Source organism: Mauremys reevesii, linkage group 3 (assembly GCF_016161935.1).
Source record: "Mauremys reevesii isolate NIE-2019 linkage group 3, ASM1616193v1, whole genome shotgun sequence".
NCBI classification, from domain to species: Eukaryota; Metazoa; Chordata; order Testudines; family Geoemydidae; genus Mauremys; species Mauremys reevesii.
In genome coordinates this window covers 47,047,150-47,119,238 of record NC_052625.1, presented here as the reverse complement: position 1 = coordinate 47,119,238, position 72,089 = coordinate 47,047,150, and the positions used below count along the sequence as shown (strand labels likewise).

Sequence of the window (72,089 nt, the reverse complement as noted above, 5' to 3'; positions counted from 1 at the left end):
CTAAACAGGGAAAAGTGCAACATAGGCCATTGTGGTTAGTAAGGAATGAGATGCAAAGAGTTTTACAAGCAGTAAGCTGAAAGCTTTCTAAAAATATATAAACAAATCTGGTGTGAAGGATTTGGAAGAACTTTGTGTAAAAATAAGCAGAAGTAAGTTAAAGGATCAAATTAAAGGAGCAAATGGAATTACTGAATGCTAAATTGCATAAATACTTCAACTGACAACAATGGACTCTTTAGCTATATTCACATTACAGAACAAGGAAAAAATAATAGCGGTATCCTAAAAACACAAAAAAATGAGAAGCAGGGGCAATGGAAATGGTACTGTACTAATAATAGTACAGAGATGGAAGGAGAAAACAAGTGTTATATTACAATACCTGATCTGGAGCCTGATCCTACATGCATTGAAGTATATCACAAAACTGTCAATGGGACAGATCCTCAGCTGCCCAAATGGCAGAGGAGAGACAGAAGTGGCTATATGCCACCTTTCCAATCTTTCTCAACTCCAGTCTCTCAAGTCTGGTGCAACTTAGAGCAGCCTCAAAGTTGATGTAAATTGTAATTGGTTTCAATGACCCTGAAGGGACTGGCAGCCAGGAATCACTGAGGTGCAGCTGTCAGAGGGGTAGCCGTGTTAGTCTGGATCTGTAAAAAGCAACAAAGAGTCCTGTGGCACCTTATAGACTAACAGATGTATTGGAGCATAAGCTTTCGTGGGTGAATACCCACTTCGTCGGATGCATGTGCAGCTGTTCTCCGGCCACATGCCCCATGTGGCCCCATGATGCGGGCTGAGAGTGGGGGTGGTATTAAGCCATTTTGACAGCTCTATACCACTTGGGGATTCCCATTACAGTAGTGGAATCCCAAGGTAGCCCACTGATGGTGACATCAGCTTCCTAGCAGGTTCGCTTACCTTATGCATTATGCCAATAAATGGAAAAGAGAATTACAAAAGAAATATAGAATATGTTATATCACTACGTTGAAGTATTGTCATCTACTGACCAAGAAATGGATTTGTTAATTGTAATATTATTAACAACACTTTATTTGGTTTGTGATAGTGTGCACAATACACTAGACTCTTTCTGAACATATTATAAGATCCAGGCGCTTGTGGATTGCCACGTACACGCAGGGGCGAAAGAATATGCAGGCCTATTATTTACCAGGCTGCACGTGGCAATAGACTATATTGGTAAGGGATGCAAGGAGAATATGGGTCACGATGCAAACTGCAGACACACACACACAACTAAAGTTAATCAATTTAAAGTTTTATTGGGGATAATTACAAGGGGTAAGGGAGCAGCGTATGATTAGCTAATAGAGTTAATGAAACTTAAAACACACAATGACTAAAATATCTACTTACAATATTTATAAACAAAGATGCAGCATTTAGTAATAACCGATACTTACAAATACAAACCAACGCATAACGACCGGCAAACGTAGAAACTCTGTTTGATACACGTGAGCTGAGACAGAGGCTTCGAGGTGATCAGGCTCGGTTACGGGTGTACACAGGATACACAGGATTCGTTTTTCTTTCTCCTCTCTCTGCCTGCACATGGCAGGCAGGCCTAAAGTACCAACTATGACATCATAGAAGTGTCATAGGGGACGGGGCCCAAAACCTCTTTGTGTTCGTTTCTGATTGGCACAAGCAAAGTTTACACCAAGTAGGGGAGCAGGTGCCTTAAAGTCTGGCTTCGCCCCCAAAAGGTGAGGAAATGCATATTGTTTTAGAATGCGTTCAACACTGAATGACAAAAGAAGAGGCCAGGGCAATACCGGTATGGGCAAGTTTTACAGGATGCAGACAGGAACTCATCTCAACAGCGCTGTCTTAAAGAGCTCAGACACCAAGAAGACAAGCAACATACAAATGGATGCAGTAGTGTAGAGAAAACACAATGGGGGAGCACGAAGTATATGCACATATGGAAGACCTATATTCTTTGGGGGATCCATTGTGCTCACCTTTGAAAATCTGGGCCTAAAAATCCATGTTTTCAGAATATATATTAATCTTATTTTCAATGGAGATGAGAAAATTTTAAGATGACTGAATAGACAGCTTCAAAATAACAAAGAAGCTGATAATAAAGCACAAGATAAACCTTCCTCTAAGCTATGAGGCTCAACAACCATGAAACATAGGCCAACAATTATAAACGTAAGAATAAACAGAGAATCCAGTAACAACTTTTTTCTCTACAAGCAGTCAACACATAGGATAAGTTGCCAAATTAGGCCATAAAAGCACATTTGCATGAATAATTTAAGCAGTTTTATGGAGAAGGTCAAGAAACATAAAAAAACTAGAAGATGGAAGTGAGATAAATGTAATGGGGGCAAAAGGAGGCTACTTGAACATGCAGGCTGAACATGGACTACAAAGATTACTATAAACAGACAATGAAATTAACTATTATTATTTGTTTTATTACTTAATATTTATTTGTTTGAATAGAGCCAAATGAGTGCTAGATGCTTACAATGGAATTATCTGTAAGGGTTTGTTTACAAGGACTACAAGAATGAGCCCAATTTCCTTTTTTAACCATTACGATAAAGGCCTTATTATTAGAAATATTAGACTTGACCAATGGAAGCGAAGAGTGCTTATCACCTTCCAGGAGTAGGTCCATTATTATTAACGTTAGCTTTTAATTAGCAGAACCTTCTTCTGTCTATAGAACCATTTAGTTCTATTTAAAGTTAAGTCTTCCTCTTATTCACTCCCAATGGAGCATAAGGCGTCAACCATTTTCCTCCATTCATTTCGTTCTTGAGCGAGGCAGCAAATTTCATCCCACTTCATTCCCATGCCTTTCATTTCCTCTTCAATGGTCCTTCGCCACGTCCCCAATGGTCTACCTCTCCTCCTTCTTCCTTGTGGTGTCCATCGTAGGGCAATATGAGGGTGTCTATCAGCACCCATTCTCAACACATGCCCCAACCATCTCCATCTTCGTTGTTTGGCTTCATCCACTATGTTGTTAATGCCCGTTAATCGTCTCACTTCAACATTGGTGATACGCTGCGGCCAGTGTATGTTAAGAATTCGCCTAAGACACCTTCCTTCAAAACCCCGAAGCCGACTTTCTATCTTCTTGTTGGTCCTCCATGTTTCCGCCGCATAAAGCAACACAGAGCGGACATTCGACCTGTAGTTAAGCCTGAACCCAAATCTAAACCCCAAATTTTGGAGCAGTTCGGATCTGTCCCTGAACTTAGTTGCTCAGCTCTGCTTCCTGGACCTGTCCCCAGTTGGTGTAAGTCAGTGTAATTTCATTGACTTCGGTGGCACTATACCAGTTTACACCAGCTGAGGATCTAGTTCTATATTTTTAATTCCAAAAATTTAAGGTGGAGAAGGCATGTGGAGAAAAAAGCCTTTTCTGGTTGGAGTAATCTTTTGATCCAACTGTGTCTCTACACCAGTCCTTTAAAACAGTGTTAGACAATTATCTAAAAGCCATGCTCAAAAAGTAAATGGCAGTGGAATATGATTACTGCTATTACTTAACACGACATTTGTCATTCCGTTTCCCCACAACAGCACCACTAGCCTCCTCCTTCTCAATCAGATTTGCCCTAAGGCATGATGTTCATACTTCAGCATTTTTGTTTCCAGTAAATTTAATGTGCATGAACATTGCTGAATTGACAGCACTGGAGAATCTAATCCAGGGGTCGGCAACCTTTCAGAAGTGGTGTGCCGAGTCTTCATTTATTCACTCTAATTTAAGGTTTTGCGTGCCAATAATACATTTGAACATTTTTAGAAGGTCTTGTTCTATAAGTCTATAATATATAACTAAACTATTGTTGTATGGAAGGTTTTTTAAATGTTTAAGACGCTTAAAATACAGAGCCCCCCCGGACCGGTGGCCAGGACCCAGGCAGTGTGAGTGCCACTGAAAATCAGCTCACGTGCCGCCTTCAGCACACGTGCCATAGGTTGCCTACCCCTGCTCTAGTCCCACTCTGTTGATACATACAACAGGTATCAATGCAAACTTCTTTGCTACCCTGATAACAAGGCTCGGTGTTGTTCTTGAGAGCCTGCCTCTAGGCATGAGAAGGACCCATCTCTGCTCTCTAGCCAGTCTTTTGCCTCTTTGCTGAGGGTACTAATTATTGACATTGTGACTGTGCGTTTTTTGCAACATAATCGTTTGTCCATTGAAATTGGACTGAAGCCACCAATTTCTTATAGTTAAACAGCCACAAGATGGTGAAGAGTATTAATCACTACTACCATCGGCTGGTTTGAAGGCAGTCACCTACAAGCTGTATCCCATTACCAATTGCTCTCTAGTGTTGAATCATGTTAGCACAGAAAATGACTAGTTCAGTGGATTTGAGATGGGAGGAAAGAAATGTAGCAAAATTGCATTATTCCAGTGAAAACACCTGGATGCCCTTAGGAAATAAATATAACAACTCTATTATTGTACTGAGAAAAATCATCACTTAAGAATTTTTAAAGGAGAAATAATTTGAAGTCATCTTATTGCTTTTATGTGTCAGAAACAGCTTGGTAAAACAGCTCCTTCTTTACTATTATCGAATGTTCTGACACATGGGTGGCATGAGCAGGGGCGGCTCTACCTTTTTGGCCGCCCCAAGCAGTCATGCGCGGGAGGCGCCCCGGAGCCGCGGACCTCCCGCGGGCATGACTGCAGAGGGACCGCTGGTCCCGCGTGGCTCGGCTGGACCTCCCGCGGCTGCGGACGGTTCGCGGGTCCGGCGGCTCCGCTTGAGCTGCCGCAGTTATGCCTGCGGGAGGTCCAGCCGAGCCGCGGGACGAGCGCCCCCTCCGCAGTCATGCCTGCGGGAGGTCCGGTAGTCCCGGGGCTCCGGTGGACCTCCCGCAGGCATGACTGCGGCAGGTCCGCCGGCCCAGCCTGCCGCCCCCCCCGGCAGCAGGGGACGGGCCGCTCCTCGGCTCGCAGCGGCAGGATGAGCTGGGGCCCCAGCCTTTTGCCGCCCCCTAGATTTTGCCGCCCTAGGCACCAGCTTGTTTTGCTGGTGCCTAGAGCCGCCCCTGGGCATGAGCAAAGTGCAGGTTTCCTGTCCAGCTAAAATATCAGGATACAACATTGTTCATTGTGCTGACTGGTTCTGCTTTAAAATTAAAAGCCTTGATAAATGTTTCTTCCTATGCTGTGACAAAAAAAAAATCTCACTTACAGAAGTTATGGATGTTCCTTTATGCTTCCTAAAAATGCTACTGAATTAGGACCTGAATCTGCAACTCTTCCACAAAATAAAGTAGCACATACTGGCATGAATAACAACTGCTGCTTGATATAAATAAGAGTCGAAGAATTTGGCCCTAAAATCGGAGGAACTTTCACTCAGCTTTCTTGCTTCTCTCTTAATGAAGTGTGACAATTTTGAATGGTTTAGTATGGTATATAAGTGCCAGTCCTGTGAATTGGTAGGAGAAGAAGACAATTAGCACTCACAGGACCAGGCCTATAGACCTTTTAGACTCTAATTCTAGAACTCTCCAGCATACAAAAAAGCCTCCCATCTGATCTTATAGGGCACGTTGCCTGGACTGTCATTCTTGGAGGCCTTCTTAAACTGCAGTTCAGAATTAAAAGTGAATTTCATCACTGTGCACAAGGCTCATGAATCACTTAAGTCACTTTAAGACTTCAAAATACGGTTTAAGTGGGATTTAGGCTTTGTCCTAGACCTCTGCCCAGGGATGAATTTCACCCCCTCAAAGCTCTATACAAATGGATGAAATGTGTCATTTTTATTAAATAGAAATCTACTCTGCATTTCTAAGTCTTGGACTCTGAGACAAAGGATCTTCCTGTTAATGGGGTGCCTTTAAGACTCCAACTACATATCACTCAGGCCAGGTCTACACTTAAAAGGCTGCAGCGGCATAGCTGTGCCTCTGTAGTGCTTCAGTGTAGACATGACCAACACGGATGGGCAGGCTTCTTCCATCACTGTATGTACTGTACCTCCCCGAGAGGTGGTAGCTGTGTTGATGGGAGAAGTCCTCCTGTTGACAGCGCTGTCCACACTGGGGTTTAGGTCAGTATTATAACTGCATCACTCAGGGGTGTGGATTTTTTACACCCGTGAGCGACATAGTTATAGCGACCTAATTTCCTTGTGTGGACGTTGCCTCAGGTACATCTGGGGAGGATACAATGTAAATGCACTGACCAGAATTAATTGAAACCCTACATTTATTTTTAAATATGTATTAGAGAAACTCCATGATCCATTCTGTTCATAAAAATGTGAGTTCCTTTTCAATGCTGAAGTTTCTGTGGGCAGTTAATGGAGCTAAGGTCATATCCCATACCCTGGAACAAGAGAGAGGCAATGTCATCTCCATGCAAAGTTATCTTAAACTTATTCTACTTTTTCACTTCTATGAAACTCCATATTTTCCTTTTTTCCTTTCCAATAACTGTGATTTACACAAACGAATAGCACATCCTCCATATTGCCACGGGTAGCAAAATCCCTCCCCCATGAGCCATTCTTTATTTGGCTTCCTGCACTATAAGAAATTATTGTTCAATTCAGGGACAAGACAATAGGGAGTATCTAACAACTCAGAGAGTCATTCTACTGCAACCCTTAAGAGAATAGTCCCATTGATTTCAACTGGGGCTACTCATGTGGGTAAGGGCTACAGAAGGATCTGTCTTTTTCCCTTCAATATAGCACCTATTTTTTGGCATCTTAAATTTCTTCTCTCTCCAATTACCATGATTTCTGTTTTAATTTATGTATTTCCAAACTCCTTTTACTGCACTTCGTCTCAAAGATTCTAAGGCTCTTTTTAAACAAAGAGAGGGAAATGGACATTAACCACACAGAAGTACATAATATGTCAGTGAAGGGCAAATTCTCAAAACCTGAGACCTCACTTCTCTTCACAAAAATGTGGGAGCAACTGTGCATCTACACTGCTAAATACAATTACCATGACTGAGTATGCAAATTCAATATTTGTATACACAAATTGCTAGTTAAGATTCTGACTAACCATTTATACCAAATTAGCCTAGACCAATCATGGCAACTATACACAAACATGTAATATGCCAATGCATGCACAACATTATGCTTGGACCTCAGGTCTCTTTTTGAAAAAGAACCCTTATTTCTTTTTCTATATCTCAAAAGCATATAATCCAATTCTGATGCCAAGATATGCTTAATCTGAGGAGTCCAGTCCTTGATACTGAAATTGGCATCTGCATATCTAAATGATGTGGTTTCCTAAGTTCTGATTTCACAGACCAAACTGGAGCCTTTAATATAAAACAGGTTTCAGAGTGGCAGCCATGTTAGTCTGTATCAGCAAAAACAACGAGGAGTCCTTGTGGCACCTTAGAGACTAACAAATTTACTTGGGCATAAGTTTTTGGGGGCTAAAACCCACATCATCAGAGGAAGTGGGTTCTAGCCCATGAAAGCTTATGCCCAAATAAATTTGTTAGTCTCTAAGGTGCCACAAGGACTCCTCATTGTTTTTGCTAATATAAAACAGTTGACCATTGGGGAACGCCTGATAAAAGGAAAACTGGAACTGAACCAACCCTGGTTTTTCAAGACTAAATCCTAGTTTTGCCCATTTTAGAGATGGTCCACAATAGAAATTTATTATCAGAACCACTTGAACTTTGGTTCAAATTAAACAGCTTGCAGCTCATCTCTACTTAATAAATAAGCTGATGTGAAAAAACTCCACCCAGAAAGAACCTCTCTTTCTTCTCTTAACAAAACAAACACATTTTTCATCTCTTCCTCTGTGCTAGTAAAGACAGATTGTGTAGCTTGTCTGAATAGATTTATCAAGCTAATTGAGGGATAATTTTCTCAGAAATTCCTATAATCATTTTTAAAGACAGGGATGATTATGTTCCTCTGTCACCCATCTGGAAAAATAGTGTGTTCATGTAATTTGAACATTTCAGCAAAAATGTGAGCCCATTGGTTTGGACTCTGGCTAATCACTCTGCCATTAGGCCATCCTCTTAATAATTGTTAACAGTATCTTTCTTTCAGAAATGACCAGCCACACCTTCAGTTTCTCTCCTCTCTCATTACCACATCTCCAATCACTTTCAAATCCAAATTTCCTTGCAGCTTATGATTATAAATGATTAAAAATTAATTGATGCCTCATGAAAAACATTGGAGACAATTCTACATCTCTTATATTACTAGGAATATTTGCATGAAAACAGGATCTTATTTCCTTAAACTACACCAAAATTAAGCTCCATGTCCCCACCTACAAGGCTCCATATAACTTTGTCTTTGAGTGCAGGTGGATTCTCTTCTCATTTACACCAGTTTTCTATCCATGTAACTTCATTGTTTTAAATGGAATTACTTTTGATTTGTACCTAGTGTGAGCAGAGAATCAGACCCGGTTACTCTACTTTGTCCACTTTTTGCACCTCCCCAGATCCCATTTTCTCTACCGAATTTTGATAACTCTGGCATCTATTACCATAATAAGCCTCCTTATTTTGAAATAGCATTACAGCTGAGTGATTCTATGTGTCTTCAAGACCCATCATGTTGACCACCTATGTTGATGAGGTCATTTGTATTTTGATCTACTTTAACTGTGGGGAATGGGTTTATATCCATATATTTGAATCTATTACTGTTGGTCCCTGACAGTTGAAAGGATTTATATTTGAGGTCTCAGTTTTTGACTATCTTTAGTATTAATGTAAAACAAGAAAAATTCGACATGCTAATAATGTAGTAATTTGTCCCATTAGTAGTTTGAATCCTGATTTCTATATCTCTCCTGGGTTCACAAGGATAAAACATGTCCATTAAACATAAAATTAGCAGTTTCCAAACATGGATTTGCAACAGAAGCTTATGCAAGGGTTTCAGGAACAAAGAAGTCCTCACTAGACCTTCTTTGCAATGTGTATACAATATTGTTCATGTACCTTATATGCTACATCCAGACATTTTATAAATGGAACCCAGTATAGCTGCTTGCGCTCCCTTTGCTCATATCCTGTGCTGTTTTAAACTTCAACAAACTTCATCTCTCCTGGCCCCTACTAACAAAATAAACCTTCCCAGGTAAGCCGATTAAAAAAAAAAAACAGATCTGTGAGTAAAATTAAAATCTAAGTCAACAATCAGAAACTTTGAAAAGCAGGACCATAATGTTGACTTCTAGTTAGCTAAGCAAGAATTTTGTAGGAGGTTAAGAAGATCTTTTGAAATGAAATGTAAATTATTCACTATCTGGAACGTTCAAAGTACTTCAACATTCTACCCATGAGTTTGTCTGACCTGATTGGCAGCAAAATAAATATGATGGGTGGTCTGTTTAAGGCACCTGTCCAAGTCCAATCACATTACATTTTCATAGTATCAACATTTGAAAACACTATAACTGTTGCATCAACAAAAGTGCATGGGAATATCTCCAAAGCAGATGGCAACTAGCACATCACAAAAACATGCAGATCCCTGAGCCAATTCTATAGTTAAACAGCATCTACCACAGAGCAAAGGAAAGAGTAATTAGCATATTCAGACTTTCAGAACTTCCCAACATCAAATGCACACTGGGGACAGTAAAAGCATAATTGCTCTCATGTACTATTTGCTTTCATTAGCACCACGCGCAGTTTGTGCTAAGTGATGCCCTTTGAATCTGAGACACTATGCAAGTCATTTTGAAAATATAGGCTAACTGTAGTGTAATAAAAAGCATAAAAATCCAAGCAAAGATCTTCATATCACAAACATTTGAGTGCTTGGAGCAATCAGTTCTTCACAGGGATATTGATCTTCACATATCCATTTTTATTATCATATCCATACGTATCTAATAAAGGCCTCATTTCCAGACATTGGTGCACCTAAAAATACTCACATATTTCATGCAGTATTTGTTCACACAACACGTGACATGTGCACACACCATTTGTAAATATTTCTTAGACATCAAAGGGCCTAATTATGCTCTCAATTGCACTGGCGCAAACCTAGACTTCAGTGGACTCAGTATGAATTTGCATTGATTTAACTGAGATTTTGCACATTGTCTGAAAACCTAGCTCTGTATGTCCAGTAGTGGTGGGTGAGTTATCCTGGTTCATTGTTGCCCAAATATTTTATTTTTAGAATACCTTTAAGTGAACTAGGTTCTAGTGGAAAGTGCCAGACTGACACAGAATGATGTGCATCCCTTACTCACATGACTGAGTGCTTACATGAGTACAGGAATAATGGTGGCACATTTAGGTTCAGAAAAGTTACAACATTAACAGTGACCAATCTAGCTTCCCTACACTGACCTGCTAATGTTCCTCAGTTTTCTTTAGCTTCTCTGCTGAGGGTGACAAGAAGAGTTTTTGTTATTGCTAACTGTGGTAGTAGTTTGTATGATGTGGATAAATGTCCAGCAGTAACAGAGCTGAGGACACTAGTTCATTTCACATTCCCATCAGAAAGCAATGAGACAATAACTATAATAACTAGCAATCTGAAGCGGGTTTAAATCAGTCCTCTGAGACATGCAGCCCTCAGATTTCTCAAGAAACTAATAGGTCAAATGCTAATGCTATGGCCATGACTTGAAGTCCAACAACAGAAGGTTAAAAGTAGAAACATAAAGTCCAAGTAAATAAAATCATTAAAGAACAACCATCATACTAAGCTTTATTACATTTGGCATTTATTACTGCTTGTACCTTGCACAGTACATCCAGACCTTATCTTATTATAAGATATCAAACCTGCAGTTTTGGGTTACAGTATAAGCTATTGAGAAAAATAATAAAATATGGCTTGATGAGTTTATATATTATGCTAACTCTCAACATTAAATGGAAATATTTTTATTAATTTTATTTATTAATATTAATTAATATTTAATTTTATTTATTTATTTTTTATTATTTTTTATTATTTATTAAGAAATGCATTGGGCACTCCTTTTGTGTATTACGTTGTACATGAAAAAGATAAGCCACAGTGTCGTTTCCTTACCTTGAATATGTTTAGACTGCAATCAGCCAACAGTGCAATGTTTCACAACCAGAAACATATACAAACACTTTCTCTGATGAAGCAATGTGCTACACTTTGTGTTACAAGAAACACACAATATTTAAGTGGATAGTTCATATTCTTTTCTAATAACTATGTGTTTCCTTTTGCCTACTGCACTCTATCAATTTTCTTATAATGCCCTGTATTTTTTCAGTATTAAAAAGGTTATGAGTCGATCTTGTCAAATAATCACAAAATTGCACTGGAAATGTGAACAAGATACTCATTTTCCCAAATGAAATGCTATAAATTTAGGCCAATATAAACTTGTCAGAATTATGCCTCTAAGTTTCACACCAGGGTGTGGTGCTGCACAGCTGGGGAGCTGAGCTAATAAGTGTTGAAAAATGAAAAATGCTGTTTTATGGCATCACATAAATTGGCAAAAATGTACTTACACCTACGCCCCACTTTCAAAAAATAAATGTCAAAATGTGGAAGCCATAAGGATCAGGTCCCAGTAGTATAAAAGTGGGAGGAGGGCAATAAGAAGGGTCTATCAGGGAGTTCTTTATTTAACATATGTTTCTTAAACTGATACAAATTTGCAGAATATTTTACCTGTTGGATCCTAGAATGGGCAAATTTAACAAAATACTGTTCAAAATAGGGTTGCCAACTTTCTAATCACACAAAACCAAACACTCCTGCCCTGCCCCTTCTCCAAGGCCCTGTCCCCGCTCATTCCATCCCCTTCCCTCCATTGCTTGCTCTTCCCCACCCTCATTCACTTTCACCAGGCTGGGATGTGGGGGACGGGGGTGAAGGCTCCGGCTGGGGGTGCAGGCTCTGGGGTGGGGCTGGGGATGAGGGGTTTGGGGTGTGGGAGAGGGGGTTGGGGTGTGGGGGGTATGGGCTGTGGGCTGAGGTGTGGGCTCTGTGTGAGGCCAGAAATTAGGGGTTCAGGAGAGGGCTCCAGGCTGGGGCAGGAGGTTGGAGTGTGCGGGAGGGAAGGCGGAGGACTCCAGCTGGGGGTGCAGGCTCTGGGGTGGGGCCGGGGATGAGGGGTTTGGGGTGCAGGAGGGGGCTGGGCTCCAGGAGGGACTTTAGGTGCAGGAGTGGACTCTGGGTTGGGGCAGGGGGTTGGGGTGTGGAGAGGATTTGGAGTGCAGGGTCCTGGCGGCACTTACCCTGGGAAGTGGGAAGCTCCCGGGAAGCAGCTGCCAGGTCCCTGCAGCCCCTAGAAGCATGGTTGGCCAGGGAGGCTTTCTCTGGCGCCAGTGGATGCCTGTGCCTCCCTGCCCCTGGCCCCGCCCCCACACCATCCCTGCCCCTGGCCCGTCCCCCATTCCTACCCCGTCCCCAAAGTCCCCACACTAACTCTGGCCCCCCGCCCCTATTGGATCCCTTCCCCAAATCCCAGCCCCAGCCCCACCTCTTACCCAGTGCACCGCGTTCCCCCTCCTCCCCGTCCCTCCCTGCCCTGCGAATCAGCTATTTTGCAGTGCAAGCGCTGGGAGGGAGGGGGGAGAAGTAGGACGCGGCGACGTGCTTGTGGAGGAGGCAGAGGTGAGCTGGAGCAGGGGGGTGGGGCAGTGCCACTGGAAGCTGCCGGTGGTTGCTGAGCACCCACCAATTTTTTTCCGTGTGTGCTCCAGCCCTGGAGCACCCATAGAGTCAGCGCCTATGGCTCCCATTGGTCGCGGTTCCCGGCCAATGGGAGCTGTGGAGCCAGTCCTTGGGGCAGGGGCAATGCGCGGAGCCTCTCTGGCCGCCCTTCCTTCTAGGGGCTGTGCAGGGACCTGGAGGCTGCTTCCAGGAGCTGCACGGAGCTAGGGCAGGCAGGGAGCCTGCCTTAGCCCTAGGTCCCCACTGAGCTGCCAACCGGACTTTTAACCACCCGGTTGGTGGTGCCGACTGGAGCCGCCACAGTTTCTTTTTGACTGGATGTTCCGGTTGAAAACTGGACGCCTGGCAATCCCAGTTAAAAAACAATTTTAAACTTGGGCATTACTATAACAATTTCACCCTGTGTAATAAAAATGTGCTTTCTGTAGGTATTGATATTAGAGAGCAGTGAGTCAAGAAGACATGCACCAGATTACCATCTCTGTTATAATCTGATATCTCTGTTGTCAGCCTGAGTTATTCCAGATTGACAGTGGGGTAAGTGAGATCAGAATCTAGTACTAACATAGAAAAGAGAGTTTAGTAATAATTTAAGAACTGCTGCATCACATAGTACTATGCTCTCTTTGGATCTAGGATTGACCAGACAGCAAGTGTGAAAAATATGGACAGAGGGTGGGGGATAATAGGCACCTATATAAGATAAAACCCCAAATATTGGGACTGTCCCTATAAAATCAGGACATCTGGTCACTCTAATCAGTACTGTCAACCCTCAGCATTCAAATATGAGTCAGGCCTCAAAAAATTATGAGATTGACACAGAAACAATGAGCTTTAAAAAAGAAAAAAAATCTTAATTATTTTTATTTGCTTTCTGGGTTTAGAGCCTTTATGGTTCATATTTTCAAACTGTTCTCTGCAACCAAGAGTGCTAGAAATTTACTTTCTTTTAAAAGCAAAGACAAAAGTCCTCATCTAATAATGTGATTCTGGACCAGGGTCTTTAAGAAAACATATTGTGAGAGTCACAATAAAATCACAAGAGTTGGCAACACTGAGTCCAAGATCAAGAATCCTTGGACCCAAAAGCATGACTTATGACTAAATATTTAAATAATTTAAAGATTTAAATAATCAATATTGTGGGCCCTATGCTGAAATGCTTGCTCAGGCAAACCTCTCATTGAAGTAAAACTCTCAAATGGAGTTTTACAGAGTAAGGACTTTAATTTTAGACCCACTGAGTTTGCTTTGTAGTGCACTTAAAATTGGCCTGAGATGGTGAGTTAAATAAGATATCCTGACCCTAGACTATCCCCCTCAGAGATCCTGGTATAGGGGACGTCAGAGGGAAGGGGGCATGAGCAGTGTGCTGCTGCATTCCAGTGATCTCCAGATGCTGCAATATAATTCCCTCTTATGCATGGCTGCAGCACTAGGATTGGGAACGCACAAATCACCTCAGGCCCAATTGTACTATGTTACTAGATTAAGTCGCACCAGTGACCTGCTTTGAATTGGAGAAGAGTCCCCGCATTAGGCATTTGCACCACTATACAACTACCTTTATCTAGTGACACCAGTTTGAATTTCTTTAATGTAGACAAGAATAGCGAAAAAGAGAGTGAGAGAACTTGCCTGTGTTCAATAACGTTAGAGACAAGGTGAGTGGGTATTATCTTTTATTGCACCAGCTTCTGTTGGTGAGAGAGACAAGCTTTTGAGCTTACACAGAGCTCTTCTTCAGGTCTGGGAAAGGAACTCCCAGCACCGCAGCAAAGTGCAAGGTGGAACAGATTATTTAGCACAACTAGTTAGCACATATAAGGGACCATTCAAGGTACATTGTGGCAGTGGACCATTAACTCGAAAAGCTTGTCTCTCTCACCAACAGAAGCTGGTCCAATAAAAGATATCACCTCATCCACCTTCTCTGTCATTTATCCTGGGATGGACATGACTGCAACTATACTTCAATAATGACAGGTTTCAGAATAGCAACCATGTTAGTCTGTATCCGCAAAAAGAACCACAAGTACTCCTGTTCTTTATACTTCAATAATGTTAGCATTTAAATGGTACCAATTAGGTATTGATGTTCACACCTCATTGAGGGGAAAGGGACAAAGGAGAGGTGAGTTCCCTCATTTGCTGCTATTTCTTTAGCTGGAGTTAGTTTTCTGCTAGACTGAGCTAACAAGGAGAAGAACATTGATTTACACCATGACAGCTGTTAATCTGCAATGGGAAAAAAATAGAAGCTTAATTTTTTCATAATAAAAGATCAGAATTTGCAGAGTATTTCAAAGTGCAGCCAAAAATGGGGAAAGAAATTAAAATCACCAATCTCTGATTTTTGTGCATCAGTGACTTTTTCCTATCCCTGATATTAAGGCAGTTTTAAGGGATTTTGCTATGTGTGCTTCAGTGAGAAATTTACAATCTCACTCATTCAAATTATCCCCCCAAGTGTCTGACAGCAGTAGCCTCTTGGCCAGTCAGTTTGGGAAGAGAAAACGTACAATAATGTCACAAGGGAAAGGAGGAGCTTTCACTGAGCTCTGCTAAAATTTCAGGTCACATCTATCGAGCATTCTCAGAAGTGATTTTTCAATTATTTATACTTTTTGCCTTCCTGACACAAATCTTAGGGAAGCACATGCGTCCTTGAGAACATTTACAAGGTTCATGCTTCAGCCATTTTTGTTTAACCCTGTACAAAATAAGCAAGGTTCGAATTATTTTACTGTGGGTAAAGTATTTTTTCCCACTTTCCCATAACTCAACAATTGCTGAAGGAATTCTATCCAAACATTAACAAATAAATCACCTTCAGGAAGAAAGAAATCATAGAACATTTCTACCCTAAATGAGAATGTTTTAGCAAACCCAGGGGGCTTTAATAATAAATTCTTACTAGTATATTAATTTGTACCGCAGTAGTGCCTGAGAGCTCTAGTCAGGACCAGAATCCCATTGTTCCAGGAACTGTACAAACAGAACAAAAAGAGAGTCCCTGCCCCAAAGAGTTTATAGAAACTGCTTGTGTTGGCAAGTGATGTAGTAATAGAGGGCTGGAGAGAAAGAAGGTTGACTGATGATTAGAAAGGGCTTGGGTAATGGGATTTTTTCTGCATTTACAGAGACAACCTTTTGATAAGCCTGTGGGTGATACCAACTACTCTGTTTGAACTACAACTCCAATGAGGTACTGTGGTGCATTTCAGAATTGAAATATTTTGTTTTTTTACTGAAAAGTCAAACTTTTCCACGGAAAACTTTGAGGAAAACTATTTTTTATTTTTATTTTAGCTGGAACAATGAGTGGTCAGAAGTGCAGACTGTATTAGAGTGCTACTGAAGCCCGTGTAGAAATATGATATACCAGAGAAGGTATTCTTGACCATACACTATCAGGGCAAGTTCTACACTGAAGAATTTTAATAGACAATTGCTACCAGAAGTGCAGCAGCTCTGGTGGGAAATGTTTGCTAAAACTCCCTCTTGAAGGTAAGGCCATGATACTTACTGAAAAGAGAAGACTAATAAAGAAGACATTCCATGTGAATTGTGGTTCAAAGCAATGCCACAGCTTTCCTTTTCTTTGAATCTGTTTTGGGAATGCAAAGTTCAGGAGGCAGTTTATTTGTGTCTAATCATTGTAACCGGCATGGTGGCCTTCACAAGAAGAATGAACAGGCAAAAGGAAGGAAGGATAGGAAAGAATCAGAGAGATTTGGCGTTCATTTCTGATGCCTTCTGTTCTGGAAAAAAGCAATAAAATTATATCTACTATTACTCAACTTACCTGGATGAACACCAAATGCTAAACATGGGACCTATAAGTGGTGGGAGTGTCAGGGACAATGTCCCAACATATACTTTGTGCTTAATTTCCATACCAGAATCCCTGCTTATATCAACTCCATCTGCATGCAAACATAAACCCGTTAGAAATAAAAATCTATATAGCACCTGTGGGCCAACTGACTCATAAAAAAGAAAATGTTGAATGAATACAAGCTGACCACAAACTGTATTTTTCAATAAATAGAGCCTTTAGATTTTCATTTAGATGTCTATAGGTGGGAGCAAAGAGGAGAGAGACTCAGATCCCTGTATGTAATTATAGCGGGCTAGATGTTACATACCCTGGACATAAAAACTACTCTGCAGCATATTGTTTTCAGCTAAAATTAACTTTGAAGTGTAAAACCACTTTAAATGAGAAAAAAAACATCAAAAAAGCTACAGATGGGTCAAACTCTTGTGCATTCCTCTGACTAGGTTGAAGATTAGTACATATATATCAGAGAGCACGATGGGTGGCATTTGATACTAAGAAGCAGAATAATGAAAGTGAATATTAATTTTGAGCTATGACCAAAGCCAAATATGCCCCTATGTGTTCATTTAAACGTTTATTTAGAGTTTGTTTTAAGACAAAAATGTAATACCTGTACTGTGTATATTCAGTGAAAGGAAAAAATAGTAGTGCTCTCAACAGAAAATGTGTTGGTTTTTAGTGGTGTAGGGAGGAATTATTTTTATTAATATTGTGGTATACAATAAACCCTTTGAAGACATATTACACGTCTGTATGAGTGAATTTTTTTTTTACATCAGAACATACAGTATAAATTGCTCAGTCCTACACAATTTGCAAACTACTACTACAGTGGCTATACCTATCGAGGATTATTATTATATATTGTTATATTGTTAAAATAATCTGTTCAAATTTAACTTTCTCCTGATTAGTAAAGCTGTATGCTTGCAATGGCCATAATTGCCATGATAAAACCACGGGCTAGAATTCTTCCATCGACCTAGTGCTGTCAATGCTAGGTCACCTTAGGTCTGCTTAAATGCAGTTGAGTGCTGGGGGTGGAGGAGAGAGGGAAAGAGTGTCCTAGGGAATCAGTTGGGCTAGCATCCACCTCCATTGTTTGTGTTGGGTTATCTCTAAAGTTTGAAAGATATTACGGCCTTCCCACAGAGGTCATAGAGATCCTTCCATTGACTTCAAGGAAAGTTAATGACAGCCTTTAATTGGTTTTTAATAAAAATAAACAATTAAATCATGTGCCAAGACTGTGCCTCCCCCTCTCTAACTTTAAAAAAAAAAATTAAAACATGCCAAATCAATACATTGCCAAACAAACCCAAGATTATTTTTTTCCAGTTTGGCTCTGGCATCCAGTCTTCCTCACTGACACAGAGTAACTCTCTACCTCTAAAGATAACTGGACTTGCCTCTATTATTTGAAATTCAGACAAAAGCAAAACAAGAGACAGAGACAGAGACAATTTTTTTTCTACATAGCTAAGTCAGATAGCAATATCCTACCTTTGCCCAGGGTAACCCTTCACTTTTATGAGCACTAGAATTTACCCACAAACAGAATCATGAAATGTGAAGTAATGTTATTAATAAATAAGGATAATTAAAAATATGAATATGTCTTATGATAATGATTGAAGTTTCCTGGTTAACCCATTTTAAAAGTCAACATTAATCAACAATATCAATATTGGAGATATCACAGTTATTTCTCTGTTCTTTGAATAGAAAATAATTAATATCTCAGATAATAACTGTTGGCAAATGTTCACTTTTTATGCTGATCACTACATTTGCCTCTTTTCTTTGTGACCACTACTTTACTGGAATTTTGCATTCTTGTGTTGTGCAACTGTAATCTTATAAAGCTTGACAAAACACTGAATTCGGTCCGCTGCCCATTAAAGTAAATTCATTGAATTTCCATTAAATTCAGAAAGGTTTGGTTTTTTTTCTATTTACTTATTGAACTAGGGAGAACATGTGACCAGAGCTAAGCCTGGTTTTCTTAAAATATAAAATTAAGAGGAACAATACCTCTTAGAACAGCATAATGCTTCTGGATACACAGTGAAGATATTTGCATATATCTTAGATATGCAGCATGCCATATACATGTGCCACTGCAAGTCACAGTGATGCCCACAGATTTGATGGCCTCGGTATGCTAGGAAATGGTACTCCATGGTGGTAAAAGAAAGAGTAATTCAAACAGAAATATGAGCACATGTTCTTCATATTACACATACACTGATATTTCACCTACATAACCCACAGCCATTGTTAAGGTAATAACACACTACCTCAAGGGGTTAAGGTTTCATTACATTTTTAAGGACTAACAGGTGTGCCTCTATGGCTTGCCAAATACTTCATGATGAACTGCAAAACTAAACTGTAAACTCATTATTCACCCCCTGGATCACACTGCACCTGGTCAGTGAAATGGCAGTATTGGGATTTGTTTGGTTGTCCTTATTGGAATGCTATGGACCTCAAATCACCATGGTAGTGGTTAATCTATACAGCACCAAAATATTCTTATGGCCTCAATGAAAGCATACATGCTACATAAAAGTGGGCAAGGGACACAGTGTAATACACGAGAACTCCTGTGCCTTCTCACAAGGTATTCAGACCCGCAGAACAGTAAAAGCTATCAAAAGCAACAAAGTAGTTATGTGCAGGGATGGCTTTAAGGATGGACAAAATTTTCAATGTCTATTGGGCCTTTCACAATGTTGGGTCTGTCTAGGTCCCTCACTTTGTGATATGCCTTGAAGAATCACTAAGCAAAGTCTCTACCACCTGGTCTCCCTCAGTTCATTTGCCAACTGGGCCTTTATCTGTAAAACTACACCTGGTCACACTGAAACTTAATTACATTTCCAGACTTGTACAGTGACATGAAAGAAACAAACCTCCTTTACTGTTTGCTCCATAGTTTGCCTACCATATGGCATTTCTAAATATAGAAACCACAAACCTAAAATGTATTCTATAAATAGATTAAAACAGAGGAAAGGGAACAACAATGAAAGCTTCTGAGCCAGTCTCAAATAGAAGAAAGTGACAAGGGTTTGATTTGTTCTGGTAGCAAGGGTGGGTTCATATCAACTGTCATGGTTTGGCGCTAGCTGCATCTTTGACCCCCTCTGGTCTCTCTAAGTGCACCCTTAGGTGCACAGGTGACAGCCCTCTCACCTTCACCTTTCTCAGGAGCAGAATTCTGGCATTCTCCCACTCACAGACCAGGTCTTGGGCTTAGCCCCCTGTGTACCAACCACAATTGCTCACCTAGCCAGACTGGGTTTGGCACCTCCAATTCTTCCCATTGGAACTGTGACCAGTAGTGAATACAGTAACTCAAAACAGGCTTCTTAAAACCAAGTATTGTTTAATTGTAGCAACAGGAACGCAGCATAATGGGAGAAGAGAATTTTAAAACAATAACATTTTATTTTACTTAAAATCTGACCATCCTGAAATGAAGATCTAGGCAGGTGAAGCTTCCTCAAGGCATCCCAGGGCCATCTACCCCCATCAATAGAGTGTAGTATTTTTAAATCCCTCTCTGTCTTTTGATCTTCCCTCCTTCATGGAGGCATATGCATGTGACTGAGTTCTAGGAAAGCTAGTCTGGGAAGCCCTCCAGCGGGCGGAAATAGAATATTACAGTTAATAATCCTGGGTGTTGCTGCAGAGCTCCTCTGTGGGGTATTGTTCATCTTCTTGGGTCCATTTCCTGACCACCCAGACACTGAATTAACCCAATATATGCATGCAATAAACATTTTTACAATACTCAGACCAACATATCGAGCACATAGTTGTGAAGGAAGTAGGCGATGCCTGAATTATTTTATATAGTGTATGTCCATCTGTTAGATTGTTATTGTGTGGTTTCCTATACAACTACAAGGGATTAATCCCAACAGGAGTGGACAGCATGTAAGATAGAAAGCAGATAATATTTGCATGTAGACCCATTTGCTGACATCAAAGCAATTGATGCTCTGCATTAATCTTCTAGAAGTATACACCTGTTCCTCCCCCTGGTCCCCTGTGGACCACATAAAACGGTGTAACCAGGTTCAAGAGACACAGGGCATTGACAAAGACTTTAGGAGTAGATAAAAGGGCAACCCCTGAAGAAAAGGGAGAGAGAGAGAGCTTGCATGGATGCTGACTGTCCTCTCCAGATCAAAGAAGTGGGGCATCTGGGATAAACCAGCCTTACCTAAAGCATTAGGTAAGACAGATATGGGTTTAAACTGTTCATGTTGTGTTAAAAATCTTTTTCTTGTTATGCTTTGTTCCTGTTTAGATTAAGCAATACGGAGGCTGTTGTTTGGGTCACTGTATACACCAGCACCTGAAGGGAAGAATTGCAGGGACTGAACCTAGTCCTGGTTGGTCCATCGGAGGCTGTAGTCCAAGAACTAGTATGAGGCCAGGTCTACATTAAAAGTTAGAGCAGCAGAGAGTCCTGTGGCACCTTATAGACTAACAGACGTATTGGAGCATGAGCTTTCGTGGGTGAATACCCACTTCGTCGGATGCAAGGTGATGCATCCGACGAAGTGGGTATTCACCCACGAAAGCTCATGCTCCAATACGTCTGTTAGTCTATAAGGTACAGGACTCTTTGCTGCTTTTACAGATACAGACTAACACGGCTACCCCTCTGATTAAAAGTTAGGTGGTCCCAGCTATGTTGTGCATGGGTGTGAAAAATCCACCCCTCTGAGCAACACTGTTAAGCTGACCCAGCACAGGCAGCGCTAGGTCAATGGAAGAATTCTTCCATCAACCTACCTACCACCTCTGAGGAGATGGATTAACTACAGCAATTGGAGAAACTCTCCCATCACTGTAATGAGTGTCTGCACTGAAGTGCTACAGCAGCACTGCTGCAGCGTTCCTAGTGAAGACATAGCCTATGAGTGGGAGAATCATGGGATTCCACCCCAGAGGGAAGTGAAGACACAAGGCCTGTCACTTGAACGGGGGCACTTAGAACAGAGAGCGGGGTCAAATATGCCCTGAACTGCAACAATAGTACTGATAGATTATTAAAGGCAACCCTGAATCCATCATATAAAATTCTGAATGTAACACACAATGCGGCTTCGGGGGTTAATAATAACAACAGTTAGCACCTTAAGCATCCCAGTTTGGAGCATTTTCCTGCTCATCCCTGTTCTAACTATATAGTGGTGTCTGTGCTGATCTTTGGGACCTGTTTTGCAACATGAAACTTTATTTTGTAGGGGGCCTGGGAAATATCCAAAATGACAGTAACAAAGTTCAGTGTGGTTCTGATTTCCTGGTTTGTTTTTGGTTTGTTTTTCAAAGTAGAGAGAAAAAAAAATTCAATGGTCAGCCAGGGACGCAGGATCAGTGCTCTCTTTCTGTGCCTGTTAGTGAGAAAATGAGAATCTTTAGCGTTTAATCTTCTAGGACTTGTGGTGATAGCACTGCTACTTCTCACAGTTCCTTTGCCATTTCTTCACCTCCTGCCACTTGTACTTTTTTCCACAACCCCATTTTTTAAAACCACACAGTGGCAGCTACAGATGATTAAAAAAATGACATTTCTGTGAAAAATCTGTCCCTTTTCTTGCAATTCCCCCCACCACCAATTTGGAATTTTCCAACCAACTCCCCTTCCAATGGCTCACTGCAGCGGATGCCTTCCCTGATCTCTGCTCCCTTGGGAAACTGGGTTCATAACAAAACCCATTATTGCAAGTGAGTCACAATGGCGCGTGGGGATCCAAAGGATCGGATTATATGCCCACCCTAGGCTAGGATTGCCACTTTATTGGAAGTAGGTAGCCTGGCTGGGATAGCAGTAAGGATGCTCAGTACCCACTGTCAGGTCTCCAGTTTTATGGGTCAGGCTCATCCCAGATGTGTTTTTTTCTGTACCATGGAGTGACGGAGATGGCACCCCTACGTGACTAGGCAAGCTATGGAGGGGCCCACGGGCACTGGTGGTGCCTATGCAGCTGCAGCTCAGATCAAACCAGAACTGCTGGCGAGAAGCAAAGCTGGCCCCGCCCTGCCTGGGCCACACTCGCCTTGGGGCGCGGGGGGGGCTCTTTAGGGGAGCTCCTGGGAGCGCTATGAAGGGGAGAGCGGCCTCAGGCCTCCCACAGCCCGGCGCGCGCCTCACGTACAACCCGCAGCCTGGCGCGCGGCCGCCTCACCTCCACGCGAAGCCTCAGGCGAGCGACCTAAGCAGCGGGGCGGAGACAGACAGCGAGCGAGCGAGCCGCGCCGGCGCGGGACGGGGAGCGGTGCCCGCCCTGCGCTTGGCGGAGGGGAGCCGCGGCCATGGCGGGCCGCGCCGCGCTGCAGCGGAGCGTTGTGTCCCCGGCGGGCAGGCACCGCGCCTCGGTGATCCTGCTGCACGGCTCAGGTGCAGGCCTCAAGGCGCCGTGTCCCCTGGCACTTGCAGGGGGCGCTAGGCTGGGGCCAGCCCGGGGACCCTGCCCCACTCTGCAGGGGTGGGGGCCGCTGGGCTGGGGCGAGCCACGGGGACCCTGCCCCACTCTGCAGGGAGGTGGCTGAGCTCGGGCATTAGGGGTGTGTTGTCCAGCAGTGGTTAGTGCAGAAGTACGGACCATCTTGAATTTAGGCTGGAGGCTCAGGGCTTTGCTGATGTGAGTGGCCTCCCTACCTTTAATGAGATGGCGCCTGTGAGTAAGGGCTCAAAATCAGACCCTTGACCTCACCATGCCTCATGCTCCACCTGTAAAATGGCAATAGGGGCAGTAGAGGGACTCGGTCAGTTTGAAATCTAGACAATTTAAAAAACTGAGTTAAAATGAGTTTGAGGTTCTGTATCTGCTCCCAAATTCCCATGCTAGTTTTTGTGGTTTTACACTCACAATTTCCTTCCCTTTCAAAAATGTTTTTCTCTCTCCCCTGCTGCAGTCTGCACACAAATAACAGGGAAACTAAGGCTACAAATCCTGCAAACACTTAGGCCATGTCTAGACTAGGATAAAAAGTGTGGTAGCTAACATCCTAACTGATGCATTTTAAAAGTCTAGTGTAGAGAAGGTGGGATGTATTTTAATATATATACATAAAGCTGAGGCTCCTCCTCAGCTTTAACTTGACCAGTTCAACATGTGTTAGCGAATATAATATTTATCCTAGGCTAGACAAAGCTTAGGTATATGGGTAACTGAATTCATGCAGGGGATTACCTTCATAAGTAAAAAATTATGTGCACAAAAAATTTACAGGAATGGGGTGACATTTTCAAAAGTGCCTACATCAGTGGGACTGGTGCTCCTGTATCATGTCAATGCTTCTGAAATCCCCAACCCAGTTCCTACCTGACCAGACAGGTGAAACGGTTAAACTGACTATACAAAAATGCTTTTTAATTGCACAGAGTGAACAAACCAAAAAAATAATTTCCTCCATTATAAATTATAGTAATCTTAGGTGTTGTTTGTAACAACATTAGGTTAAAAAAAATAACATCCAGTGGAAGTGTAATCTTGAAATTTACTGTCTCTAATTAATTAAGGGTATGCATAAGTATTTGCTGGATTAAGGCTTTAGGAATTCATTCTGTTGTGTCTACAGGCATCTGTCAGTGCTTGAATTAGATCTCTTAAAGTTTTTTTACTGATTTATATGTATAAGCATGATGTTTATATTTGATTTGACAAAGTATTCATATGTGTTTTTATTTTTATAATCCAGTTTGAATTTAGTTTATTAAACCAGGACTGTCAAAACTGTTTTGATTTCACAAAGCATACAAATGAAGGGGAGTTAATACAATATGCTCAGCTTCTCCTGTTAACTCTAATACTTTAATGCTGAAGGAAATAATTTCCTCTTGTTTTGTAGAAGGGGGGAAGATTATGGTTAGAAGTTGATTCCACAAGTGGTTTAAGAACTGTACAATTTTTCATTTTTGTTATAACTCTACTCATAATATTTACAATGGAGCTGTAAGGAAAAGTAAAAGTGCTCTTTTATCTGGTTTTATTTAACGGTTCTGCAGGGTGGGTTCCAAAGCAAGGGTAGCCCATTATTTTAGTGTGGGCTGGCATGTTACACTGCATTGATGCCCTCTGGACAGAGCAACAGCTGAGTGGCAATCCCATGAATCCATTTTTTTTCTTAATGGTTGCCATCAGTTAATTGTAATAAGACGACGAGTTGACCCCAGATTGAATGGGAAGATAGCGGAGAACTCCCCATGCAGTAAATCCAGTGTTAGCATCAAGCAATATAGTAGTTCAGCAAGAAAAGCAGTGGTCTGGAGTCAGGCCTTAAATCTGTAATCATTTTGTAGACAGATACTCAACTCTGTGTATGTGTCTGAGAGAGACATGGAGGGTCGGAGAAGTTTGGCCACTCATGGTGGAAAGGGAAATTAAAACTTGTGTTTTTATTTTAAAAGGAAAAGGTAGCAATCGGTACCACAGCTAGCTGATTTTAGCTACAGGCTTTGAAATAGGTTCCTGAAACTGAATTGGTTGTGCATTATTCATTCTTCTTAGTACTGTTCAGAAGACAAGATAGTGTTAAAATAGTATGTAAAAATGTCTGAAGTCCAACACTTTTTGATGTGTGCTTTTTACATAACAGAAATTAGTTGCATCCAAATGGGAGCCCTGGTAATTATGACATTGTTAGGGTGATGATGACAGTTGGTATGTGAGGGTCACAGTCTCTTAACTAACAAGTCTTCTGCAAGCTCTTTGAACAGACTAGAAGCACTATAGCCGCTAGTCTACACTAGAAGACGCTCTATGCTGATGGGAGAGAGCTCTCCCGTCAGCATAAGAAAACCATGTTTGCGAGAAGCAGTAGCTGTGTTCTCCTGCCAACATAGTGCTGTCCATACTGGAGCTTAGGTCGGTGTCACTTAAGCCGCTCGGGGAACTGAAGCTTATTCACACCCCTGACCAAAATAAGTTATACTGACATAAGTGGTAGTGTGTACAAGCCCTGATTCCCAGCTTTATGCATGCTCCTGCTGACACTCAAAGCTGAAATGTCATAGAGAAAGGGGAGATTATGATATCTCCTGTATCACAAAGAAAACATATAAAGATCTATGGCCCCAATCCTGCAAATGCTTATAAGCATGCACGCTTAATTTTGATTTGCAGAATCAAGACTTATGTTCGCTAATGAAGGACAGATATTTGTAGGGAAAGGAATTTTATTTTCAAACCTTTAAAAGTATTTTTTTAATAGTGCATCTTAGAAAACCCATCTGTTCCAAATTTGACTATTGAAAACTAGATTTGCTTCGATTCCAGCCTAAACTAATCACATGATTAAAGTTACTCATGAGCATGTTTGCAGGAATAAATCCACAATGGGTTCCTAGTTATGTCTTTAATTTGTATATAGATTTTTTTTTAAATGGCAAAGTCAAAATAAACAGTGTACAATTTTGGGCCCAATCCTGGAAAGACTTACTATTGAGGCTAGCACTTACTACTGTGAGTTATTTGTGATTTGACATAAATAGGGCTATTCATAGTACATTTTGTGCTTGGCAGCAAGCAGTGGCAGGACAGGGTGCTTTTGCCTTCCATTCATTAACTGAAGCATAATCCCAGTAGTATTTATTTACATTTTATTTTGTAAATAGTGTCTCGGGGGCTTTCTTTGTTGAAACCTAAAGCAATAAAAAGCCTTTTCCACGCAAGGACTTGTCTTCACTGCAACAGTTACCTTGAGTGAATACACTGGAGTTATCTCACTCAGGTTAGCCTGACTCCATTGAGAATGACTATCCTGTAAAACAATACTTCAGGTACACAGTGATTTGGATTAGTAGCACAGAGTGACTAGATTAGCCACTGATCAGTTTCTGTAACTCAAGATGCTGCTTCCCCATTGCTTTATTTGCTGGAGTGTCAGTACCCCTAGAGCTTCAACCCGCTTCCCTGACTGGTCAGCTAGCTCCAATTTAAAGAAACACTTAACTCAAGTTAGACATTTTTGTGTGTTTGGATGAGAGTTGGATAGGTTGGGGCAAAACTCGAGTTATACATTGAGAACACTGCAGATGTTCACTGAAGATAAGAGCTTTAAAGGAGGAGAAAATAAATGTTTGTTTGATGTTTGTAAGGCACTTTGAAAACATTGAATCTGCAAGGATCCACACACGTGGACCTGTTTGTAGGATCACGGACTAAACTGTTGTTGAGTGTTGGCCGGAGCTACAAAATTCAGACCCTGATCTCAGCCAACTCTAAGAAACGGACTGGTTTGGATTTAGGATTTTGATCAGCCTGTCATAATTCTAGGAGCCAGATGTTTGGATCTAGGTTCATATTTTGAACTCCTTTTTACCAAGAGTTCAGGGGAATTTGGATCTGAGATTTTAGTTGAAGTCTATTTCTAATAAAAACATCACATTTAATTATACTGTTATTATTTTCAACTACATTTTGAGGACTGTTCATTTAAACCTTTGTAATTTAAAAAAAATGAAAATAATAAGATGCATTTTTTTAAATGAGGACACCAACTGTCAAGCTTTTTGGTTTGTTTTTTTTTACTTTGCATTTTCTTGCATTCCCCTGTGGGTTTTTTATCACTTTACTATTAGTGGATAATTATCTAGGTTATAAGGAAGACAAGATTTTTGTGGCCAATTGGGAAATCCATGGCAGTAGCGCTGTAGCAAAATGTTTATAAAAGCTATGGTGTGTAGCTCCTTTAAGAGTGTGATCAGAGAGGTGTTGAGTACGTTTTGTTTTCAAAGAGGGTTGAGGGTTCTTAGTACTTTTAGAAGTTGCTGAGCAGCTTGCAGGATTGAGTTTATAAATGAAGTGAATTTCAGGTATAAACATTTTTGGCACTGTATGGTGCTACCTATAAATACGTGGAATATCATTTCCTGTGTGTTTGTATTATGCAGGTGACACTGGCCCAGGAGTAAGAGCATGGATCAAACAAGTTCTGAATCAGGATTTGGTTTTCCAGCATATAAAAATAATTTATCCAACAGCTCCTGCCAGGTATTGTGCAATGCCTTTTACTACTAAGACTAAATTCCTCTAATCTTGTGACAAAATCATTGTTGTGAAAATATTCTTATACCTTTGGGTACAGGTACTGCTTTGTTTTTGCAATTCTTTCTGTACTTTTTTTTGGTGATACTTGGAGCTCAATAATGCTTTGCAACCAGAGGACCCTATTTTTAAATGCATGAGATTATATGTAGGACACACTCTTCTAATTTACATTAAAGCCCTGTCCGCATTACAATTGAATTATTCACAAGAATAATATAGATAGGGATTTTTCTCTGACATGTTGTAACCATGTTTTATTAAATCATACTCTAGACTACCTCCATACCTATAATTGTTCCCATAAATCTATTACCAGAACTATCCAAACACTTTGCTATACGTAATATCACACTTTGGTTCTGACGAACAATAGTCCTGTGTGACTGGTAGGAGAATTTGCCTTGTAGTAAATATATAGTTAGGAGCAATGAAAGCATCATCTTCAGCTATTGGTGACAGCACTGGAAATTAAAACATTTCAATCACAAGGTTGCTTTGGTTTTTAATTTAGAATAATTGGGCACAGAATCAATAAAAATTGAGTCCAGCTTCCTCATCACAGGTGCCTGCATTTGCAAGCCCCATTATTATTTGTTTCGTCACAGTAAAGTGCCACAATGTGCTTAGGGGTGTATATATACAGGAAATAGATGGAGCTAATGGTATTTGCCCTGAGGAGCTTACAAGCCAGGGCCAGCATGTTCAGACTTGACTGCCTAAAGCTAGGCATTTAAATCCATATTTAACTATCCAAATAAATGGCTTGATATTCAGAGATAAGCCAAACACCTCTGAAAAATCAGGCCACTTATTTGAGTGTCTGATGACCTGATTCAGGAAAGCACTTCCATTGAAGTCAGTGAGACTGAAGCATATGTGTAAGTATTTTTTGGGCCTAAATATGGATTGAGGTATGAATTTTAGGTACCAGTGTTTGAAAGCTTTTGTCCTAAATATGTATATGGGGTGGGGTTTGTGACGTCTCATGTAGGCTTTCAAGGACCAGAAGTTTGAGAGAGTTTTCATTGAATTGGTTCAGGTGGTACAAAAACAAGTATTATTAATAATAATAATTTTTATTATGGTAGCACCTCCTAGGAACTCTAATCATGGGCCGGTATCCCATTTTGCTAGGTTCTGGACAAACACAGGACAAAAAGACAGTCAAGATTTTGTTTGGCTCATCACATATCTATATAGAAACAGTCCTTGACCCAAGGAGTTTACAGGCTAGTTATTATGCATGCAACATAACTGACCCATTGTCCATGGATGAGAACAACTCGGGGTTGTGGAGAAAACTTGCACAGGCCATTGCTGAAAATCTTTGTAGAAGAATTGTGTTTTATGGAGGGATTTAAGGGAGGTAGTTCAATAGGTCAGCTCCACCATGGGCATGATTTTATTCAAACAACATACTGCTCCCTTGACAACTAGGCTAAGTGTGCAGCTTGTGTTATCCATGGGGCCCAAAAGGCTCCATCTTCTGCATGAATATTGGCAGTAGATACAGGTTTGCTAGAATTAACTTCTGTAATGTTCCTCCTTCAGTCTTTCTGTGTGTGTCCTATGTGGGCAAAATGCCTCAGGCCACATCTATTTGGCCACTAAAGTTCCACTTTCCCATTCCAGCGTGTCCAAAGCCACAATCTTGACCTATTATTTTATTTTTGTAGATAACGACAGCTATAGGCAACATTATACATGATTAATCAGTACATGTTATGATTTTCCAAGGAGCTATTTTTTACTTGCACACAGCTTGTAAGGTATCAGTAAAGATGACATGTAAAGAAAGATTCTAGATTGTAATGTAAAAGGTATGAATAAATAGTTGCCCTGTTTCAGTCAAGTTTACTCTCCTTATTCTTTTCCAAAGCAAACTGAGGTCAAGCATGATTTGATTCAACTTTGCAGCTTTTAGCATGATTTTTCCATCTTGTTCTCCTTGTGCGAAAGGGATATATCCAAAGAAAAATACCTGTAGTGCATTTGTCTTTGATTGGTAACTGAGAAGTACATTATAGAATATTGCTTTACAGCCCCCTTGTTCCTGTTAAGCACCATTAACTGACACAGTGAAATAAAACAGATGCACTTAAGTACAGTAATGCTTGCCACTGTTTGGAGCTATGTACAAACAAAGGAAGTTTGTAAAAGTGTGCTTTACTGGTTGCAATGTAAATAACAAAAACCTATATTGGCCAAGCAAAAGTTATTTTGGTGTTTAAATCTAATGCATGTTATACACTTTGTAAAGTCTGTAATGGTTTCTTTTCCCTCTTTCCATAGAAAAGAAAAATCAAGGCCAAAAATATCAAATTGGAGTGACAAATGTTAGGCTCCTCCATCCATATTTAGGAACCTAAATATATGGCCTGATTTTTTTTCTTTTTTTTCTTTTTTGGTGGTACTGAGCATCAGTTAAGGTTTTCAGTACCTCTGAAAATCAGGCCTTAAATTATCCAATAGTACGTGTCCAAATATACTAAGGCCCTGATGCTGTGGTTGATAACCTATAAGGGGATGGTTGTGTCTGAGTGGAGCTCTGTTGACATCCATATAGTTTTGAGCAGGTTAGCAATCCACAGTTGTGCATCGGAGCATAATGCTTATTGGCAGTTTTGACCCAAATGATTAAAAGCAAAAAGAAGCTTCAGAAGTTAGGCATGCCTATAAATGTTGCCTGAATTTTTAAGGGACCTGACAAGGAGTAGAATTTGTATAATTTTTATCATGCTGTCATGGATTTTTTTTTTTAAATTTGTTTTATTCCAGCACTGAAATAATTGTTTTTTTCCCTTCCTATTTCCTATAGGAGATACTGGGGCTTAACTCACCCCTGTCACCCTTAACTCTAAATATCAGAGACTGAGCTCCTTTAGAGCAACTAAAGAACATACTCCAGAATAAAATCCTAAAAACATATTCATCCTGCTTGATTAGATTTTAAAATATAAAATGATTTAGTGTTGATTGAGGAATGATACAAGGCAAATTCTACTCCTTAGGGAATTCTGCACCAAAAAATTGAAAATTCTGCGCAAAATATTTTAAAATTCTGCAAAAATAAGTGTATTTTATTTCAGAGTAGCAGCCGTGTTAGTCTGTATCCGGAAAAAAAACCAGGAGTACTTGTGGCACCTTAAAGACTAACAAATTTATTTTAGCATGAGCTTTCGTGAGCTGCAGCTCACTTAAGCTCATGCTAAAATAAATTTGTTAGTCTTTAAGGTGCCACAAGTACTCCTGGTTTTTTTTTTTGTATTTTATTTGTTTAAAATAACACAATCACACCATTTTCAATTGTTTGCTGACAAGTATTTTGAAATAAATTACCAAAATAATTGAAGATGGTGTGATTACACTGTTATTGTGTTGCTGTGTTATTTTGCAGAACTTTGCAGATTTTAATTTTTTAAATTTTTTGGCACAGAATTCCCCCAAGAATACCAGGGTTCTGTGTGGCACAGTCTGGGTGCAGGCCGCTTGTGGGGGGTCTGAGTACGGGGAGGAATCTGGATGCACAGGAGCTCGGTGCTGGGTACTAGGTGCAGAGGGAATGGGACTCTGCAGGGGAGTCCAAGTGAAGGTGCTTGGGGTGGGGGGAAGGCTGGGGGAGTGGGACTTGGTGGGAGGGTCAGGTGCAGCTGGTTGGGGTTCAGTGGGGTGGGGGTCTGGGTATGGGAGGTCATGATGCAGGGGGTGAGGCTCAGCAGAGTGGGGGCTCGGGGAGGGGGTTCTGGGTGCGGCGGGCTCCTGATACGGGGGGTGAGGCTCAGCAGGGTGGGGAGTTTGGTGGGCTCAGTGGGGGGGTTCTGAATGCGGGGGGCTCTGGGTGCACAGATGAGGGGGGAGGAATCACTGTACAGGGAACTGCTCCCCCTGTCCGCCCAACCCCTGTGCATCCAGCCCCCCCCCCCACAGCCAGCCCCCCACTGAGCCTCTCACCCCCGCGGGCCCCCCCCCCACACACACTGTGTAGAGCTTCTGCAGCCGGCGAAGTTTCTGGGGGTTGATCTAACCCAGCAGTCGCAGCTCTGTGCAGGGAAGGGAAGGGAGAGGTGGAAGGGGAGGCATCCCCACACCTCCCTCCCCACAGTGATTTACCTCTCTCTCAGCTGCCCAAACAGACATGTCTGAGCTGCTGGCGAGGGGTGAGTGAGAACTGATGCAGCTTCTCTTTGCTTCCCCACAAAAATCATTTTCTGCGGAAAGTAAAGAGAATCTGCAGGGTGGGTGGGTGGGGGGGAATTTTCTGCCGCGCAGCAGTGGTGTAGAATTCCCCCAAGAGTAAAACTCTTCAGGGAAAAGCCTTATATAATAGGGATGAAAGCAATAAGATGCTAAATAAATTATATCAGTTTTTATCATTGTTTTTAGCTAGTCTGTAGAAGGGGTCTAATTTTGTTATTCTATAGAAAGTTTAAAAAACCCAGAGAGAGATTATCTTTTTTTATTATTATTATTATTACACTCTTCTGTAATGGAAGCTGACTGCCTTCAAATATCTGAGTTGCCTGCTTTAAAAAAAAAAAAGTCTATAATATGGCTGGCTCTCAGTTGCTAAAAACAAAGTATAATTTTAAAATTTGTTTTACTTTAAAATATATGTACATATATGGAAATAATTCTGGTATAAGGAATTAGATTAACCACCTTGGAGAGTGAGGGCCTTCAGTCCCTAGAATAGGTTTAACATGGACAGCAACTTCCTTGTACATCCTTACCATTGTATCTTCTGGGGTATTTCATTTGAGGTGCTGAGGGCCGAAACTGCTTTCTGGCTTCAGATGTCAATAGACATGTTGATATCAGAAGATGATTAAATATAGAAGTCATCTGAATGAAGAAGTTGACTGAAGACACCAGTTGAGGGCACTGAGCACCTTGCAGGATTTGGCCCTCATTCCTTGATGTATATGTTGTGACTACCAAGATGGCTGCCAATTAGTGCCATGTTGGATATTTTTAATTGGTCACTTGTCCTTTAAGAAGTGGGAATGTACTACCAAACAGTCATCCAATGATAGCTTCAGTCATTACTGATGTGGCGCTAGATTTTTTTGATTGGCTCTGAATACTGGTGACATGCAAGGCCTCATTTTAATGTTGTTTTATAAAACAAAACAAACCCTTCCAATGACAAGTACTTCAGACACGTTCCTGTTTAGCTTTTGTTCTTGACATTAAATTGCACTAAATTTTATAAAGGCAGTGCAATAGCTGCCAGGTCCCAGAGTGAGCTACGTAGTCCATGGTTAGTCTAAGACATCAGCCTGTTCTTGCATTATTCCTTTTCAAAAGATGAAAATATTTTTATATATGTAGATCTAAAACTACTTTCTAACATACTAACATGCTCTGATATAGAGAGCATGTGGGCCCCTGTTTATTAATGTGAAAGAAATGCATGCATTTATAAAACCCTAATTTAATAAAATAAGTGGATAATTTCGTAATGGCTGTGAAGAAGTGTGTGTGTGTGGGGGGGGAGATTAATAGGATGGATTCTAGAAGGTACAAACATGTAGCTGAGGCCAAATCATTTTACAAGTTTCTGTTCTCAGTTTTCCCTTTTCGTAGAAGCATTTTGTTTGATCTCTGTATGAGCTTAAAATATGGAAAAAGATGATTGTTTTATTTTAATGGGTCATTCAGTGAACTCCTTTTTTAGCGTTCTTCCAACATTGATGTCTCTGTAGCCAGATTTAAATTGTTAAACACGGTTGAATTAGGATTTCCCCCCAATAATGTTGATGCACATGCTTTAATTAAAAACCAAGGGTTTAAATTGTAGCTCTAGTAGCTGATGCAATACTTAAAGCCACGTCTGCACTCACAGTTTTAAAGGAAAAGGGTTTCCTTTTTTTCCTTCGTTATTTGGGTCAGCATGGCTGCAGCTTTAAATACTGTTTCACTGCTACTACTATGACTTAAACATTCGGTTTCTATTGAATATCTAAATCAGGGGAACTGAATACCATCCAGTTTAGCCTTTAAAAAAAAAAAAAGAAAGTGATAGTTTAAATTGGCATTGCAGAAGCTAACGTGGTAAAGTTAAAACTATTGAGACTCCACTTGTTTTAAGAAATATACCTTACCTTTATAATTCTCTTGAAAAATCTAGGTCAAAGATTCTTTGTGCTGTCTAGCATTCCCTTCTGACAGTCTTTCCCGTTGTAAGTCAGAAAGTAAACAATAAATATACAATTTGGACTATTTTGTGGATCTTTTTGACATCCACTAGCATATCTTCTCGTGGCCAACCGATCGCTCTGTATAGTTTGAGTGTTACGCATTTTGCAAAATATTCTGTCCTTCCTCTGTTGGAAGTTTATGGCTGCTAAAGGCTGTTCAATGCTGCGGGCTAGCCTTCCAGCCTTTCACCTGGGTTGAAATCTTCACTTTGCTTATGGGTGGAGGTGAGTTTCATTTCATACTAGTCCCCATTTGGCCACATCACAAAACCCCCAGACAGTTTGGCACCGTTCAGCTACATTGGCAGCAGTCTCTGCTCGTGAGAAGCCTAGGGTTGGAAAAGCAGCAGGAGTGTTGCAGGTCAAGATTGAGATGGATTGGCAGAGCTGTATGGGGGAGCATGCACCATGCCTATCCGTACTATGTTTGGCTCAAGCAAATGTTATTAATCCCTCAGTTTCATGAGCCCTAACCTCATTCATAAATTTAAAACAAAGGAGGCCTTGTAGAAGTGGAATTTTGATGGACGCATAGACGGATTTCAGATATTGTTAAGCTGTTTCTCTTTATTCTGACCACATAGATATCAAGACCTATCTTGGAATTTACACTATACCACTATTCTGCAGCATGGAGAAAGCATATTTTTGCAAATTGAATGTCTTTTCTTTTCATTTCTCATGTATCCTTTGCTGTTTATGGTCTGCAAGTACGTGAATAGTTTAATATTCAGGATAACATACCCATATGAAATACATGCATACAGTGAATGCATGTTTTCCAGCAGGTACCTTGAGGGAGGAAAAGCAGTGTATAATAATGGTTCTGTCTCAGGTTCCTTGTTCCTTTATCTATACTCTAGTGGCATTCTTCCTCCCATTTCTCTTCATTTCAACTTTTTCCTAGTGCATGGGGAAACCTGTTATCTCCACCTTGGGAATGGGTAAGAATTTTGCTGTTGCAGCATTATTCATGTTGTTTCCCAAGTTATGTGGGTTTGAGATGTATGTTACATTATTTATTTTAAAGCTTTTGTTATGTTTTTCTCATTGTAAATATTAGGTTCTTTCATTGTGATTAGCCTGTTGAGCCCCTATGTCATCTGCCAATCCCTTCTACTTTGTTTGCCACCAGTTCTGGAAAGCTGCCATTCTGAACTTCAGAGCATGGCTTAGGGTACATCCACAGTACCCGCCGGATTGTCTGGTAGGATCGATCTATCAGAAATCGATTTTATCGCATCTCATCTACATGCGATAAATGGATCCCCGAACATGCTCCCGTTGACTCCGGAACTCCACCAGGGCGAGAGGCAGAAGTGGAGTTGACGGGGGAGCTGTGGCCATCAATCCCACGCCGTGAGGATGGGAGGTAAGTCGAAATAAGATACGTCGACTTCAGCTATGCTATTCCCGTAGCTGAAGTTGCGTATCTTACATCGACACCCCTCCCCCCCCAGTGTAGACCAGGCCTTAGAAGTGCCTTCCAGTGCTCCAAATAGAGTTTCTGGTATGTCCCTGGCCATATTCATTCAGCAAACTGACAGTAGGTCTACAGTCACCAATAGCAGGACACTCAGGAGGAGGTGGTCTCTGAGAAGGCCATTTGAACTCAAATAGTAAATACTACAGTTGTGTAGAAATTTTTAAAATTGATGTGCTTTGCAGATCGAAACATCTAAAACAATAAAATAATACTATGGTATAAAACTTGCTGGGCAGAACGGTGCTCTGTTGCAATGATATAAATCCCGAATAACTCCAGTGTAGCATCCTATAGACTTAATCTGTTTTTCCACTACCTCTAAAAGATACTACAATGGAGTTATTTGGGATTTAAACTCTGCAGATATTTAAAAGCAGACATTGGCCCACTAATTCCCTCCAAACCACATAACACTTGCCAAAAATTCCTAATGGCCTCGCTCCACTTACAAGTAAATATTTAAAGGTTAATTCACCACTTTTCAGAGGGTCTGTATGAGGTCTGTCCAGCACCACTTAAAGTCCCACTTACGTTTTATTTTAAGATATGAATGAGACTTAAGTGGTACATAGGTCTGTGTTATAGAATCATAGCAATGTAGGGCTGGAAGGGTCCTTGAGAGGTCATCTGGTCCAGCCCCTGGCTCTGAGGAAAGACCCAGTATACCTAGACCATCCCTGACAGGTGTTTGTCAGACCTGTTCTTAAAAACTTCCGCTGACGAAGATTCCACAACCTCCGTTGGAAGCCTATCCAAGTGTTTATATTTATAAGCAAAAAGTTTTTCCTCATATTTAACCTAAATCTCCCTTGCTGCCAATTAAGCTGATTACTTCTTGTCCTACTTCCAGGGGATGTGGAGAACAGTCTCTGTCCTCTTTATAACAGCCCTTCACATAGTTGAAGACTGTTCTCAGTCTTCTTTTCTCAATACTAAACATGCCCATTTTTTTAACCTGTCCTCATAGATCAGGTTTTCTAAACTTTTTATTGTTATTGTTGCCCTCCTCTGGACACTCTCCAGTTTCTCCTCATCTTTCCTAGAGTGGCACCCAGAATTGGAGACAGGCTGAGGCCTCACTAGTGCTGGGTAGCGCAGGGCAATTACGTACAACGCTCCTGTTAATACAACCCAGAATGATATTAGCCTTTTCTGCAACTGCATCTCATTGTTGATTCATTCAGTTTATGATCCATGATAACCCCCAATCCTTTTCAGCAGGATTACCAGTTATTGCCCCTTTTGTAGTTATGCCTTTGATTTTTTTCCCTGCCTAAGTATATTCTGTTCTGACTTCAAAGGGAGTGTTGCTTATGGAGAGGTGCACCTGGGTTCCATAGCGTCCCAGTGAAGCCTCAAATTATTAAAATGTCAATACGTTTACAGACTGTACTGTCAAACATTTACTGGTAGACTAAGGATTCTCATGCAATTAAAGCTAAACAATTTTTATGTACTATCCTTGACTTAAAAAAATTCACTAATTCATAGTATTAATTATTGTGCAATGGATCTTCCAGTTATTAGCAGAGATTAGCTGTGAAACAGCAAGGGCTTGCAAAAATGAGATTAAAGGCTTTTTCCTCCTTTTTCAATATTGTGTGATGTCTAGTCTAAAATAAGAGTGATTTTTTAAAAAAAAATATAAAACCAGTGTATATGTGTCCCCTTGCTCTCAGGCAAAAATTACACCCAATGGAAAAAAGATCCAATCACTAGAATTGTCAGGAGTTGTGTGCAAGGTAATAGGATTCTCCCCTCCCCCAACAAAAATACCTATAGCCTTCTAAATACTTGCTACATAACTACTCCAATTGACCCATTCTACTCACATTTACACTGGTGTAAATCCAGAGCAATTCCAGTATAGATTGCACTAATGTAACTAGTCAGAATCTGGCCCACTGAGTTCTGTGGAACAGCATGCTAATGGTGAGGGGTCCTAGTTTAGAAGTGTTTGAAAATTGGATATGTATATAGGCAATCTTTTCTTTCCCCCTTTTGTTTAAGTATACTTTCAAGTCTAATTTTCTTGAACTTCTCCTGACACATATCTAATGCAGTAACTATTGGTGCAGTATGACACTGTAAGGCTGCCCTGTTAACAATAGTAATGTGCTTGTGTCCATGTTTCTAAAATAAATCCCATTTTTGAAGGACATATAAATTTGGCATGAAATGTATCCTGGGCTTTAGGATTTTGATACAGGAATAATGTGTAGTTTTTTTTAACCAAGTTTATTAAACAGAGAACCTAATCCTGCAAGCCCTTGTATGCATTAAGTGCCTTTATTCCTGAGTGTAAGGGTTTGCACAACTCATCCTAAATAGTTTAAAAAGTTAAACTAGGGGGAAAAGGGCAATAAAGAGGTTTTTTTTTCTTTTCTCATAAAGTTACTCATCTTAAGGTTCAAGTAGATTGTTTATTTTTACTTATTTAAATTCAGATAAAACTATGTGCCAAATTCTCTGCTGCTGGAAATTACTGCAATGGATCAAATTGCACCAGCAAAAAATTTGGCACTAGGGGTGAAATCTGGCTTCGTTGAAATCAATGGGAAAACATCCATTGACTTCAACACTACCCGGATTTCACCCTAGAGCTTTAAACACTTTCATCTGGCACTCTGCTCTGTTGCCTGACATGCGTGATCTTTCTTGAATACAAATGTAAACCAACAAAAATCCAGCATTAGAATGTCTTGTACAAAGCCCTAATCAGAATAAAGGAGGCGGGGGGGAGAATGAGCATATTACTAACTTTAAGTTTACCTTTCTCTTTCTTTGTACAGGGTTCTTAGCTCCACAACAGATTCCCAGCTCCCATGCCATGTGGCACATCAGCAAGCTCTCAGTATAACATTTTAAAAACTTCTGAAAAAGATATAGCTAGTACTTGCCCTTTCCAGGCCAGCTCCAGTTTTCTAGCTGGGTTTGTAGCATGTGTGATTTCATCAGCAGAGTGCTAGTCACACAGAGAGTGGAGCCGGCAATCCATGATTGAACTGCACTTCTGTACCAGCAGAAAGGAAAATTTAAAATTGGTGATATGCTGTCTTACCCTGCTTACCTGAGGCATCCACCTTCTTGCTATAACTAGGCTTTAGCTGATTGATGTTCTCACATCATCTTAAGTTTTATGTTGTACAAGTACAATTATTTATTAACTAATCAATACAGTAGCAATAGTACTGAGTTATTTTTATGTTAAAAATATTTTCCAAGTGACATTTTGCAGGACCAATTTAAAGGTGATACCTAAAATGGCATAAATTAGAGTATAAATTGGTGTAATCTACTCTCCAGAGAGCTGGAAAAGATGTAAATTACCTCCCTGCTTTCACTTATGTTTTCTACATTGGTGTATAAATTACACCAACTTAGATTTACACATTACTAAACTATTTCTAAATTACTTAAAGGATGTCCAATTTACACTTCTTCATGCATTACCTTTGAATTTGGCCCTTAATCTGCATAACTACCTTTGTATTTAAATAAAAATGTAAATGATTAAAATGAGTCGCTGTGGTACAGTCAGTCACAGGTTTTCGTAATGCATTTCTTTTTTATACATACGTTCAGATTCCTGGATCCCTGTGTGCTATTTTGAATTCTTATCTTGAAATTATGGATTAGCATAGATTCAGTCCCTAATATATTCCCTTGAACAAGCAATTATAATAAAAAATGCACACTTAAAACAATTCCTTAATAATCCATTCAGACAAAACAATGCAGGCGAGATGTGAAGACATTTGGAAGCATTTTAAAGATTCCATTTACGGGGTGCCTGGTGTTCCTTAGCACTGTTCAGCTCTCTCCCATTTTTTTAGTGTTTAGAGTTAGTTCAGCTTGTATAATGTTGCATTTCTAATGCTTGTTTGGGGGGAGGAGGAGGGAGAGAGGTAGGCTATGTTCTTTAAACAAGCCAGAGTTTTGAGGTTGAATTGCCCAGGAGGAAGCTTTTTTTCTTTTAAAGAGTTGAGTCTTTCATGTGCTCCAAGGTACTTCATATAACTTCTGTTTAAAAAAAATCAGTACAGAAAGTAAATCCACATTTTAAAACACATTTTGCTAGTGGACCATAAATTTGTATTCAGAGAGTTTCAAAAACAGATTATAGGGACATGGGGCCTTTACTTTTAAAGCCATTTAAAAAAAAAACACCATGAACCACAAAAATCTGTTGGGAGTAATGGTAAGGGTTTGATTTAAACTCTCAAAGGCAAGAAAATCTAAAGTTAAGACAGACAATGTGGTCCGATGCTGTCCTTAACTGATCACACAGCTTGCAGGCATGGAGCTGCTTTGCTTCAGAGCCTTGTTGCAGTGATGTCAGGTGAGGATCAGTGTTGAACTGCATTTTCAGTGCACTATAAATTTCCTTGCTTTTTTTTGTACATTTCAGGGCAACCTCCTCATGTTACTGTAACATAGGGGTCTTTTTTTCAGACAATTAAACCACAAAGAAAAAATGTTGTGCTCTATTCTTGGAGCTGTGCAGATAGTTCCGTGCCAAACATATTTGTTTACGGTGGTAATGTCTGAGTTGTATTATACTAGTTAATAAAGGGATTTATTTAAGTAACAAGGTGAATGACTAAAACAGATGTGCCAGTAGGCTGTATTGTTAAAACTGAAAAGTAAGATTCTTTTATGTGAGTTATTTTTTTATTGTATTTCTTAGAAATTCAATTTAGTTGTGAGGACATCTTTGTGACAACTGAAAGTATTCTGGCAGTCCGTTTGAGGGTCTGCTCCTGTGCTCTTTAAATGGATCAATCTCCCATCTCCTTCACTGGCGATTTATAAAGATTGCATGTTAAAGCCCTTAATCCCAGGTTTGATCAAATGTACAGTCATATTACATTATGGATTTTACCATGATTCTAAATCTTTAATTTTAAATCCCTCTTCAGTTGTAGCAAATATATATAATATATTAAAATATTCCATAGTTTCTTTGTAGTCCGCCATCAGTCTGCCTATAACCATCTGTTGTCCCTAGTCCTATACTTAGATTGTGAGCTCTCTTTGTTCTTTGTATGCACAGCACCTAGCTCAACGGGGTGCTGGATTGTGACCGCGAGGCACTATGATAAGAGAATTAATAATAATGTAGTATATGTTTTTGCCATTCTGGTTTAATGACACAAAAATCTGCCCATGTCTTCAGCCTATGGTTTTGTCATGTCAGGCACTTACACAACAACACAGTCATTGTGAAAAGAGAGTTAAAAGTGGAGTGACTTGCAGATATGTGACTGATTTCTCACAGTTATTCACATTTCTGTTCATGGCATCATCAACATTAGGGATTTTTGAGGCTGCATGGGGAAATAATGAATGCCTTGCATCTATAGCACCTTCCATTTCAGGATCTCAATGCACATTTCTTCAAAGATCAGTTAATTTAGCCTGCCGACACTCCTGTCATATAGGTAAGTGGCATTATCTCAACTCCAGAGATTGGGTGATAAAAGCATAGAGAGGTTCAGTGAGTTGCCCATGGTCATCCAGATAGTCTGTGGCAGAATCTAGAATGGAATCCAGGTCTCCGGATTCATAACCACCATTCTTTAACTACAAGGCTGTAATTCCTGATTGTGAGTGTAGTGAGGCAGCGTGGCCTCCCTCTGGACTTGAGAACGAGGAACCACTACTCTCCGCCTGGTGGGAGGAGCCAAATCCTCCTCAACAGAAGTACCAGGGTGGGGCAGGAAGGATAAAGTTGAGTGGGACCCATGGAAGGAGGCAGATATCTCCAGCCCGCTGCGGCACTCTGGAATTGAAACTGCACTGTGCAGCACCCTGCCCCCGGAGGAGACCTATCCTGGGCATGAGTTGTCAGGACTGCCATCAGCCCTGTACCTTAGGGAGATGGAGCACCCTTGGATTATGGAGCCCTGCACCCGGAATGAGGTAGGAAGGAGCCCACGGAAACCAGACTTTGCTCCAGTTTTGTCACTGTTAGAGCCCTTGGCTGGGACCTGGTGGAGTAGGGTGGGCCCGGGTCCCCTTACCCTTCTGCTGCCAACCCCACCTTTGGTCTTGTGGTCTATTCACCCCTAAGCCAGAAGGCCTGTGCTTGGTTTGTGGCTTGCCCCAGCAAAGAGAGTCTAGGCCCCCAGTCTGTGTGCGTTGGCTACCTTAGCCAGGAATCATAGAAGATTAGGATTGGAAGAGATCCCAGGAGGTCATCTAGTCCAACCCCCTGCTCAAAGCAGGACCAACCTCAGCTAAATCATCCCAGCCAAGGCTTTGTCAAGCTGGGACTTTAAAACCTCTAAGGATGGAGATTCCACCACTTCCCTAGGTAACCCATTCCAGTGCTTCATCACCCTCCTAGTGAAATAGTGTTTCCTAATATCCAACCTCCCCCTCCCCCACTGCAACATGAGACCATTGCTCCTTGTTCTGTCATCTGCCACCACAGAGAACAGCCGAGCTCCATCCTCTTTGGAACCTCCCTTCAGGTAGTTGAAGGCTGCTATCAAATTCCCCCCCCCACTCTTCTGCAGACTAAATAACCCCAGTTCCCTCAGCCTCTCCCCATAAGTCATGTGCCCCAGCCCCCTAATCATTTTCATTGCCCTCCGCTGGACTCTCTCCAATTTGTCCACATCCTTTCTGTAGTGGGGGGGGCTCTAAAAACTGGATGCAATACTCCAGATGTGGCCTCACCAGTGCTGAATAGATGTGAATAATCACTTCCCTTGATTTGCTGACAGTGCTCCTACTAATGCAGCCCAATATGCTGTTAACCTTCTTGGCAACAAGGGCACACTGTTGACTCCTATCCAGCTGCTCATCTACTGTAATCCCGAGGTCCTTTTCTGCAGAACTGCCGCTTATCCAGTCGGTTCCCAGCCTGTAGCAATGCTTGGGATTCTTCCTACGTGCAGGACTCTGTACTTGTCCTTGTTGAACCTCATCAGATTTCTTTTGGCACAATCCTCTAATTTGTCTAGGTCCCTCTGGACCCTATCCCTACCCTCCAGCATATCTACCTTTCCCCCCAGTTTAGTGTCATCCGCAAACTTGCTGAGGGTGCAGTCCATCCCATCATCCAGATCATTAATGAAGATGGTATACAAAACTGGCCCCAGGACTGACCCCTGGGGCACTCCTCTTAGGCAAAAGTCTGCTCCCTGCTCCGCCCCGCCCAGAAGGCAAGAACTTCCCTTATAGACTGTTCATTGCTGTCTGCCCAAGCCAGGAAGCTGTGGGCTAGAGATTGCTTTTACTCTGCCCTGCCTAGAAGACCAGAGCCCTAGACTCTTGATTGGTGTCAGCCGTAGCTGGGAGACTCTGGGTTAAAGACTGCTTGCTGCCCTGCCCAGGGGGGCTAGATCTCCAGACAGTTAATGGTGGTTTGTCCCTAGTAGGAGGCTACAAGCTGCTTGGCCCTGCCTGCTGCAGTGAGGCGGAGTGGCCTTCCTCCCAGCTTAAGAGCAAGGGACCACTACACTGACAAATTAAAGCATTTGCCAAATAAGGGAGACCAAAGAGGGTGAGGACATATTTCCAACTTTGAAAGGTTTGTTATGCCCGCAAACAGTATAGGGGAAAGTCAAATAAAAGGTGCTGTGTTGTGTGGTTTTGTTTGTTTATTTTGTGTTTTTAAGTATCTGTTAGTTTCTCTTGCAAAGCTGTATACCACTAAATTTGTTGTGAATATTTCAGCAATATCCATGCATACTTTTTCCATGTAAATGCTGGGGCAATCCTGCTACTGTAGGACAAAGCTCTTTTTAAAAACTTTTAAATGTTTTATTTTTTTTCCTAACAACCTATTGTAATTACTTGTATGTATTAATCCATTGGTTCTAGGAGTTGAAGTCTCTTGGCATTTGCTCCATTGTCAATAGCTGTGCTTACCATGAGCACTGATGCCAAGGTTTTTGAGAGGGGGCTTATAACCAGTACTTGGATAATATCTATCCCTAATTATTTTATACTGCTACACCTCATAGTATCCGAGTGCCTTCCATGTAAAATCAATAGCAATGGTGACGTCCCTAGTGGAAGAAAGAGAGAACAAAATTTCTTAAACAGATTTCAGGCTACGTCTACACTACCCACCGCGCGTCGGCGCGCGTCGATCGGATCGATTCGATATATCGCGTCTCATCTATCCGCGATATATATATCGAATCAACACATCTCTCGATTCCTCCACCTCCCGCCCGAGCGGGCGGGCGTGGCGATGGGAGGAGAGCCACGACATCGCGCCCGCGTGGAGGGACGGGTTTATTCGATAAGATATTTTGACTGACTTCAGCCATATTATTCGCTGAAAGAAGTTGCGTATCTTATATCGATTTTTCCCCTTAGTGTAGACCAGCCCTCAGTTGAGCTTCTTTGTATTGAATACTGTCTTCTGACCTTCCTTTAATTTAATAAACAATCACTATCCTTTGGAATCCAAACTAAGGCCTGTTAAGAGATGTTTTTAATAACAATATTTCTTTAAATACATGATTAACTTTTAATTAAGCAAATTAAAGGCTGTGGAACTGAAACGTCTTTCCTGAATCAGTGCTTAGATCTGGGTTGTATAGACATGTTATATTCCTGCATCTGTCTGTCCGCCTATCCGAAAGACAAGGTGGGTGAGGTCATATCTTTTATTGGACCAACTTCTGTTGAGGAGAGAGACAAGGTTTCGAGCTACTCAGAGCTCTTCTTCAGGTCTGGGAAAGGTACTCGAAGCATCACAGCTAAATACAAGATGGAACAGATTGTTTAGCATAGGTAGTTAGCACATAGTCTAAGGGACCATTTAAGGTGGTGTGGTCTGTTAACACACCTGCAGTCATAGGACAAAGAAGGAGAGATTAGTAGTGGGACAGGTTGTTGTAATAAGCCATAAATCCAGTGTCCCTATTCTGCTCGTGATTTTTAGTGTGTAGCACAGGCACCGACTTTCCATTGTGCCGGGGGTGCTCGACCCCCCGGCTGTGCCCCAGGCCCCACCCTCACTCCACCCCTTCCCTCAAGGCCACAGGCCTGTCCCCATTCCACCCCCGCCCCACCTCTTCCCACCCTCTTCGGTCCCCTCCCCTGAGCGTGCCAGGTCCTCACTCTTCCCCTTTCCCCTCCAGACTCCTACATGCCGCAAAACAGCTGATTGCAGCGGGCGGCAGGCATGGTGAGGGGCTGATTGGTGGGGCCTGCTGGGGGGGCAGGAGGCATTGGAAGGGAGGGGGAAGTGCTGATAGGTGGGCTGCCGGTGGATGCTCAGCACCCACCATATTTTCCCTGTGGGTGCTCCAGCCCCAGGGCACTCATGGAGTCAGCGCCTATGGTGTCTAGCAGAGTTATGAATTTAAGCTTTTAGGATTATCTTTTGAAAGTGCTGTGCAGATTTCCTTTGAGGATCAGAACTGAGAGGTCAGGGATGGAGATATCACTTTGTGATGGGGTGCTTTGTCTTTTATCATTTTCCTGTGGGAGTTCATTCGAGAATGTAGTCTCTTCTCTTATAGAATCATAGAAATATAAGGGCTGGAAGGGACCTTGAGAAGTCATCTAGTCCATCCCCCTGCACTGAGGAAGGACCAAGTAAACCTAGACCATCCATGACAAGTGTTTTTCTAACCTGTTCTTTAAAAACTTCATGGGCAGGGATTCCACAACCTCCATTGGAAGTCTGTTTCAGTGCTTAGCTATCCTTATAATCAAAGTTTTTCCTAATATCTAACCTAAATCTCCCTGGCTGCAAATTGAGCCCATTACTTGTCCAACTTAAGTGGAAGTGACAACAATTGATCACAATCTCTTTAGAACAGCCCTTAACATATTTGAAGACTGTTATCAGCCTCCCCCCTACCCCAGTCTTCTTTTCTCTAGACCAGCGGTTCTCAAACTGTGGGTTGGGACCCAAAAGTGGTTCACAACCCTATTTTAATGAGGTCGCCGGGGCCAGCATTATACTTGCTGGGACCCAGGGTTGAAGCTGAAGCCCAAGCTCCACCTCCACCCGGTGACAGTGTCAAGAGCTTTACTAAAATAAAGATAAATCATGTCTACTGCTTCCCCCCATGCACTATGCCAGTAACCTTGTCAAAGAAAGAAAGTAGGTTGGTTTAGCATGATTTGTTCTTGACAAATCGATGTTGGCTATTACTTATCACCTTGTTATCCTCTAAGTGCCTATACTTAGATTGTAAGCTGTTTGAGTCAGGGACTGTCTTTTTGTTTATATAGTGGCTAGCACAATGGGGTCTTGGTCCATAACTGGGGTTCTGGGGTGCCATAGTAATACAAATACATAATATACTGCCTGTTACATGTTTTGAGACACAGTGGTCTCTCTGGTTTAGAAATAGACCCTTCTACTTCACATATGTGCAAACCCCATGGTATAAATAAGGGCAGAATTTGCTGCTTCATTAAGCATTTTTGGGATTGTTAGTGGTATTTTGTTTAAACCTTAGTAGTGAGAAAATCCAGATAGAAGACTGAAGGCTTCATTTTCATTTTCAGTGGGTTCCCAGCCAGACAAATTTATCAAAGGCTGTCTGTTTGTAGGCAACTATTGTAATCTGATCTGAGCTTTTCTGAGTTTAAGTTTAGAGTGGAAAAATGTGCCCCCTGATTAAACATAGCAATTAAGGATTTTAGGGATCTTGGTTTTGACCCCCTTGACATGAAACACTGACCTCAGTGTAGTAAGTTTGTATTGAATTGTTACCATTGTAAGACAATTAGATCATCTTTCTGGGGATTTTAGGGGCCAATTCATCATCATCATCATAAAAAAAAGTGTCTCCTTTGAATTGCAACTCCCTTGATTATTTGAGTTTTGGACAGTGTATGTAAGGTATTTGTGATACTAATCTGACACTAACTACATTATTGCAAAGAATGGTATAATTACATCTCAAATTTCAATCTGCATGCTGACAAAGTAAGCAAAGTTGTGTTTTTCAACCTTATTTATGAAGTTATCTGAATCATTTAAGATAAACTGTCTCTCACCACTCCCTCATTTTCTCTCTCCTACACACACTCACACAGACTGAAATTTCCATAGGTGCCTAGAAGATTAATAAAAAAACCAAAAAATCCTCCCACCACTTTCAAAAGGAATTGTGCCTCTGAATCCTGAAGGTGGTTTTGAAAAAATCTCAGCCTTATTCCTGATATAAAATCAGAACCCCCCCCCCCCCAAGACACACACATAATATGTGACCTGAGGATCTTGCAACCCATAGAAAATAGGTCAGCATGTATTGATTCCCCTACTCTCATTTATTTCAACAGGAAGTATGCTCAGGAATAGGAGTCACACCTGCAGATCTGTTGACAAGGTTGTGCTCTAAAAGACTTAGTATATGAAACTATGCAGCCATGACCTTGTGCTGATTGAAACTTGCATTTGTATTTTAAACAGTTTTCTAAATGTCCTCACCCTTTAAGGATAGTCCTTGATGAACAAAGAGACTTTGTATAACTAGTGGTAAATAACGTTTAAATTAGACACATTTAGAATTGAGAGACAATTAATTGATTCTTTTTCTCCTTTTTCAGTCAGTCACCAAATTCTCTGTTGTTTACCGTGGTTATACTGAATGCCTTTGTTCTCATACATTTTTAATCAACCTTTCTTTTCTTTTCCCCCAGACCGTATACACCTATGAGAGGAGCCCTCTCCACTGTGTGGTTTGACAGATGGAAGATCTCTAATGACTGTCCAGAACACATTGAAACCATAGACTCAATGTGTCAGGTGCTTACAAACGTGATTGATGATGAAGTTAAAAATGGCATCAGCAAGAACAGGATAATTTTAGGTAAGGGTTTTTTTTATGTTTATACCTTATGAGAGAGCCTCTCACATTGGGTTCCCATTGGAGTCTATCCTGCAAGTTTGACAAGCAATTCCTGCACATGCTGAGCAACCCCAGGTCTCAATTGACCTTCATTCAGAGTTGAGAGCACTCAGTGCATTGCATGATCTAGCCCTCGGTAGGTCAAATTAGACTGACGCCCTTAAAACTGCTTTGAATTCATTGAGGTGCTGTGGGTGCAAATGTATGCAGCATTTGGCTCACTGGGTACTCTCTCCCATCAAATTAAACGTAAGGCTTTTGTTTGTTTTTTGAGCTGCTCATTTATCATTGGAATTTAAATACCAGTCAACAATGTCTAGCCTGTTCTTACTTTGCTATTTCTATCTGGCCTCTTCATATTTAGAGGGCTTCTGAAGAATGTAAATCTTGAGTTCTCTCAAAGGCAGTGTAGTTTCTTATTTCAATAAGCATCTAGACCAGTGGTTCTCCAAGTCGCTCCGCTGTTTGTTCAGGGACAGCCCCTGGTGGGCCGGGCTGGGCCGGTTTGTTTACCTGCCGTGTCCGCAGGTTCAGCCAATCGCGGCTCCCACTGGCCGCTCCAGGCCAATGGGGCTGTGGGAAGCAGCGCGGGCCGAGGGATGTGCTGGCCGCCCTTCCCACAGCCCCCATTGGCCTGGAGTGGCAAACAACGGCCAGTGGGAGCCGCGATCGGCTGAACCTGCGGACACTGCAGATAAATAAACCAGCCCGGCCTACCAGGGGCTTTCCCTGAACAAGCAGCAGACTGATTTTGAGAACCACTGATCTAGACAACACAAATTGTTGCACATTGTATCCTCTCTACTGCTGTGGTTGCTTTGGAAGAGTTCAGTCATGAAAAAACAAAAGTCCTGTGAAATGTTCAGTAATGCTAGAACTTGGTAACAAATGCATTTACTCATCATATTTAGCCCTTATCTAGATCATTACATCTTCAGAACATTGTACAAATATCTACTAATCTTCAAGCACGCTCAAGGAATGTGCTGTATCAGGCCTATTTTACAGTTGAGGAAATTGAAGCAGAGAGGTTGAGGCCCCAGGAGTAGCATAAGTGAGAGATGGAATTAGAACTCAGGAGTGCCTGACTCCTTGTTCTATTCTTACATGACTGAATATTTCAGGTTGGAATAAACTTTTAATGTGGGATCTTCTGACGTCATGGGCAACTGACTCTTGCCATTGAGGTCCTAAGCAGTGGAGCCAGGACCATTCAGCCTGCATATTTTCTTGGCCCAGCCCTGTGTTGCTCTTTGAAGGTCACTGTTTATTTTTCCTTGGTGGCTCATTGCCCTGGCTGTAGAATGCATTATTTTGAATGGCTGTCAGCACAGTCTCTTTGATCTGGCTTTCCTGTGTTATACCTGCAGGCCTAGAGACTGCTGAAGAAGAGCAGGTGTTTTTTTTTCTGGGAGTGGGGTGGAGATGTTACACATACAGACTCATTCTGCTGCTAGATTTTCCCTTTGACCTCAGGAAAATAGAAGTAGTGAGATTGCAGGGTCTGAGACACACTTTAAATCTGGGAAATCATCTAAGGGAGTAATTGATTTGTCTCAATCTCTTTAGTCTCTTTTGAAAGTTCCAGCCTCTGTGTTTAAATTCTCTATCTTTAAATTGTTGAAAATTGTCCTTTCTCCCACCTTTTGTCTGTCTTATCTATATAGATTGCAAGGTCTTTGAGAGATGTTCTCTTGCTAAGTGCATGTACTGTGCCTAGCACAATAGGACCCTGATCTCAGTTGGGCTTCTGGACACTACGATGACAAATAAGGACTGAGCCCGTAGTCCAGCATCATACCAAATAAGCGCAAATGTGTACATAGGGGTGATGAGAATGTGGGTGTGGAAAAACTGGTGCATATGGCCATGTAGGTACCCTCCCCACTGCTAAATCAAAGTGGTAGGGCTGTATACTCCCTCTGCACAGAAGTGAAGAATTCCCTGGGGATAAAGGGTGATGGGAGGAGAAGGAAGCGGGAAGTCACATCAGACCTGGTCAGTCATCTCTTTGGAAATGCCAGCAACATTCTACCTGGATGGGGGAGAGCATTTTAAGAGGGGATCTGGTGGTGAACAGGCAGCTGATTCATGGATATGACGTGGGCGGAGGTAGAGTGCTGTTTGACAAGGAAGTCAAAGAGAACAAGCTTATAGTGGAGGAAGCCATTGTTACTCAGGAGACTTTCTCCAGAGGTGTTCAGTGGCACAGATGCTGGGAAATTGAATGGTGGTGGTGGTGAGCCATGTGGCAAATTAGTAGGACATTTTTCTGTAGAAAGGAGAAGTGGGAGGATTAGACAACTGAGTCAATGACGGAGAGAGTGAGACTTGGCAGATAAGTCGTCGATGGCAATAGGCTGAAAGCAGCACAGGCTGGATGGATGGACAAGTGGGTGCTGAAGAAGATGAGGTGATAGTCAAGGTGTGGGAATGCTGATGTTGAAGGAACAGAGGAGCAGTGTTTTCTGAAGACAAAGTTGAGGGAGTAGACATTTTAGTGAGTGGGATTTAATTCAGTGGTGAAGGTCAAAGGAGGATGAGGGGTCAGGTGGCATGTCAGTATGGAAGTTGCAGGTTGAGAATGAAGGTCGGAAATTATGAAGGGAGGGAGAGCCAGGTGTAAAAATTAGGACAGAAAGTGGGTGGAAACTGACAGCTGTGTAGAGTGGGACAGTAGGACAGTCCGAAAGAAAGGAGGATAAATGAGACAGGAACTCCAGGAATGGAAAGGGAGAACCTAACATTTTCATCATGGTCCTCTGGAGGGTGCCTGTCTTTCCTACTCTGATTCAAGTTTTACACAGGGTTGGGGTTTGTTGATACAATAGGAGCATTTGTTCCTAAAAGAATTGTGGCCTAAACCATTCGTCTTGATGACACCTAATGATGACGGCTTAATGATCAACACTGTTAACCATTTCACTACATCATTTTAAAGGAAGCATCCAGCTGCTCCTGGCCTGAAGGTGGAACCTGAGTAGTGTATAGCCACTCCTCCCTCTTCACCTCAGTCTAATTCCTAAACATCAGAAGAACAGCTTCCTTAATATTAATCACATCCTCATTTTCAAATATACAGTCTAAGTTTAACAGTTTTAAATACATATGTCTTTTGATACTTGATGTAAAGTGTGCTGCAAGTTCTGTGGGAGTTCCATGCACCAATTGAAGGCCGTATACAGCCCATACTTCTTATTCCTTAAGAAAAAGTTTTCAGAAGTTGGTCTCAAGGCATCACAGCGAGTCTTACAAAGGTAGCAAGATTTCCAACTTAAAGAGCACCATCAAGGAATTTTTTCATATGTTTAAAAAAAAGAGAGGATTTATTCGATTGTTGTGTAGTAATAACCCAATCCAGAACTCGAAAATGAAAGTCATTTTCTTGCCAAATGCCCCCTCTCCACCTTCAGTTGTGTGCATACATTGATTTCTTATTGTTGGGTCTTGCTGTTACTGGTTAAAAATAACCTAAGTAGTAGAATTATATGGATATTAAAGATACAAAGGAATGTTAAAACTGGTCAAATGCGACTATTGTTATGTTATACACTTCTGCATTTAATGCCAAATTAGGCAGATCCTAAAATATGCAAATCATGATGAAATTTTAGAACACTTGAGAATAATTTTTATTCTGTTCATATCTAGGTTTTTATACTACACCCACCACTGTAGTATAAGCACCCCGGTTCTGTGTGAATTTAAAAAAGATCCTTGGATTTAAAAATGAGGTGTCAATTAATGTTGAAGCCTGCTCTAAAGTTCAGTTATGATGTTTGGATACCTAAGCAAAAGTTGACCCCCCCCCCCCCTTGATTTACTACTACTTTCCTAGTTTTACAGGTCACTTTTTGTATACCACAGAAATGCTGATCCAAGCACGTTGGTCTTTGCCACCTGTAGTCACTTGTATAAGCAGCCAGTGAAAATAAACTTTCAATAACAGTCCTGTAGACTTGATCATGTGCCAGAAAACACATGCATGATTCCTGACCCCTTGTACTATAACAATAACATGAGAGAGACAACGACTTTTTTGTTTATTACTAGACTTCTTACATAGCTACTGGACCATGGTGGAAGTAACATGAAAGGGCTGCATCTCTTGTAAATATTGGCATAGTCATCCCTCTCAGTATGTGTGAAAATGGGATGGGGGAAGAAATATCTTGGCACTAGACATCCCAAAGAAAGAAGGCATTGTAAGTACTGAGAGATGAAAAATCAACAATAAATCACTAAAACATGCTGGGCAAACAACTTCACCTACAGCCATGGCTTTTTATGTCTCCAGCTTCCAAGTTCTCTCATCTTGCATCTTTTGTAATTATTGGAAGATGAAGTATGTTGTCTTTCATGTAAGGACACTTACTACAGAGCTCTCCAGAGGTAAATTTAGGGTTGTGTGCTACTGCCCATTCCTGTAGTATCTGAATGCGAAGATGATGAAGTAGAATTTAGTGTGCATGTATGTGTGCATGCAGCATCTAGTATGTGGCTGTGTGGGTTATCTAAATTATACCTAAGAAATGAGTGACTCAGACCAGTACTATCAGTCCTCCTTCCCCATACGTTAACTCAGTTTGTTGTAATGTAAATGCTTTCTTGTCAAGTTTGGTAAGTACTGATTTAAATGATCCTTTTACTTATGTTTTGGGGTGAAGGTTTTTGTGACCCAGCTTTTATATTTGTCACTGGTCATATTCCCATCTCTTCCTATTCTTCTCGTCTTCCTTCATCCTATCTGTGTGAACATTAGAAATGTCAAATAGATGTGCCAGCAGTGGATGGAAGTGGCTAATAATGCCTGCCACAAGATCATATACTTCAATTGCTTTGTCTTTGCTGATTGTTTTATTTTTACAGCACCCGGAACTCTGCTAGTTGTTTTACAGTACACACAGAAAGGCTATGGCTCCCAGCGCTGGGGCTTTGACCACACCGGCGCTTTGCAGCGCCGCAATTTGCAGCGCTGGAGAGGGTATGTTTTCACACCCTGCTGCAGCGCTGCAAATTTGCAAGTGTAGCCATGGCCAAAGACATAGGTCTTGAAAGATTTGCATTCTAAGTTTAGGGCTGCCAACTTTCTACTCGCACAAAACTGAACTCCTTTGCCCTGCCTGAGGCTCTGTCCATGCCCCACCCCCACTCACTCCATCTCCCCCTCCCTCTGTCGCTCGCTCTCCCCACCCTCACTCGCTCATTTTCACCGGGCTGGCTCGAGGCTGGGGTGTGGGAGGGGGTGAGGGCTCCGGCTGGGGGTACCGCCAGGGATGAGGGGTATGGAGTGCAGGAGGGGGCTCCGGGCTGTGGGGGGGTGGAGTCGAGGGGTTTGGCATATGGGAGGGGGCTCCGGGCCGAGGCAGGGGGTTGGGGTGTGGGAAGGCGTATGGGCTCTGGGCTGAGGGTGCAGGTTCCTGGGTGGGGCCAGAAATGAGGGGTTCAGGGTGCGAGAGGGGGCTCCAGGCTGGGGCAGGGGGTTGGGGTGCAGGCTCTGATGTGGGGCTGGTGGTGAGGGATTTGGGGTGCAGGAGTGGGTTCTGGGGCAGGGGGTTGGGGCATGGGGTGCATGTGAGGGCTCTGGCTTGGGGTGCAGACTCAGGGGTGGGGCTGGGGATGAGGGGGTTGGGGTGCAGGAGGGCGCTCTAGGCTGGGACTGAGGGGTTCAGAGAGCGGGAAGGGGATCAGGGCTGGGACAGATGGTTGAGGCCAGGGAGTGTTCAGGGGTGCAGGCTCTGGGCGGCACTCACCTCAAGCAGTTCCCAGAAGCAACGACATGTCCCTTCTCCAGCTTCTATGCAGAGGCGTGGCCAGGTAGCTCTGCGCACTGCCCCATCCACAAGTGCCGCCCCCGCAGTTCCCATTGGCTGTGGTTCCCTGCATAGTGCCGCCAACCAGACAGTCAATGGCCCGGTCAGTGGGGCTGACCAGTGCTACCAGGATTGAAAACTGGACACCTGGTCACCCTATCTAAGTTAGATATTCATGGTACAGGGACCAGGCTTAGGAAACAGTAGGGAAGGGTTGGAGTAAGGAAGGACGAGGGTTACAGCAGTAAAATCAGCAGTTACTCAGTTCGGCCATGTTCATGTCTTTATAGCACAACTAATTTTTTAAAATGTGTATTTATTATCGATCACATATAATGGGCATCATAGACTATCCTTGACAGGTGTTTGTCCAAATTATTCTTTAAAACTTTTAATTATGGGGATTCCGCTACTTCCCTTGGAAGTCTATTCCAGAGCTTAATTACTCTTATAGTAAGAGTTTTTTTTCTAATATCTGACCTACATCTCCCTTGCTACAGATGAAGTCCATTACTTGTTGTCCTGTTTTCAGTGGACATGGGAAACAAGTGATGACAGTCCTTAACGTATTTGAAGACTGAGACCAGATTCCCCCTCAGTATTTTCTTCTCAGGACTAAACATGCCCAGGTTTTGGGGTGTTTTTTTTTTAACGTTTTCCCATAGGTCAGGTTTTCTAAACTTGTCCACGTCTTTCCTGAAGTGCGGTGCCCGCAATTGGACATGGTACTCCAACTGAGGCCTCACCAGTGCTGAGTAGAGCAGAATAATTTTCCCATGTCTTTCAAACAACACTCCAGTTAATACATCCTAGGATGATATTTAAACTTTTTCACGGCTCATCACACTGTTGATTCATATTCAAATTTGTGACCCTCAGATCCTTTTCACCAGTTATTTCCCATATTGTAGTTATGCATTTGATTTTTTCCCGTCTCCCTAAATGTAGTACTTTGCACTTACTGTTGTTGAATTTCATTATGTTGAATTCGGACCAATTCTTAAATTTGTCAGTGTTGCTTTGAGCAAGTAGAATATGGATTTCATAATACTTGGGCACCACCAGCCAGATGATCATAAGCAATCCTGAATCTGTTCTAGCATTTGGATCACCAGCTTGCCATGTACCTATCAGTGTCCCATTGTTGGAGCATTTCCATAAACTCATGCAATCATTGATACTGGGACTGGAAAAAACCTTCTGGGTCGTTTTGCAGTTGGCATGCAACATTATTCTGTATACTAATGTTTTATTATTAGTGCTGGCTTAAAAAGAAACTGGGGAGGGTATGAAATTACACACGTCAATTTTTTTATATATATTTTCAATTTTCAAAATATTTCAACCAGCTCTTACTATTGTTTGTTTTAATTTAATTTTAGTGCCAACTGGGTGCTCAGGTTCATAGAGATTTACATGAAGATAGTCTTTGCTGCATGTAAATCCTGATCCTTCAAATGTAGCCCAGTTGAAATGGAACTATTCATGCTCATAAGTGTCTTTGAGATTAGGGCCAAAATGGGAGACACAATATGGTACAGACATACTAGATGACAGTTCAAGCTTGTATTAGTTACCTTTGGTGGATCATTTCTGAAAGGCAACCCAGAATAAGAGGTACCATTTTTCAGGAGGGAGCTTGAAAAAAGCAAAGGTGGTTAGGTGCTTACAAGGAGGGAGACAACCTCACAAGTGATGAAGCTGCATGGAAGAAGGTACAAGATGTGAATGAGATACAGATTTTAAAATGTGGGGTTGTGAGGGAGACTTGGAGACTCATAGGGCGCAAAGTTGGTGCAGGGGCTGGAAAGGTGGAAATGAATGGAGGTTTTAATCTGATCTGTTAAGTAAGGCCGCAAAAACCTCCCTTTGCACTATTGTTCCACTGTTTAACATTCCTATTAGCAGAAGATTTTTTTCTTTTATAGTTTCAGGCCATTGCCATGTGCTAGGCCAGGTCTATACTAGAAACTTTTGCCGATATAACAATGTGCGATGCGGGAAGGTGGTGGTGGTGGGATTGTTTTTAACACTTTTATACCAGTAAAAGCTCAAGTGTAAATGCAGTTATACTGGAGGGAAAAGTTCTTTTTCCAGTATAGCTTATTTCATCTGGAGAGCTGGTATAAACTATACCAGCAAAAGCACATTTAATTAACTGTTACAAGGCCGACCCTCAATCCTGCCAGCTGATCAGTGAGAGCAGATCCCTACACCCATGCACAGCCCCATTGAAGTAAATGGTTGCAGAGGTCTGTCTGTGTGGACTGGTCATCAGCAGTAAGAGATTAGTCTTGTTATGTTTGACAGATATCTTCCCAGTACCACATCTAGGATTTGGGGGCGGGGGGAGGGATAGTGGTTTGAGCATTGGCCTGCTAAACCCAGGGTTGTGAGTTCAGTCCTTGAGGGGGCCACTTAGGGATCTGGGGCAAAGATTGGTCCTGCTAGTGAAGGCAGGGGGCTGGACTCAATGACCTTTCAAGGTCCCTTCCAGTTCTAGGAGATTGGTATATCTCCAATTATTACCTATTACCTCATCTTCATAAAGGCATACAGAAATAGGGGTTAAACCATAGTTGTAATAAGATGATCAGATAAAAGACAAATGGACATTTTCTTGCTAGTCTTTACTTTTCTGCCAATGAACTTTAAAAATTGTAGTAATGAAAATGTGTTTTTCATATCAGGTGAAAATGTGGCAAAATTTCTTTGAGTTCCAACATGAAACAGTACATACAGTAAAAAAGTATCACTTTTACAATAAAAATGTAGAACTTGTACCACTTAGTTGTTTGCTGAAAACATGTCATGTTGCTTGAGTGTTTTGTCAGGAGAGAAACCTGGACAACAAATTTATTCATGCTCCCAATTTGTAAAAAGAGAAAGTGTCTGGCTACTAAAAGGAAGCTGCCTTTATTCTTGTAAAGGCATTAAGAAATTATTGAACAGTAAACAGAGGACAGAACTGCGGTGGATTCTAAACTGCACATTTCCGTATTGCTAGGGGATAGGCGTGGGAGTTATGTAGCAGCGCCTTACAGATAAACAAGGAGACAAAGTCCTTGCCCTGAAGAACTGACAGAAGACAGTTATGTTCATGAAGTTCTTTGTATGGAATAGATAAATGTGTTATCCCGTTAACATTCGTCCGCTGTTGTAGTATTCAATCATGTGCCCTATTAGTTCTGGGGCACAGTAACTGTTCATATGTACAATAATAGGCTGTCGTTATGTTGTCTTGTCAAGGCACTTTCTCTCCTGCTGCACCCACTCTTGCAGTTCAGCTAGTGGCCATATGCTCATTATATGCTTTTGTACTTAGTGCTTACTTGGTATTTGCTGTTCAGCTCAAGGCAAACCGTAACAGGTTGGGGGAAGTGTCTAGGTGGGATATTGTAGTGTGTTTGTGCTTATGGAAATATTGATTTGATAGAAGGAAGTAATGAGCACATGAGTCTCTTCGCAGGTCACTTGTTAGGATATTTTGTTGCATTCACCAACGGGGAAAGAGAAATTACCTAAATCGTCCCTAGAGAGGGCAGAAAGATGGGCAGAAAATAACAAAATGAGCATCAGTTTGGAAAAATATAAGCTAATACTTCTGAGTAATAATTATCCTAACCTCAGATATTCAGTGGAAAGGATACATCCGGGAATCAGTAATGCTGAAAGAGTGGACAGAAAATTAGACCTGAATATACAGTGCATCATGGCAGTAAAATGGTCAAGCAGGTAATTGTCTCTCCTCATACCATGCTGGTGGACTACATATGGAATATTATGCTCATTTCTGGCCACTTCATTGTCAGAGATATATTGATAAACCTGAAGAAATTCAGGGAAGAGCAGGAAAAATTATCAAAGAAGGGCCCGACTAATGAGGAAAGATTCTAAAAAGCTGAATATGTATCGTTTGGCTAAGTGATGATTAAGGGCCTGGTTCTCCTCTCATTTAGATCAAAGGGAGTTACACCAGTGTGATTATGACTCAGGGAAGCAACTCGTGACTTACACCAGTAAGAGAGAGAAGAATCTAGGCTTTAGCGCTACAGAGCACTGAAACATCAAGGAGGAAGGGCGGCATTATTTATGATACTAAATTTGGAGTAACTTGGTGAAATAAACATTCCCTTTAAGTTGAATATTAGAGAACGCTTGATGATTACCTGTTCTGTTCATTCCCTCTGAAGTACTTGGCATTGGTCACTGTTGGAAGACAGGATACTGTAGGTCTAGATGGGCCATTGGTCTGACCCAGTATGGGTCTATTGGTCTGTAGAATAGTTTCCAGCCAAGTGGCTTTGAACATGTTAAAGCTAGATGGAAAAACCTAACTGGCCACCCTGTCCATTCTACTGTAAATCTAAGATTATTTTCTACAATAAATTTATTAGTACATTTTCCAGTCTCTGATTTCAGAAAACCATTAGAGACAGAAGCCCTAGAGCCCATTATGGGGTACAGTCTTCATGACTGATTAAAAAGATATTCTTCCACTTTCTAAGACACAAAGAACTGAACATTTTGAAGTCAGGGATAGGAAATCAAAAACACAATGTAACAAAGGAAATCAGCAGATAAATTGTTAACATGCTAGCTGGTACACAGAGCACTTGTAAGAGAGACCTTAGATAAGGCATCCTTCATTCTGGGTCACGAAATTAAGCATGAATTTACAGATTTGAGACCCAAACCATTGTTTGATGAGTGAATAGTGGGTTGTGAGTAATGCAAAGAAATGAATATAACTGAAGTATTACAGTAAGCAAACTGGTCGATTCCTGGGTTTAAGCATAGTGGTTGAAGCAACAGATTTTACTTCACATATGGTTCTGATTCTTATCTCACAGGTGTCGATTTGGAGTAGCCTCACTGAAATTTAAAGGTTTAAGGGGAATCGAGTCTGAAGATCTTACATTTAGAACAGCTCATTATGAAAAATCCTAAAGTCCTTTTATAAACTGTATATGGAAGAATGTATTTACTTGCCACTGAAACATGGCAGCAGTTGTTGGGATTTAATCTTCCTTGAGAGGGAATAAAATATTTATGGGGAGCACAGTCTCTGCCTACTCCTCCCATGTTATGTCACCATGCACTTGAGTGATTGAGTTACTCTGTACTGCACCTGAGGTTCTAGAGAACAGCCTGCTTTAAATCTCTTGCTTTTAACATGGGTATCACACATGCAGAGCTCAACCTTGATTCAGGTTCTTTGTTTGGAAATGAGGATGTGAAGGGTTCCGATTTCAGCTGAAAGCTCACAACCAGCTATTTCAAGGACAAGCAGTTTCCTCCACATGGGCAGTGTGTCCTAAAAGTTCACTTTATCCATATCCTTCTCTGTTAATAATGGTTGACTTTCAGAGAGGACGCATATCGGTGGCAGACCTATTACAGAAGCAGACTTCAGCCCCATCAGAGCAGGTTTCGGTGTATTATCTCAGGTGCTTGTTTTGGAGAAGCCTTGTTGAAGTGGGGCCTAATAGGTGTTGGCCTAATTTTAAGCATGTGCATCATAGGGATGTAAATAGCATTTTTAAAAAGTAAATGTTTAAACTATTAAAATTATACTGGTTAAACGTTTAGCTGTTAGGCTCCACTGCCAGCCTTGCGCGCCTGGTGTCCCAGCTGCTGGCCCCACGCAGAGCCTTGGGCACGGGGGGCCGGCAGTAGAGTCCCACAGCAGAGTTTAAATGTTAACTGGAATATCTTAGCGATAAGACTCATGCTTATCGGTTAACTGGTTAACATTTTACATCCCTAGTGAGTCACCCCTTTGATGTCAATAGGATTACTTGTATGTGTAAAGTTAGGGCACACAGTTAAGTACTTTGCTGAATCAGGGCCACAGGAGAGTACATTGCTTTTTGATCACTGTTCTTGACATGCAGCAGAATCCATTATAAAGCCGACATTTACTAACTGTTGCAAAGCACTAACCACAGCTCTCTCGAATTGTAATTATAAGGGAAAATCTGTGATACTTGCATATGTTTTTTATGTGGAACCTATTGTTAAATTCTAATATTTTAATGGCATTCCATGAACTCCTTGGGAGTGGAGTGGTCTGCACGTCTAAGATTAAAACATCTGAACTTGCATTATTGATCTTGATAGATACTCACAACAGAATCTGGTTAGTAATGTTGTAAGTCTTGCATGTTCCATGCTATCTTTTCTTATATTGAGATAATTGGTACTTAAACTTGCATGTAGTTGTCATCTCTGTTTGTTTGTATGTTGTAAGTTGTGTCGGTTATGAGATCTTATTTTCTGTAACAACTGTGTATATTTTATTTTTTGTTTCATTTTCATATTTCAAGTCTTTTAAAAAATAACTCCTTGAATGAACATGTGTTTTATGTATTATGTCAAACTTAGACATACATTGAAATATTATCCTTTTGGAATCATAATATTTTGCCTTCATGTATAAATACTTGTTGAAATCACTGTCTGCGAAGCATTTACTATATAGTATTTACCCAGACGCTACTGTGGTATTGAGTGATAAAGTGCAGATTTTCCCATGGAAAACTGAATTCAAAGAACTAGCCCTTTGTATTAAATTTTCTCATAGTAGTACGAGCCACATGAAAGCACCATTACCTAATATTCTTCTACACAGAAGGTGATTGCATTGTCAAAGACTGCTGGTGAGTAATTGCAGATAGTCTTGCCAGAGTGTGACTAACCGGGTGCAAAATTTTAGATTAAATCATTTACAAAGTAGTAATGGCTTTTCAATGCACACATTTGTCTAGATTCTAAAACATAAAAATGTGCTTACATTTACATATGGACAATGTGTATCTGTGTGTATAGTGTGTGTATTTATATGTATGGATATAAACACACAAAATAACCTTTTGGAGTGTAATACACTATATTTTTATGAGTTTGGAAGATGGCATGCCTGAGTGGCATGAGGAAGTGGGTGAGAAGCAATTGGATCTCACTAGAGAGAATAAAGCACACTTCAGCCAAGACAGATTGCTGTTTTACAGAAGTGAGTTTTGGGTAGTTGTAACATTTTTACCTAAATGTTCAGAGAGTGTGTGTGTCTCTCTCTCCCTCCCTGTATCCATGAACCTGCATTTATAGTTGAGGTTTTTTCTGTGGTGGTCTTTTGAGTTCTCAGTTTTGCCTTTGAACTTTAGCATTTTGTGTGATAAACAGATGTGGGAGATCCTGTGCCCAAAAGGAAATTTCCTGCTGGAGAAGACCAGGCAGTATTTGCCCTGGTTCTCTCCTGGGGGTTTCAGCTGGGGTGGTATAAGGTGCAGGTTGAAGTTGCGTTCTGGTCTCCTCCACCCCTGCCCGCACCTATCTCTGCATCCCCTGGCATGTTGGCTGTTTCCTTTCCCCCTGCTAGGGCCTCACACTTTTGATGTAGCACTGGTCCCCTGTAGTCATCTCACCATTGCTGCTTTTACCCTCAGACAGATTTTTCTGCCCTGTGCCTTGGGATACACTATCATAACACGTGGTCAAGTCAAGTCCACAGTACCTAAATTATACAGTGCAGAGTTACGTTGATGCTCAGTGCAGTGTCTTTACAGAAATTCTACACTAGCAGCTTTGTGTAAATGCTGTTCAGGGCAGAAGTAGAGTGGAGCTGGGTCAACCCAGTGGATGGACTATAACATCAACCTGCCATTCTGCCTTTAAAAGCCCCAGTCAACATCATACTGCATTTAATTTTCCTCTAATCTATATTCAGCACCTTTTGTATTTAAAAAGTTCAGAACTCAGAATTTCACATCTATTTTTAGCACCAGTCAGACTACTTGGTGAAACCCAAATGCACCACCAAATAAGTGAACTGTGTAAAAGTAAAAAGCTTAATTAAGCCTAAGTCATAACCATTCTCTGTCAGCTTATGTCTGTGCACTGGGAGAGATTTCAACAGGACAGTCATTCCAGCTACGTGTTTCACTTCTAATGTCCTCTATTAGCTGGATACAATAATAAAATATCATCTACATTGTGTACATGGAAAGTAACGTGACGGTCATAGAGTCCATTTCCTAACAGGCAAGTATCCGTTATCTTAAAAAAAAAATGCTGGTGGCAGCCTAGTTATTGCTCTCAAAAGGTAGACGAGGATTGAATGAGTAGAGAGAGTAATCAATTCTCTTACCCTTCAAAGTGATCCATTAGAATAGGGGTAGGGCACATTGTGGGGAAATGTTTCAGCTTGTCCAGCTGCACTGCCCATGCCATATCTCTCCTGTGAAAAAAGAGAGGATCTCAGTCTGCCTGGCATGGTGGTCCAGTGGTGTGAATAATTGATTGTGTACAGTGATGGTGATATGCTGTCATCCTTCATCAGTGCTAGACTAACAAAGTATGAAAAGTCACCTGAAGAAATGGAGTTGACAGCCCTACCCACAGCATGGAATTCTGCTTTGCATTGTCTATAAAACACACACCTACAGTGTCCAAACAGCCATTACATGAGCGGATTATGAAATAGAACCATTCTGATGTATTAATTTTTCCTCCTCTTTTTAGCTCTACAGCTTTCTAACTGAATCTTAGTTTGTTTTTCTATATATATATTTTTTTCCAAAATCTCATTCTGAAAATAATCAAGTCAGATGTTAAATTAGCAAGACGTAACTAAATCCCAGTGTCTTTTGGTCACGTTGTAGGAGGTTTTTCAATGGGAGGTGGCATGGCAATGCATTTAGCATACAGGTATCATCAAGATGTGGCTGGAGTCTTTGCTCTTTCTAGCTTTCTCAATAAGACATCTGCTGTTTACCAGGTGAGTAAATGCCAGTCTTTTTTACAAATACCTTTTGGAGCGCATACAAATTTCACCTAAAAAGATAAACTGATAATTAGGCAAAAAACAATTGAAGCACAGCATTTCCTGGGGAGTGGAATTGATTAACTCCAGATGGTCATTAACCCCAGAGAATGTCCTGCACTGAGAACAATGGGTAAGCAAAATATCAGGGACTAAAGGCTTGAAAACTACTTTTATTTTTACACATTGTTTATTTGCTTACTTTTGCAGTCTCACTGCTATTACACTGTGCAAAGTATGCCAAGTGCGCAGTGGCACATTAAGCAATCAAATTATTTGTTGTCACTCCATGGATGTTGTCACTCCATCTTTAATTATTGTACCTATTCTTTGAGAATGTCTATCAGATTATAAAGGTCACGGGTTCCATTCTGCCATATTCAGGTCAACATTAATCCTTCTATTCAGGTTTCGTGGAGCAGGATCAAACGCTGCATGTAGATTTTTGCAGTTGTAAGTGGGGCTTGTTTAGCATATTGGAATTCCATATATAAACTTTGTATATATCTGTTCAACATTTGCATCTTCTTAAATCCATATTTGAACTCTTTTTCTTCCCCCCTCTAGGCTTTACAGAAAAATGAAAGTGTCCTTCCTGAATTATTTCAGTGTCATGGAACAGCTGATGAGTTAGTTCTGCACTCGTGGGGTGAAGAGACCAACAAGATGTTAAAATCATTGGGAGTAGCAACATCTTTTCATAGTTTTCCAAATCTTAATCATGAGTTACACAAAACTGAACTGGAAAAATTGAGCTCCTGGATTGTAAAGAAATTGCCTGTGGAGACAGCAATGTCAAATGAATAAATGAAATTAACTTAACATTTCAAAATAACATGTTTATGTACGGCAAGGACTTGCCTACACTAACAGTTAATGTACAGCAGGCTAGTATGAGGTAAATCTACAACCCAGCTTGCCACGCACTAAGTGTCCGTGTGGATCCTGCTGCCTCTCTAGTTCCCTGCTTTGAAACAGGAGTAGATCAAAGTGCACAGTGAATGGTTAGTACATGGCAGCATGGTCCACATAGACAGTTAGTGCATGGAAAACTAGGGTGTGTCTACTGCACACTAGCCTGCATCACTCTAACTGTTCATCTAGACAAGCCCTAAGGGTGCATCATCTATTTCGTAAATACAAATCCAGCTTCATATAAACACTGATGTTACATACAACTTTCTTACAACCTAGCCCAGATGATGATAAACTACTGATACTATGTTTTTACTGTCCAGTATGCAAAACATGAAGCTACAACATTCTGTGGAAGATACGGAGAGTATTAAAACCATTTATAGATGGGCCAAACTATCTTCAAAACTTTAATATATATTGTTCCATGAGTTTCCAGATCATCCTGTTTTTGTTCCAAGATGGAAAAATCTGTAATAGATTTTTTTTTAAAAGGATAAAAATAACTTTACAGTCTACAAACGTAGCAGTGTGTAATATAAGGCAAGTTACATTTGAGGAAAAAATTATGGTGCCATTCCTGCAAAGACTTAAGCGTGTGCATAACTTTATGCACTGAGTAATCCCATTGGCTTCAAAAAGACTTACAGTATGTAAAGTGAAACACACATGTACAGGGTTGTACTGCACTTCACAGAAATCATTAAGGTTTGTGTTAAAATGAGAAGTCTTTAGCTTCAGCACTGTTGCTTGTTATGTACTATCATTGTAGTGATATTTAGAAATCTAGTTTTGGAATAGCTGTTAAAGCCGTATTTGGTTTTTTGTTCGTTCTGGTTTTTTTAGGTATAGGGAATAATGCAGGGAAAGATGTCATAATGGTTCTTAAATATACCCTGGTTTTGGAGAAAAAAATTCTTTGGGAAGAGCGTCTGTAGAGACTTATATTTGTGTGAACTATTTTGGAGCCTGCAGGATCACATTTTAAACTAAAAGATGAGGACGCTTGAGTCCTCAGTTTGCATTTAAAAGAGCTGTAAATAACAATGATTGTGATATAAAGAAACCTCGTGTCCCCATTATTTATATTCAACCCTGTGTCAGTGTTTGATAAATCTATTCTTATTTCATTTTTTTTTTTATTTCCCACTTTGCCCCAATTCGCCCTCCCCAAATTCAATAACTTTATTGGCATGACAAGGTATTTGTGTTGCCAAAGTCAGTACATCCAAGTCTCTTGCTTAATCTCCTCCTTCCCCCTTTGTTGAAGAGCAGATTTAGGACACTGTTGTATGCTCTGTCACAGTAATCCCTGCCAGTATTGGCTATAACTTCAGGGGAGTCAGCCAACTCCATGGGGCTGAGAAGTTTCTTTCTACCCTTGTGTATTTAGCCCTGAGCCAGATTTTACCTATCTTGAAGAGTAAGTGAAGGAAAAAAAGTGTCAGTATTAAAGTACAAGGCATGTAATTGGCAGTAGCAAGTAACAACTTCCTGCTGCTAAAAATATTTTGCATTATTTCATTTCATTGGCATTAGCAAGTCAGCAGTCTGTTCTGAAAAACAGAACTTTAAATGGCACACAAACTTTACTATTTGAAATAGTAACTGAAAAGCTTTTTTCTTTGCTGCCCTACGTTTCCTAATTATCGCAGATTAAGTTGAAACAGGTGTGCGCTGAAGCAGCTGAGCTAACATTGCCTTAGCAGAGCCATAATTACAACCTGTGACAAGTAGTCTTAAAAGTGTAATGATGATGCATCAGTTTGGTTTTTGTACCATTTTCTGCTCTTACTGCAGTTGCTGTCATGGGAATTTTTTAAGCACTAACATTGGGTGGTAACTCATTCTGGCGACAGGTGCAATGAGACGAAGAGAGATGACAAGCTCTTTTCATCCTGCCATTATGGCTTTTTAATGACATCCCAGAGCAGCTCAAAGAAATTGGAACAAATATGGTGAGACCAGGAATAGTTACAAAATGAATCCTGGTTCTTGTGCCCATCCTTTCTTTGTAATATCAATGGACTACTTTGGTTCCCTTTATTAAACACCATAGTGGATCTGGAGTTTTGTTTAGTTCCATTATACAGATTAGAGACCAACTGTGAAGGTCAGATCCAGATCTGGATTTCACTACATTTTGGAAGATGTTTGGATATAGATTTTGTGCCCATTTCTACTCTTTAACTATCATCACACCTGTGAAGTAGGTAAGTGTTATCCAACTCCCGAATAGATACGTTATGATTTACACACAACCTGGAAATGGTTTTATGTTAATCAGTCTTTATGGTACAAAAGGGTCATGAATCGTCCAATAATTTAAAAACTATGGAAATATTAATTTTCAGAAAATCTCTATGGAACAGGTGCTCTAAGAACTACTTTCTGAAGATTACAGATGGTTAAACTGGGGCACCGGGGGGATACAAGTAACGTGTTAAAGGCTTGACTTGGACAGTATGGTTAGCCCCCTCCCACCCCCCAGCCAGTGTCTAGTTGAGGTTGAGGCATGAATGAAAGTGAGCAAGACTGCCGTGATGATGGTGGGTTGCGGTGAGAGGAGATGTCAGAGGTAATATCAGACCCTTTGACTGAGGGAGTATGTTGGACATTAGTTACTGGGGGCCTGTTGGAATTATGTTAGCCAGAAAACTGTTAAGACATGGATGGGGGCAGGTAGTAGGTATCTGTTTTCTGGTCAAAGATGATTCTCCAGGAAAGCAAAGGACAGCTGGGAGAGATTTTAGAAAATGTCCTGTCTGAAGAGAATTTGAACCTTCCATTTTCTGTGATAGTTTCCTCTGTATCTAAGATTAATGTAGGTTAACCCAAGTCCATGAGATGGCTAGCTACGGCTTCACATGCGGACTGGAAAGGAAACTCTACAAGTGGTTCATGCAGTTTATGGGTAGTTTGTCCCCAAAATAATCTGGTGGGGCTGTTTTCAATTTGCAGATTCCCTAACATCTGCACAGATGCCCTTTATGTATGCTAGTGCCCGTCCCACTCCTTCATGTCCACCCACAGATAGCACGACTCCTGCAGGAACTATGCATCCAGTGGGCCCCCCTTACTACAGGACAGAGGAAAAAGCAGTGCTAGTTAATATACACTGTGCCAATATGCTAAACTTTCCCTGACAGATTGAGGGGATGAGCACCTGGAGTAGCCCAACTGACTGCACGACAATCTAGGTCAGGGGTCGGCAACCTTTCAGAAGTGGTGTGCCGAGTCTTCATTTATTCACTCTAATTTAAGGTTTCATGTGCCGGTAATAGATTTTAACGTTTTTAGAAGGTCTCTTTCTATAAGTCTATAATATATAACTAAACTATTGTTGTATGTAAAGTAAATAAGGTTTTTAAAATGTTTAAGAAACTTAATTTAAAATTATATTAAAATGCAGAGCCCCCCTGGACCGGTGGCCAGGACCCAGGCAGTGTGAGTGCCACTGAAAATCAACTCGTGTGCCTCCTTTGGCATGCGTGCCATAGGTTGCCTACCCCTGATCTAGGTGTTTGAGACAGCTTGCCACAGGAGAGACACTACCATGCAGGATGCTTGCATTTATAAATGATTACGGTGTGGCTCAGGGTATATTGATGGTTCAAAGCCAGGCTCTGATTGGGCAGTTAGGCTTTTTTGTCCAAGCCAGACACCAAAGCCTAATGATGCAAAACAAGGACTGAGTCACTAAGTAAAACAAAAAAACAACCCCTCTCCCTCCATTTTCTAGGTGAAGGAAAATAGAACTTTTATTTTTTTTTTTAAGCCTGGGTATTTTAGCTGTAACTCCCTTATCTTATTCCCTACCTACTCTTTAAGTGCTGCTAACAATGGCTGGATTGGAACAGCAAGTGTCTGGCTCCCTTTTGACACACAACTCCAAGCTTCTCCCACACCGCATTTTAAAGGGAAGGGGTAGGGTAAGGAGAGAGAAGATGAATAAAAATAAACTTGGGAAAGTGATAGCAGGGATTTTCAAAGGAGCCAAAGTGAATTATGTGCCCAAATCCCACTGAAATGGGATAGGATTTGGAAACTTAATTCCCATAGGCTCCTTTGAAATCCCAGCCCGCAGTGGTTGCTGGCTCTTAGTACTGATTGTGAGAAAATGAGACAGTGAGAATTAAACATCCCTATTGGACCACAAATGGCATCTGTAAAGGCAGCCAGGGTCCTGGGAACAGGCATGGAAGAGCAGATCCAAATAATCCAGGTAACCTGGCATTAAAAATAATAAAAATTAAAAATGCAGTGACTAGAGTTAATATAGGTGAAAGTATTTGATCTTTTCACTGCTTTGTACAGGGGCTGTATTTTGTGGTGGCAGAATTTATAGCATAAGCTCCTTGAAACGGCTTTTTATTTTAAATGAAATGCAAGAATAAGGAGAAGTAACAGGACAATTGATCACCTACTGGTACACTTGCTAATGTAGTTGAAAGCACTTGGCACAGTGTAAGATGGTAGCCATCTGCACGTTCTGTTCTATATAGTTTTTTATACCAGGCATGTCATTATAGTATCCAAGTGCCTTCCAGTAGTGCATTAAGCCACATGACTACACATCCGTCATGTGTTGTTTGTTCTCTCATCCTCTCTCCAAAGGAAGAAGCATGTGCAGTGGAGTGTCTTGTTTTGGTAGTGTGTATATTTGGGGTTTTTTAAATATAAATATACGTGTTACTATATGTTTGTTGGAGAAAGAATGGTCAGAGAAAAGTTCCTTGCGCTTGCCACAGAAGGTGGTGAGGTTTGTAATGGTCCTTAGTTCTCAGAGGAGTACATTTTACAAGGTCAGACCAGCCCCTGAGAAAGCCTTGTCTCCTGAACAGTTGAGCTTTACTCACTGAAGAGAGTTCCATTGTGCCAGAGGAGTTGAGCTATCAATCGCTGTCTTAATCATGGAGCTTTAGACAATCAGACTGTAGTGAAAAGATATAATTGTCAGACACTGTTTGAGACATCTACATGAGCCCTGCACATTCCTTCTCTAGTGTAGGCCATGTCTACGCTAGAGAATTTTATAAACAGATTCCCTCTGGTTCTGCTACCTGAGAGAGCCCCAGTCTAGATGAGACAGGCCAGTTTTTGCTACTTAAACCCGCTGCTCTTTTGACTTGTCATGGTCAACCGTGGAAGGTGTATCTACACTAGGGCCCCTATTCAGCAAGATACTTAAGCACATGCCTAATGTTAAGAATGTGAGTAGTCCCACTGACTTCAATCAGAGCCTACGGTACTCACTGATGATGTCCCAGGCTGAAATAGTACTAGCACTAATGAGAATTTTTCTGTAAAATTCCTTATGTAGGTAGGCAAGGCCTAGTTATGTGGCTCAGTGACACCCAAAGTAATCTTGACCATATTTGTTAACAGTACTCACAGTTATATCAAAAATGCAAATGAAGTGTTTTAGTACGTGCTGTATAGTTAGAACTGTAATTTTTCCACCTATTAGATTTGGTTTTTGATTGTTGTTTTTTAAAGTTTTATAAGGAGGTTTCTGCAGTTTGACAAGGGCATTGCTTCTATCTTTGGTTTTGTTGCTTATTAAATTTAAGTTAAATCATTAATTTGCTGGTTAATATAGTTCAAGAACAAACCTCATTTATATTAAACAACAAAAACACCAATGCCCACCTTCAGATCAAAATATGCTTGACAAAATGAGGAGCTGCAGGGTCCCCACACCACCGCCGGGGCACCCTGGCTACCCACAGTGGCTCTGGGAACCCGAAGCAGCCAGGAGCTGTGGGGCACCCCTGCCACCCACTGTGGCTGGGAGCTCGGGGGCCCCCACTGTTCCCAGGCAGCAGGGGGGACCCTGCAGCTCCTAAGCACCGCAGGCTCAAGTCACGGAGGTCTCTGAAAGTCACGGATTCCGTGACGAAATTGTAGCCTTATTCCTAATATATAGCTATATAAATCAAGCCCCTACTGCTCCAAATCCTGCCCCCAGCACCCAGTCTCAGTAGAGGCTTGATCCTTCACCATTAAAGTTAATAGGAGTCTTTCCACTGACTTGTATGGAAGCAGGATCAAACGCTCACTCATCTGAGTATTGGGTAACTCAGTGGGGAGTGAAGGGAGGCAGAATTGTTCTCTCCCAGGCTGTGCAGTGGGGCCAGAGCATTCCACAGCCCCTACTCTACCTTGGGGGGATGGAAGTGCCTCTCTGGCCCTCCTGGTTTCCTGCATGTTTGGGAGAATGGAAAGGTTTGGAGGTCTCATTTAGAAGCAGATACTCTATACTAACCACACCCTGAAAAAAGCTACTGTGCACAGCCACACTTGGTGACAATATGTAGCCATACTCTGCAGTCTGTATAGCACAGATTACCCCTCGGCATAGGCTCCTGGCATCCACCCCTTTTCATCTGTGCTTTGGAACTGTAGTGGCTTTGCTGTGAGACACTCGGTATATCTACACTGCAACAAAACACCTGTGGGTGGCCCATGTCAGCTGACCTTGGGCTGCAGGGCTATACACTTGCAGCATAGACATTCAGGCCCAGGCTCCAGCCCAAGCCGGAATGTCTACACTGCAATTTTATAGCCCTGCAGCCTGAGCCCCGCAAGCCTCAGTTAGCTGACATGGGCCAGCCACAGGTGTTTTATTGCAGTGTAGCTATACCCTATAAGGCCAGTCGGGTAAGCCTATCTGTGATACATTCAGTGACAACGCGGGTAGCCACACTACCCGCTTACTTCAAATAACTTCAGTGGGAGTTGACCTGATTGAAGGAAAAGCAAGAGGCTGTCAGTATCTTTTAATGTTGTGCTGACATACGTTTCTTTGGAAATGATGAATTCTCCGATTCCATTTGTCCTTATAATTTAGTGTGACTCACAACCAGAAGTCAGAACTGTCTTGATGAAAAGAAAAGACTGATAATACCACGGTTACAAATGCCAAAACACATTTGTATGCAGAAGTCTGTCCCAGAAAATAGACAATTTGCAGAGGTCTGAGTAAGTGCATCATTAAGTCATCTTTGGCTCTTTCTCAAGTGTGTTTTTAAAAAGATGCTTCTGTAAGAAAAAATGTACACATCTGAAACACTGAAGGTGACTTTCTTGGAAGAACAGCACTTTCCCCACGAAGGAAATACGGTTTCTGAAAGCGTCTGATTAATACCAGACCACATGGAATTAGTAAGTGAAATCTGTAAGATGTGCTATTGTTTTTATAGTACAATTCAATCAGTAATTTATTTGTATATGTGAACGTATTTGGCAGCCTTATTGGGAAGCTAGGTTGTGGCATGTGGATTTCTGGATTATATAAATGCCTTTAACTTTTACATCTGAACTTTGGTGTGTTGATGTTCAGTCCATACAGGCAATGAGCGACTGTCTACATGATTTCTGGAGATCGTCATGATAGATGAGGCAGTTTCACATCACGGTCCAGTGCACAAGAGAACTGGACACACACACGCACACACACACACATTAGATTTTCTTAAAAAGCATTCTCAGATCCAGCAGGCTCCCAAGGTTATAATTGTTTGTAGTTCCCCTGACTCCAAAAACTTTTCATTGTACCTAATCTCTGCATTGGCAATCTACCTGTATTATAAGAGATGTAGTGGTGCTTCTTACTACACTTAGCATGTGCAGCATTGGGGAGCGTGCATGTTGTATAAACTCCCATTTTGAAGCACTACCAGTACTTTGGTTAAGCCAGTGTAAAGCTACCAGTATGCATTTGTTCATAGTTTGGAAAATACAGTTTTCATTAGAATAAACTTATATAAACATCAGCAATATTCCTAGCAAAGAAATTAGTCCTCATGTAAACACAATGTGAGTAAATTTGTGTTGCTAAATAGTGGTAGCATTTAATGTAACTTGGTTTTATGCCAAACAAACATATGGATCTTTAAATGTTCCCCCTGGTGGCTTCATTGAAATCCTCCACTAAGATGTGCTGAATTCCATTCCAGGCTTTCAAGCTGGCTGCCCTTACTGCATGAGGTTTTGAAACGTGACAAGTAGAGTTGGTCAAAATTTGTTTAATCAAAACAATATTTCAATGAAAAAATAGCGTTTTGACAGAATGGAAATTTTGCCAGAGAATATTTGTTTTAGTTTTTCATCAGAAAAAACACTTTTTCTGATTTTGGTTTTCAAAAACAAGGACAATTTTTTTTTATTTTTCCTTTCAACTTCCTTTTTTTTCCATTTTGCCACTGTAAGTGGAGGAAGGGGGGAATTTATTTTCTTACATCAAATACACACAAAATTCACTTTTTACAAAAATGTTAGGTATTTTCTGTAGTCTGTTTTCAACCAGCTCTGACAAGTTGCTCTTTTCCCTTGGCAGGAAGGAATGAGAGAAAGATGACATTGAGTAGTCTTTAACCAAACATTTTCATAGAGTAAAGTAACCTCAGACAGCATTATGTGTGAAACACAAATAATACTAATATAGTCCCTGGTCCTGCATATACATATACAGGCGCTTAACCTTATTTTTGTGAGTAGTCTTATTTAAATCAATGGAACTACTCCTAGTTAGAGGTAGGGGGGACAAAAGATGGTCAGTCGTATTTTACAGTCCATGCTGAGTGAAATAGAAAAAGGTAAGCAGACAACATATGGTAAATGGTGTAATGCAGTTGTGACAAATATGACAATATCGTGGACAACCCTTATTAAATTAAGTTAAAATTTACTAAATTAAGTGCTTTAGGAATCCATTATATTAGAAATGGAAATGTTTATGTAGTGTTGTGGGATTGTGTACAACTTCCTTAGGAGAAAGACACAATTAATGCGATCTAGGAAGCTTTAAGAATTTCAGAGGACTTCTTGGGACAATACCTGTGAAGGGGATTTCCTAGGAAATATTTGTGATGAGAGGAATGCAAGTGACCCATCTCTGAATCCATTCTTTTAAAGCTGAGCCTTGAGCAGAAAACCATTGTCTGGCTGGTTACCTATTCCTGGTCTCTTCAAAGGCCTTAACTGGATAAATGAGTGATTCAGAGTCATCATGGTTTTTGTTCTGGGCAAAGGATGTTATGAACTTGAAGCCACATGAAAACACCGGTGTGGGGTTTTAAAGGACTGCTTACTGGCCAGAGGTAGGTAGGAGTTGATGTGATCTCTGGTGGGCTTATTAGCATGCGTGCAGGTTCTTTTGTTGTTTTTAGAATGTTTTCTCTGTAATGTTGCTACCAAAGAATAAAATGGGCTTGCTTAGAAAAAGCTATGTGGTAATTTCTAACGGTGGCAATTACACAGTGTACCATCTCTGAAGAGAAGGTAAAAGAAGCTTGCTTAGGTAGCCTGTCTTTTGATATCACAGTTCAGTCAGGGAATTGTGAAGACTGGACATACCCTGGTCGGAAAGGAGAGAGAGATGTCTCCA

At 41.2% G+C, this 72,089-nt stretch overlaps 1 protein-coding gene and 1 long non-coding RNA gene across 2 annotated transcripts in view; one reads left to right on the top strand and one right to left on the bottom strand.

The window, feature by feature from the left end:
- The window catches only part of LOC120401292, a 5,241-nt gene extending 3,676 nt beyond the window's left edge, over positions 1-1,565 (bottom strand). The window contains exons 1-2 of the long non-coding RNA XR_005596371.1: positions 1,437-1,565; positions 386-656 (exon numbers count right to left, since the gene is read on the bottom strand). This is a non-coding gene — a long non-coding RNA (uncharacterized LOC120401292). The remainder of the gene's footprint in view (positions 1-385; positions 657-1,436) is intronic.
- A 21,132-nt stretch (positions 1,566-22,697) lies between these two features.
- Positions 22,698-62,605, top strand: LYPLAL1 (lysophospholipase like 1). The gene is made up of 5 exons (XM_039531046.1): positions 22,698-22,963; positions 27,461-27,560; positions 46,938-47,107; positions 61,623-61,738; positions 62,351-62,605. Exons 1-5 carry the CDS (start codon positions 22,879-22,881, stop codon positions 62,588-62,590), a joined length of 711 nt encoding a protein of 236 aa, XP_039386980.1. The 5' UTR covers positions 22,698-22,878; the 3' UTR covers positions 62,591-62,605.
- The last annotated feature ends 9,484 nt before the right edge of the window (positions 62,606-72,089 follow it).

Excerpts from the sequence above, each read along its gene's own strand:
- LYPLAL1 (XM_039531046.1), top strand. The coding sequence starts at position 22,879 with ATGGCGGGCCGCGCCGCGCTGCAGCGGAGCGTTGTGTCCCCGGCGGGC. Across the intron at positions 27,561-46,937 it reads TATCCAACAGCTCCTGCCAG|ACCGTATACACCTATGAGAG; the intron begins GTATTGTGCAAT and ends CTTTTCCCCCAG. Across the intron at positions 47,108-61,622 it reads CAAGAACAGGATAATTTTAG|GAGGTTTTTCAATGGGAGGT; the intron begins GTAAGGGTTTTT and ends GTCACGTTGTAG.